At 38.9% G+C, this 72,089-nt stretch overlaps 1 long non-coding RNA gene across 1 annotated transcript; it reads right to left on the reverse strand.

Annotated features, from left to right (window-relative positions):
- Positions 1-6,284: 6,284 nt before the first annotated feature.
- On the reverse strand, positions 6,285-52,719 carry LOC117655080 (uncharacterized). Its single transcript, XR_015734115.1, has 7 exons — positions 52,610-52,719; positions 30,276-30,363; positions 22,981-23,045; positions 22,071-22,157; positions 21,175-21,307; positions 18,930-18,978; positions 6,285-6,365 (listed from the first exon to the last, which is right to left on the reverse strand). It is a non-coding gene; the product is annotated as an uncharacterized LOC117655080 (long non-coding RNA).
- Between the last annotated feature and the right edge of the window lie 19,370 nt (positions 52,720-72,089).

Raw genomic sequence — 72,089 nt, forward strand, 5'->3', positions numbered from 1 at the left:
TGGCATGAAAATTTCTTTTGTAGCAACTGCCTTGGAGTAGAACTCCAAACCTACATTTCTGTGAAATTACCTACTCAATTTCTCTGTCTGCCATTTTGGTTTTGAGTTTTGAAAGGTCCTTTGTCTCTAGGTCTGTTTCGAAAGAAAGCTCCCCTCCACTTTCTTGTACCTATACTTTGGTACATGTATGCAAATTTTGGCATACATTATAATCCTTGCTGCTCAGAGAAGAAATACAGAAGTATAAATTAGCATGGTATGTATCCTGTATTATGTGGCTTATAATTCAGGGCATTCTAAATCACAGTTATTGTTATGAAGGAGAAATCTACCCAGCATTTTCCAAAATATGTCACTGCTTCAACAAGTAAACATTGAGTTGTTCAAGTTCCAACTCTCAACTTCTGTGTGGTTAGATTTAAATTCTTTTGTGTTCACTACCAATTTTTGTTTTTGTTGAACATGGAATTGAAAAATACAAGGGAAACGACTATCTAAACAGAACAAACTATAAACTCATTGTTGAGGCTGAGAGTAATGGAACTAAAACGTCACTCTTAGCAAAGGGTAATTATTAGAGATTTCAGAAGAGACTGCTGTGCTGCTATTAGATTCTTGTAGGGATTAGTTTAATTAAAAATGCTATTATTTGCATGATTAGTGCTTCATGTTCAACTTAAGTTTGCAACATGCTTCTCTTAGCTATCATGATGTAAAGATTTGGCCCTAACCTCAACAATAAATGAGAAATGCTAAAAAAATAATAATCCAGATTCATTTGCACTTCCATTTATTTTCAAACAGGCTTTCTTGTAACTCCGTACCATGTTGAATCGTGACTCTTTATAACTAACTTCCTGCCCTTCCAATAATTTCTACTTTTGCTGCAACAAATTAATGCGGACTTCTCATCTGGAAAGGAATTGTGTTAAGAGCTTTCTAACTCATTCCCTTCTCCTTCGGCTAAGTGAATTGAGAATGCATGGATTTTTATTTGATGTTCCTCATGGAAAGGCATCGGTGGAGACCATTTTTACCGACTTTGGATGATAGATGGTCACCATCCTTCCAATCTAAAGAGATGCTGCTGCAGTGAATAGGAGAAGTCAACAAACTGACCTCAAGCATGACCACTTCAGGGCCGAGTTCAGAATGATTGCAACAATGTGATAAAGATAAATTCTTGGGTAGGTCTGCATATGCCACTCTACTGGGATAGCTTGGAAAGAAACTACCTAAGATTTAGCCTGCAACATTTTAGCTAGAATCATAGTATAGAATCCTTTTGGCAGTAGAGGATTAATACACAAGTGGTGTGTAATAATGTTAGGCCAAAATCTGCTTTGAAAAGTTTTCTATCCCTAAGAAAAAAGACTCCTTTGGTTTATCTACCTTATGGAGTGTTTGAAAATTGCTTTTGAATTTCTCTTATTACTGGTTTGTTATAGATGTTATTTTGACACATTCTTACACACCTTTATGTTGTTCAGGGATTTGCCTGGCTGCCCGGTTTGAAAACCCCCCAGAGGAAAAATTTATTCTTCTTTTTCATTAGTATTTACTCAAATATTAAAGAGTATGTTGAGTAGTAAAAGATAAGACTTTTATATACCCGGAACTTAGACACCTCATATTTAAATAAGTGCAAGGAATCACTATTCTCCCAGGAGAATTCTAGTGATTTCCTCTCTCTTTGAAATAAATTCCAAAAAATAAATTCAGAATAACAGAGTTGGAAGAATTTTGGAGGTCTTCTAGTCCAATCCTCCTACTCAAGCAGGAAACCCTATACCAGTGATGGCTAACCTTTTCCAGATCAAGTGCCCAAAGTGTGCGTGTGTATGCATACATGCCCGAACCACCAAAATGCAATGCGTGTGTGGCCCCCACATCTGCCCCACCCTTATGCATGTGTATGTGCCCCGTGCATGCACTCCACCCCCTCCCCTGTGCATGCAAGGTTTCAAAAAAATTTGCTACCAGTTCGATGGGCGTGGCTAGGACAGGGGGGGCATGTTACTGAGTGGGTGTGGCCAACTTGACATCACTCACACCCATGCCCACATAATCACATGACCCCCTCACCCAGCCAAGCCTACAGGAAAAGGTAGGAAAATTTTTGGAATTTCCACCTATCTACCCCCCCTCCCTTTGCCAGTCGCCCCTGTTCCCCTCCTTTAGTGGCCCTGGTCATAGCCCCATTTCCTCTCCCACCACTGCCTCTTTATTTGGGCTGCTTACCTTCCACGGCAGCTGCTCCAGAGTCCAGAAGGCAAGTTGACTGGAGTTTTCGGCAGCCCCCAGCCAGCCGCCCCTGCTGGAAAGTGCTGGCCACCGAAAAGTACTGGAGGTCATGTAAAAAGCTGCTGCGATTGCCACCATGTTCTTCGCACATGTGCATCCCATGGACTTGCAAGGCAATGGGATGCACATGCATGAAGAACATGGCGGCGACGAATATGATGAATGGGGCGAGCGAGCGGCGACCAGGGGACCGGTTTGGTGGCATGTCCAGCCAGCCATCGCTACCGGTTTGGCAATCTTGGTCAAATTTCTGCCAACGGTTCACGTGAACCGGTGCAAATTGGCTGAATACCACCTCTGGCATGCACACGCCCCACACATGCATCCTGCCCCGCACATGTGCCCATCCCCACGCATGCACCCTGCTGTCACGCAGTGCTTGCAGCCTCCCCACATGCTCTTTACCCCCTGTGCATGTGTGTGTGCCCCCCACATATGCCCCACCCCATGCTCATATGTGGCAGAAACCTGAACACCAGCTGGCCAGTGGGAGGCACATGTGCAGCAGAGCTGAGCTGAGCTGGGGTGATGGCTCCAGTGCCCACAGAGAGAGCCCTGCATGCCACCTCTGCCACACGTGCCATAGGTTTGCCATCACCATCATACTATCCCAGACAAATGGTTGCCCAATCTTTTCTTTAAAACTTCCAGGTTTGGAGCACTCACAACTTCTGGAGGCACGTGACTCCACTGATTAATTGTTATAACTGTCAGGAAATTTATCTTTAGTTCTAGGTTTGTTTTTCCCGTAATTAGTTTTCATCCATTGCTTCTTATCCTGCCTTCAAATTCTTATTCGTTAAATTGAATGAGAACTGGCAAGAAAAAAAAATGTCACTGTGACACATCTAAATTCACCCAAACAGTCCAGTCTAAAAGTCCTTAATTCAAAGAGAGATGTGCAATTCTCACTATCATATTTATAATCAGCCAGTCCAAAGATTTTTCTGGCTGTTGAAGATGCTGAATATTTTAACCTCTAGTCATTTGACTGATTTTGATCAATAAGAAGATGAACACAACTGACAAATCAGAGCTTGCAATGTGAAGTCAGAGCAATGCAAATACAGCCATGCACTTCTATCCATTCAATTCACTTTATACAGTCTGAACCCATATTTATTATGCACCTTTCTAACAATCATCTTTCACTAGAGGTCCAAAATCTGATAGTGCCTTTTCAGCATAACATATTTTATTGAAAGGTGTAAGATTTCATAAACAACAACAGCTCACTGCATCAGATTTCTTCCAAAAGAGGAACACCAAAGTTGACTTAAATGCTGACAGAACCATTTATTAATGGAGTAAATCATACATTCTGAAATATCGCAAAGAGCAAAAATAGTTATTAACAGAGACACTGGCCAATCTATATACTAGAGTTGTGAAAGAGATTATTGCAAGATAAAGGTGATAGGCATAGGGCAGAATATCTTTATGCTCTATTTAGAGAGAGATGAATGGATGTGGGGTTGATGGGGTTGTCTAAATTTCAACCTATAATAGAACAACTTCAAATTTAACTCCATCGTTTCCAGTTACTATAACTATGACCAAACTATAAATCTTATTTCCACAGTTTATGTCAAACCTTTAGCCAAAGGACCAGCCACAAACATTTATTTTATAGCTTCTACAGCTCATTCTGTCATGATACACCAAAATTGGAAGCATAGTTCCTTCTACGTGGACGGGGGGCAACACATAAAACTTGAAATTGGCTTAGAAGAATTTTTAAAAAGGATAAATATAGGTCTATTCTATCTAGGCTTCTAAAAACTGGATGAGCAAGAGTTGCCAGCAGAGAATTAGATTTTCTTCCCCTGTATTATTTTGGTGTTATATAGCACCCACCAGGAATTTTGGAGGCCAGATTGAAACAAAAATCCTGGCTTCGCCTGTACATTTGGTCTTACATATTTTGCAACACCATTTCATCCTCAGCAATTTTTGTTGTTGTCCTTTGGTCTCGAATGGTTGACACAATCTTTTAAATAATTAATTCTTGAAGTGTTTTTCCATATTTGGATCTGTTTTCGGCTGGATCTAATATACTAATTCCTATGTACTTCTACATAGGTAACATTCTCTGTGGCTCCTTGTGAAATATTTGTCATTATTGTTACCTCTTTGTGTATGTTTATGTGTGTGTGTTTATGTGAATGATCATGTAGCTTTTTGAGTTCCCTTTCAGAGCTTCTAACCACATCTTTCCTAAATAACTAAGACAGCCAGCAGCCACTATATTACTTTTTCCCACAAAGTTTTAAGATGGAATTTCACCAGTTTAGGTTTCTGGTGAATGACTCACCCAAATGCTGCGACTCAGCTTTGCAAGCAGAAAGCAAAGGCAGCTTTTGAAAGGTATTCAGCTTCTTTCTACCACTCTAAGTCTCATAGCTCCATAACAAAGCAAAGCAGCAAACCGCAAAGTCTGTTTTTATATAGAGGATTAAGTCCACACTTAGAAATGTTTCGTTTTGTTTAATTTTATTTTAATTTTATTTATTTTGGCTACTAAACCTGGTTTGTAAAATGCTGAATACATTTGTCTCTGTGCTACTTCATGGTTATGAAGAGTTTTGCATTCCAGATCTGCTTATAACTGAATAGGAACACAATTAAAATAAATGACTCCTGCAAGATGCAATTAACTTTCCAACCTTAGTTGGAATTAAGGGTATTTTTGAGCTGTGATTAAAAATAACCAAGAAAAGTCCTTTTAGGATGTCCTCTAAGCTTTTCGGTTGGCAGACTTTCCTATTTTACCGACAAGAATTAAACTTGTTTAAAATATGGCACCAGAGTGACAATAAGTGATACAAAATTAAGGCAGGACAGTATCAGATGAGGATGTTTTTAACAGGGCTGAAATTAGTCCAAATATTTTATTACCATTATAATTACCATATATAATATAATATTATTATTATAAGTAATATTATTATAATATTATATATAACATCATAATAGTCATAACCTGACTAGGTGGCTCAGACACTGAGCTTGTCGATCAGAAAGGTCGGCAGTTCAGCAGTTTGAATCCCTAGTACAAGTCTCTTGTGTGAGCTGGGGGTTGGACTAGATGACCTCCAAGGTCCCTTCCAACTCTGTTACTGTTACCTGTTACCATAATTATAATGGTAATTGGTCAGATTTAGACTAGAGTGGCAACATTTATCCACAGAACAACTAGCAAACAACTAGCAAAATGAGACCTGGTTAGAACTTGGCTGAGAGAACAACAGAATACCAAGGGTAAAAATTAGATGGAGAAGTTGAAAAAATCCTGAAATAAGTGATGCTAAATGTCTATGGAGATTCTCAGTCATCTAGGTCATGGTTGTCCCAAAAGTACTTTTAGACTTTTTTTCCCCCTTAAAGATGTTTTGTTTCTCATCCAAGAAGCTTCTTCAGTTCTGACTGAATGGTGGAGAATGGAAGGATTTATATTCCTTGTAGTCACCTGGTCATTAGCACTTTTTCTGAAAGTAGTTGAGGACACTTGGAGGTTTATCTGTGCCCTCAGGGTCACCTGAATACTGTAAATGGGTGTGGAACCTTCTTGGAATTGCTGACTAACAACACAGTCTTTTCTTTCAGCAGTTCAAAGAAGGATCCACACCCATTTCCGCTATTCAGGTGACTCTGAGAGCACAGATAGACTCAGATAGACTCCATGTGGACTCAGAGAGTCTCAGAAAGAGTGCTAATGACCCAGATGACTGCAAGGAATAATAATCCTACCATCTTCTACCATTTAGTCAGAACTGAAGAAGCTTCTTGGATGAGAGGCAAAACATCTTTAAGGGGAAAAAAAGTCCAGTTGCCTTTGAAAAGCACCTTTGGGACAAATAATGCTAAAACACTTCTGTATTATTGCCAAGAAAAATCTGTAGAAATGACCATGTAGCATTAAGCATCTTAACTCACCTTGAAGGAGATTTTTCCTTTAACTGATTTATCCTAAAAACGGTTTTTTTTCTTCACACATGCCATATAAGTGGACCAAGAATGAGCCAGATGTTTACATGTGGACCAGCAAACCATATTCAACCCTCAATCAAGTATGCAGAAGCAATAGGAAGAAAGTTTAAGGTTATACCTCTGGTTAGCCAGGATAGATATTCCATGCAAATGAAAACATATATCTCTTAACATAGAGAATATTTTTGCAGCTGAATATTTTACAGCTGATGTGAAGTTGCTGGAGGTTTGCATGACAGTTTGATAATCAGGAACAGGGCTATTGGTCTTGACCATTCTTATCTCAAATCTTCATGCTAAACAAAACATAAGATAATGGTGTTGGGAAAAGTTATTTGAATCACCAACTCCCAGTTTGAGCAGAAATGCAAACTAAAGCATCTGTGACAAATCCCTCCTACGCAGATGCCAGAGTCAAACTACATTTTCCATTGCGCTGCTAAGTCACTTCATTTACATATGAGATTTTGTCATCTTCCTGTTAAGGACTGAGCGTGGAGTCTCTTCAAATCTTTTAACCACGCCCTCTCTGCTCCTCTCAGTTATTTCGCTCAGTCTACTTGTAAGGACTTGTTTTTTTCCTCTGCTCGAGTTCAGTATCTTGATTAGAGAGTTTTAGGTTTTTTTATTTTTGTAGTGCTTTCTGGGCGATCTATTAGTGGAGCCGAAGACTTACATTGGGACAGCTTGCGGCTGCGGCTGTCCCTCGGTTATGGCGGTGGGTAACTGGATCTGGGGCTCCAGACCAGCACCCCCACCTCTCAAAGTGCAGGAGATAGGAGTCTGACCCGGCTGGGCAGCTCCAGAACGGCCCGCGCCGTTTTCCTTGGCCGCCGGTGTGCGCGTCGGTTCCAGGTGAGCCTGGTTAACCACGGCCGCCATTTTTTCAAGGCTCCAGTTAGTGTAGGGCGGCTCCGGAGTGCCTGGTAGCCTAGCTATTCAAACTCCGTTGATTTCTTTACCTCACTTTCGAAGCCGGGAAGCAGAATTTCAGGCGCTCTGGCGTTTCGCTGTTGCTGATCGTCCTGGAGCAGCGCGGGGCGCTGGGAGCCGGTAACCATTTTCGCACCCTTTTCGCTTTGTATTTGATTGACAGTTGAGGTGTTGGCGGTGTGAGGGGAGTATCAATCTCGACCGCTCTTGTTGCCTGCCAGCTGAGGAGGGGGGACAGAGAGTAAGGACCGTTTGGAGGATTCCTACCTAGGTCTGAGGTACTTCCCTTTGTGACAGTTGACTTGGACGGCCATTTTGAGACTCAGATTTTGCCACCAAAACTGTTTCTATTTTTCTGCAGCCTGCTGCCATTTGGAATAACTTTAACATGGCAGATCTGGAATTCTCTTCTGACAGTGAACAACCTCAATCCCCTCCCAAGGCAAAAAAGACTAAGAAATCAAAATCTAAAGCCTCTGCTGTTCCAGCCAGACAGGATCCAGAGGCCTCCTCATCCAGACCTCCCCCTTCTGCCTCAATGGACAGAGACGCCATTAGAAGGCATAATGCATTGGAGAAACATGCAAGAGGGCTCAAAAGAAAATTCAGGCTTCCTTGGCTCCATCTTTTCCTCAGTCTGAGTTGGAGGATGACTTGACTCATATAGATCCGATAAGGCCTCCCTCTACCTCGCAGGGTTCTCAGCAAGATGGTCTGGCTCCACCCCAGAATTTGGTCCTGGGGATGCAGGCTATGGATATGAACCAACCTGTTAATTTTCAAACCATGCTCTAGCCAAGCATTTGCTTCGGGTTTTGGTCAACAGATACTTGCTGCCCCTGCTACTTGCCACCGACATGCCAGCCAGATGCCCACTACCTCGGCTGGCTGTCATTTTCATGTCAGCCACTCCTTGCCTAGACCTAGTCAGGCCAGTCAGGCTATTTCGCAGGAACCACTCGATAGTGAGGAAGCAGGGCAGCTTGAGGGAGAGGCTGAGGAACCAGAGTTCTCAGATGACGATGCGGTTGAACCAGATAGACCTGCATTCACTACCTTATTTAGGCCTGCTGTGTTTAAAACATTGCTTCATAAAGCTAAATTGGCAACTAATATGAGCTCCCTTTCCAGGGCTCCTGATCAGGACACTGACCCTCAAAAATCTCACAATGAGTTATTTCCTGTCCCCTGTCCAGATCAGAACTACATTCCCTGTCCGGAGTTATTTTCTGGGGTCATTAAAAAACAATGGGAACACCCAGGGGCCCTTTCTGCTCCCTCTGGGCATGATAAGAAAATTTACTGTGTAGACCCTTCCTTGGAGAGTCTTTTGGCTCTTCCGACAGTGGATCCTCCAGTAGTTAATTTATCTTCTTCTACCATTTTCTCCTCAGATGTCATAGAAGTGCTCCGCTCAGAGGATAGGAAAGCAGAGGTCGCCTTTAGAAAGAGCCACCAGGCGGCAGCCTGGGCGGTAAAGGCCACCACTTTGGCTTCATTTTTTAATCGGGCCAATCTTGTTTGGCTCAAACAGCTTAGGGACCGCCTGCCTCCGGAAGACCTGCGTCTTCAACAAGACATCAATAAGATGGTGGCGGCAGCCGAATATTTGGCTGACGCATCTCTTGACGCAGCTAAGTTTGCGGCCAGGACAATGGCGTCTTCTGTGACGTCTCGACGGCTCCTCTGGCTTCGCCCTTGGCGTGCCAACTTGAAGGCTAAGTGGAAGTTGGCGTCCACCCCCTATCAGGGTACTAATTTGTTTGGACCTGCATTAGAGCCCATTCTGGTTGAGGGTAATGATAAAAAGAAGACCCTTCCGGTGTCCTATAGAAGGAAGGAGCGCTGTTTTACATCATATTCCCAGAGGCAGCCCTTTCGTCAGGACCCAGGACCCAGTGGGTCCTATGCTGCTAGACCATACTCTCAGGGATATGATAAACCAGCTGACAGACAGTCTTTCAGGGACAGAGGCAGGTTCCAGTTTGCCTCCAGAAGACCCTATGGGGTTCTGGATCCAGGCCCGGAAGGTGAGGCAAATGACTTGCTTCCCCTGCCTCCCATAGGCGGACGACTCAGCCACTTTGTCAGTCAGTGGGAGGCTTCCACGTCCGAGGATTGGGTCCTTCGGACTGTGAGACTAGGTCTTACTTTGGAATTCAGAACCAGGCCCCCCAACCGTTTCATTCCCTGCCCCATTCCTCGTCAGCCAGAGAAACACCAGCAGTTGAGGAAGGAGATTCAACATTTAATAGATATAGCGGCAATAGAACCTGTTCCTGCTGGGCAAGAAAGGTTGGGGGTGTATTCAATTCTGTTGCTAGTTCCCAAGGCCTTGGGGGGTTGGAGAGCCATCCTATATCTCAAATTTGTCAACAATTTTCTTATGTTCCGAAAATTCAAAATGCAGTCCCTCAGGACTATTCTAGATTGCGTGCGGAAGGACGATGTGATGACGTCATTAGATCTCCAGGAGGCTTACCTGCACGTGCCTATCCACCCGGCCCATCGCTGCTTCCTGAGGTTTGCATATGCGGGAGTACACTACCAATATCGGGCCATGCCCTTTGGTCTTTCTTCTGCATCATGAACTTTCACCAAGTTGTTGGCGGTGGTAGCAGCGGCTATCCGGCTTGTTCCGATCAGAATACTCTGTTATCTCGACGGCATATTACTGCTTTCTCAGTCTCCTCAACAGGCTCTCCAGGATCTGGAGATGGTGACCAACATCATCACTCGTCACGGATTCTCCATAAATCATCGAAAGAGCCATCTTCAGCCTACAACCAGAATTGCTCACCTGGGGGCGTTGATAGATTTGGAGGAGGGACTGGTTTTCCTGTCACCGGAATGGCAAACCGACATCAGGACTTTAGTTCGACATGTCCTAGCTCATCTACAGGTAACATTTCTAACCTTATCAAAGTTGCTCAGGAAATTTATTTCTTGTATCTCAATAGTGCCGTGGGCACGATGGCATGCGCACCAACTCCAATGGTTCCTCCTGCCAGCGCAGAAGTCGGGCCAGAGCACATCTACATCCAAGGTGAGGCTTCCTCCCAAGGTGAGAGCGTCCCTCAGGTGGTGGGACTCAGAGGCGATCAGCAGGGGTTGCTTCTTCCAGGAACCCAACAGGATTGCGGTGACATCAGACACGAGCCTGTTGGGCTGGGGCGCCCACATGGGGTCTTGGGTTGTCCAGGGTCAGTGGTCTCCCATAGAAGCCAAGAACAGTATAAATTGGCTAGAACTTCGAGCTGTCCGCCTTGCCTTGAGACACTTCCAGGACATGCTTCTACACCAGCATGTCCTGGTTCTAATGGACAACATGGCCACCAAGGCCCATATCAATCACGAGGATGGCACGCGCTCCCCCTTATTAATGACAGAGACAGACAAGTTGATGACCTAGGCAGAGACTCATGTGCTTTCCCTGAGGGCGGAACATATTTTGGGGGGCTCCAATGTCCAAGCCAGCTGGCTCAGCCGGAAACAATTAGACCCCTCCGAGTGGAGGCTCCACCTGGAACTGTTCCAATGCATCATCGACAGATTCGGCCTTCCGACTGTAGGCCTGTTCGCCAGCCTGGAGAATACTCAACTCCCTCGGTTTATTTCAAGATTCCCGAGTCAGGGGGCCCTCAGTTACGACGCCCTTTGTTGTCGGTGGCCTCAGGGTCTGCTGTATGCTTTCCACCTCTGGCCCTCATCCCGAGGGTAATAAGGAAACTGATAGTGGAAAGGGCGGAGGTCATCCTGTTGGCTCCTCATTAGCCAAGGTGACCTTGGTTCGCCGACCTCGTGGCCCTGTCGGTGTCGCCTCCCTGGAAAATACTTCGGGACCGCATCTCTCTCAGCCAGGGGGCAGTTCAACATCCAGACCCCGGTTGGCTGCACTTAACCGTGTGGCATTTGAGAGGGTCCTCCTGAGGAGATGCAATGTTCCAGGAAAGGTGATTGGCACCATTCAGGCCGCTAGACGGCCCTCTACCACGAGGATTTATGAATCGTCTTGGCAGACGTTTTGCAGTTGGTGCCGTCTGCGTCACGTGGACCCTACTTCTGCCAGCATTTCCGACATTCTGGTTTTTCTGCAGGATGGGTTTGACAAGGGGTTGGCTCCCTCTACCTTGAAAAGACAGGTGGCTGCTTTATCTACTGTTTTATCCAGGGAAGCTACTCACCCGCTAACTCTTGACCCGAGAATTAAAGGGTTCTTGAGGGGGGCCTCTAATATTCGGCCTTCCATTATTCATAGGTATCCGACTTGGGACTTGACATTGGTTCTGCAAGCCCTAACTGCTCCACCGTTTGAACCCATTGGTTCAGCCAGTCTCAAATTTTTATCGTTTAAAGTGACTTTTCTCTTGGCCATTACCTCTGCCAGGAGGGTGTCGGAGCTGGCAGCATTATCAATTCGGGAGGATTTATGCATTTTTAAGCCTCATACGGTTGTTCTTAGACTAGACCCAGCTTTCTTGCCAAAAGTTAATTCCATCTTTCATAGATCTCAGGAAATAATTTTGCCAGATTTCTGCCCTTCTCCCAGGCATAGGTTGGAAGATCAGTGGCATACGCTTGACGTTCATCGGGTGCTCAGAAGATGCATCGCACGAACGTCATCCTTTCGTAAATCGGAGGCCCTCCTGGTGTCCTTCCACCTTTCTTCTTTGGGGAAGAAGATTTCGTCTAGGACGGTGGCTTGTTGGATCAAGGCGTGTATTGCCCTCGCCTATGCCTCCAAAGGCAAGTCTGTTCCAGGTAAAGTGTGGGCCCACTCTACGAGAAGCGCTGCAACCTCTGCTGCTTGGTCTACCCAGGCTTCGGTGGTGGACATTTGCAGGGCAGCCACCTGGACATCTCTGACGCCATTTGTTCGCCACTACAAAATAGACACTTTTGCGTTTGCTGAGGCGTCCTTTGGATGCAGGGTGCTGCAACAGGTGGTTTCGGCGTCCAGTGGCGGGACCAGTCAGCCTCCCTCCCTTTGATTTTGATGCTTGGGTATATCCCATATGTAAATGAAGTGACTTAGCAGCGCAATGGAAAACGGACGTTGTTTACCTGAACGTCTCTTTTCGTTGCGCTGCTGTCACTTCATCCCTCCCTGTTGGCTGCCTATTTGGGGCAGTGGGCTTGTTTGTGTTTTCTCATCAGACCTTTTCCATGACACGCGACTTCGCGAAACAACTGAGGAGAGGAGGAGCAGAGAGGGCGTGGTTAAAAGATTTGAAGAGACTCCACGCTCAGTCCTTAACAGGAAGATGACGAAATCCCATATGTAAATGAAGTGACAAGCAGCGCAACGAAAAGGGACGTTCAGGTAAGCAATGTCCATTTTATTCATTGGCTCACTAGATTTCTATTCTAACCTCCAGGAACTCAAGGTGGCATAGGAACCATGGAATGAAGTATTGCAGGCTAATTTAGCTCACTGCCAGAAGTTCGAACCTGACCTGCTCAAGGTTGACTCAGCCTTCCATCCTTCTGAGGTTGGTAAAATGAGGACCCAGATTGTCGGTAGCAACATGCTGACTCTGTAAATTGCGTAGAGAGTCTATAAACTGCTATGAAGTGCTATTGCTATTGATTTATTGTCTTCCATTTTTATACTGACAGAAAAATCCTGGCTGGGATTTTTACTGTCAGAGTATGCTTGGCCCAAGGTAATGAGGTTCTCTTCCATAGCTGAAGGTGGAAAACACCTGGCCCGCCTAGTTCTGGTCTGCCTTAATCATTACACACTATCTTTTATGTCAGGGGTGTCAAACACAATTTCATTGAATGCCGCATCAGGGTTGTGTTTGACCTTAGGGGCTGGGTGGGCGTGGCTGGGGTGGATGTAGCCAGCTCAATGTCACTCGTGTTGGGAGCACCTCTCCTAGGGTCTATTTTCGACTGCGACGGCTTCCTGCAGTGCTTCGCCAATGAAAATGGAACCGGCCCTCCCGAGCTCCATTTTTGCTGGTTGAGGCACCTTGGGCTGGTCCTTTGCTGTTTCCAGGGTGGCCCTGTGGCCCAGATCTAAGCACACCACAGGCCCTATCTGGCCCATGGGCCTTGATTTTGACATCCCTGCTTTATGTGAAGAATATTTTCCTTTATATTTCATCAAAACCTATTCTCAAATAATTTAAGACAATTATTTTCTATTCTACAAGTGGAGGTGACTTTCTATGTGATGTAATTCAAGGTCTGTGAAAGGACCTATCATATTTTCCCTTTGGCCATCTTTTCTGAAGGTTATATATGCCATGTTCTTTCAATTACTTCCTGAAGAACTTAACCGTCAGTCCATCCAATCATCTCCTTTGACGTGGGAAAAGCAGGTTCACCTGGATTGTCTTTCCCTGGAATGGGAACATTCTCAGGACTACCAATAGAAGAGAATATTTGTAACTAAGGGTTGAACTATGAAGTCCTTGGTGCTCTCTGAGCTTCCTTGTTTTCTTGTAGATGTTTCATTACCCCATTATATAACACTTATGCACCTGCCCAACAATTAAGCAATAAACAATAAACTACTCAAGGAACTACCAACTCAGACAAAGAATCAAATAATAAACAACTACCTAATAAAGGAATGTCAAAAAGAAAACAACATTCCCACCAACGCTGATCATATACAAACAGATAGCAAACCCTACTCTCTTCTAGTACTGAAGATGTTACCTAGTTGGGTAATGAAATATTTTCAAGAAAACAACCAAGCTCAGAAAATACCAAGGACTCCATTGTCAGGAGTTTGGGAACTGACAGGCAGTGTAGAATGCATCTGTAAGTCTTTTGGACTACTTAAAATTTGAGCCTTTTGTCCTGAAAACGAACTGTTCTCTTCTGAATTACAATTTCCAAATGGAGAATACTTAGAATGCAGTCCAATTTAGAATGCTGAAAAAACAAAACAGTATTTAAAAAAGAAAGAAAGAAAGAAATCCTGACAACGATGCTTGTAACTTATGGTCCAATTAGGATTGAAGCCGAGGGGGATTTTCCCGTCCCCTAATATTCTTTGGAAGCAAATCAAACAGAGACTGTTTGAATTCCAGCAAATGTTAGCTTGTCATTTTTATCCATTGGTCCTATTAAGACAATGTCCTGGGAAATCATTTGGGAAGAATTCTTTGTCAGGGGAAAAAAATATGTCTTGTGAATGGAGTCAAAAGGGCTATTAGCATTCATATCAGGAGTGAGAAGGGCCAAGTCAATGGTAATAAATTGGTGCTCTGAAGGTAGAAGCACTGGGAAAACTTGAAATGGCTTTATAAGGATGAAGTGAAATCTTTAAAAGTTACACTTCAGCTTTCTAATACTTGACCAGAAAAAAGCTAGGGGTGGGAGGGAGAGATTTTCTGTTCCTCAATGATTTACTATAAGCATTTGCAGTGGGTTCCCTATTACTCAGTAAGATCTTAAATTCCATCTAAATGCAGCATTCATCTCCTTGACAGTTTCTGGTGAATTGCAGCTTCTGTTCTCTGTATGAATTATGCATGTTTGAAAGAAGCTACCAAATTTCAATTAGTGCATCTCAATTTTCTTCTTTAGACCAATTGGGCCCTGTTAACAAAAGGTCTGGTCCTTTATCTCATGGAACATCAAACTGTTTTAATCAATCTGAATTGAAATAAATATTTGAAGCATTAAACCACTCAATGCTTCCTTCCACCCCCTTTTAAGCCCCTTCTGCATTAACAACCTCAAATCTAAATATCAACAGAACACTGTTAAATTTATTACTTTTTTTTATCCAATTTGGAAGTAGAATTGCAGAGCATTAATTGGTAGGCATATAAAAGATTCAACATGTTGCTTAAGCAGCCGAGAGGCAAGGAAGTTTAATTAAGTCATAACAGGCAATTTGTAACTAATTACAATTACTGGGCTTTTGCTTTTTAAAACAGGACTGAGTTACTGGCACAATATGCTGTGGATTCTTTTACATGCGATTTATTTTATCAGATGCTCAAACAGATAAAATATGTCCCCAAAGGGGTGGGGAAAATCTAGAGATTTAACTTGTGTACTGTCTTTTAAATACATGTGGGAGTTGAGTACAGTGAAATGAATTGAAAAACATTCATTGATTTGTGTACAATAATCAGAAGACAAAGAAAAACAGGTATCACTAATTCTCCTGGCTGAATCGGACTTGTAATATTATTCCTCTCTAGAGAAGAGAAAAAATATGATTTCACGAAACAGGATGGAAAAAATACTCCCTTGTGTTCAAATTTTTAACAGTGCAAATATATATGAAATTAAATACTATTGAATATAATTGAATATATGCCAAGGCAGCCGAGAGTCCAAGAAACACTTTGAGAGTGTCAAAGACTTGAATAAAGTTTGCTAGTCAAGAATAGTCATTTTTCATATAGGAGGAGAAAAAAATTACAGTTTGTTGGCATTATCATATTAGTTGACTCTTTATTAATGTAAGTATGTTGCTGTTGTTATTATTATACCTTAAGGTATAATAATAAGGCCAGTCTTCAATCTTGGCTATGACTCAGACAAGTTCATGAAATTTTGTTGGCAATACTTCAGAAGGGATTTGACCTTGACTTCTTCCTAGAAGAAAAATGAATATCTCCAGGTCATCCAGCTGCCTTAAAGTGGGATTACAACTCCCAAATTCTCATTTTATAGTCCCATGTCTAGAAGTACTACACCAAACTGGCTCTCACACTTAAATTAACTTTGAGCCAATTTTGGTTTTGGCCAGTCTTTCCTATAGTTTTGCTTGGGCTCTGCTCATTCTTGGCATATGTCTCAAGTTAAATTATAACCTTCATTTCTCCCCATCACCCAAAATTATGTATCCTACTTTACGTTAACAGCAGTACAGCCTAAAATATTTCTGTAATGTATGAGTATCCATGGAGAATCCTTCTGGGGAGAATTAGAGAATTAGTTATCATTGTTTCTTGAGGTGTCATCTACAAATTCTCCTTCTATGTTACATCCCCAACTCCATTTTTCCAATCTCAACCTCAGCGTTGGCTGTTTGGATTACTTGCCTCTATATTCAATTCTGAAGATTTTTTTTTAAAAAAGAGCCCTAGTGATTTTTTTTTTAAAAAAATCCTACCTACGATCCATTTCAGCACGAAAATCTGCTTAATACGTTTAGACAATTTCTAAATATTTTAGGAAAGTAATTTAAGTCATTTTTCAACACTTCCTGTTTGACAAAGAGTTTTATCACCTATGACACAAACTTGAATCACTATTGCTGAAATACTCCAGTCTTGTCTTTTGGGACACCATAGCCCCAAAGCTTAACTAAATTATAAAGCATGCAAGTCAAAGGAATAATTGTGATATATAGCATGCATTTCTGGCAACATATTTTTGTGTTTTTTTTCCTAGAGTTCATAATGGAAATAGACTGTATTGTACTATTTTTCATATGGTACAGTCATATTAAATAAATCAGTGATAATGATGGTGAACAAAACAAAAAGATTAAATGCCAAAATGTTTGGAAAAGTGAATGAAAAATTAAACTTATTTCATTATTTGAATAGTTATTCGATAAACTGGCAGACATTATATAGATGTTTACACAATTTTGCTTTCTTCTGTTTGTTTGTTTTTTTCCATAAATTACTTCCCAAGGATGTATAAATTATTGTTGCAAGTCATATAACAAAGCTGTAAAATGAAGTATTTTTTTAAACTTGTAAAAATTATTTTAGAAAAGGATTGTGGAAACAAAACAGAGGGAAAAAAGGAGGGAGGGGGGGAAGGAAGGAAGAAAGGAGGGAGGGAGGGAGGGAGGGAGGGAAGGAAGGAAGGAAGGAAGGAAGGAAGGAAGGAAGGAAGGAAGGAAGGAAGGAAGGAAGGAAGGAAGGAAGGAAGGAAATGGGAATTTTTCTATTTCAAAAATAAAACTTTGGAGTAAAATTTAATACAATAATTCTGCTTGGTCCATGAGTACTGAAAGTTTGCACTTTCAATATTTATTTTTGAAGCAACTACCAAAAATGGCAAGAGGAACAGCTTTTATTGCTCCTCTTCTGGTAGCTGTTAAGATAGGAGGAAGAGAGAGAGAGAAGGAAGAAAATTAGTCAGCATATCCACTGACTGGAAAAGGCAATTTGATCAGCCCTGTCCACAAATATAATACGAGCAAATGGGAGAGATGGAGTTGGCATTCTACATGCTATCGCCCCAATCTAAGATGGGTGAGATATCTGAGCAGCATGTGATACACTCTACTACTTCCTTACTCCACTGAAATATCCCGTAGGATATCACTACTGACAGTCCTTGACTTATGACAACAATTGAGCCCAAAATTTCTGGTACTATGTGAGACATTTGTCAAGTGAGTTTTGCCCCTGTTTTGCCCCATTTTATGACCTTTCTTGCCACAATTGTTAAGTGAATCACTGCAGTTGTTATGTTAGTAACATGGTTATTAAATGATCCTGGCTTACCCATTGATTTTGCTTGTCAGAAGGTTACAAAATGAGATCACATGATCTCATGTGACACTGCAATTGTCATAAATATGAATCAGTTGCCAAGGATCCAAATTTTGATCATTATGTGATCATGAGGATGCCGCAATGTGAAAAACGGTCCTAAATCACTTTTTTTCAGTGCTGTTGTAACTTTGAATGGTCACTAAATGAACTGTTGTAAGTGGAGGACTAGCTGTAATACAGCAGCCTGACCTTATTCCCCATCACTCTAACTCTCTGTTACCTTCCATGCTATATCAAAGTTTGGCCAAATGGACCTAGAGATGGATGTTGATATATATTTCTATGTATTGTACAGACAGAATTTTAATAAGCCTTAGAAAGTTCTATTATAACAATAGCATTAGCAATAGCACTTAGACTTATATACTGCTTCTCAGTGCTTTACAGTCCTCTCTAAGTGGTTTACAGAGTCAGCATATTGTCCCCAACAATTTGGGTCCTCATTTTATCCACCTCAGAAGGATGGAAGGCTGAATCAACCTTGAGCCAGGTGAGAGTCGAACTGCCAAATTGCAGTCAGCCAGCAGTCAGCAGAAGTAGCCTGCAGTACTGCATTCTAACCACTGCACCCCACGTCTTATTATCAGGATGCAAACAAATTCCAAAGATCAAATTTTCTAAATTTCCAAATAAAAATTTCTCTATCATAGAGAAACATATCATCAATATGAGGGAGAGGGGAACCCAGTTCACACAGCTGTAGAAAACTAGGACTTTGAAAACTCATTTGTAGGCAAGGCGGAATGTGTGTACAATAAGAGGTTAACAAAATATTTAGCTTGGATTTAGGTGCTTACATGTCTGCCCTGGACACAGCTGAAGTGAGAGCCACAGCGAAAGAACCGACCACCACATGTTGTGAAATATCTCTGAGAAATAGAGGCTAAAAGCCACAAAGGTCTCTTAGGGTAATAAAAACCCCAGAACTCAAAAATCTAGGTCAGATGACTTTTAAAATGGTGTGAAGATGGCCAATTTGTGATTTTCAGTTCTTAAAAGATGGATTTTGTAAGGTTACGACACTGAATGGCTTCATATATATTAACTGGATTATTCCAAAGGGTGCTTTGCAAACCTTTTAGATCTCGGTATCACTTGCATTTTTTCATATTATTATTCATAAATTATTTCATATATTACAGAAAAATGGGGGCAGGGGGGGCTTACTACTGGAAGAGGAGGCAATTTTATATGTTTCCTCACTTGGTTCCTGTGTGCTACTTTCACTTCTTTTCCAGAGAGCACCAGAAATCTGCAAGAGGAATTTCAAGAGTATTTAGGGAACTGCTAAAATAAAGGGAAATTAATTATAGCTATCTCTGATTTCCACTTGATGGGTTATTCAATGAATCCCATAGTCAAAAGTCAAGTAAATAGATAGTTGGGGTACTCTAGACCCAATGTTTCTCAACTTTAGCAATTCTAAAAAGGCTAATCTTCAACTCACATAATTCCCCAGCCATCATATGTGTGTGTGTGTTCATTGAAGAATTTATGAGTTTAAGTGTAAAACAATGGAGACTAATGCACTAAACTAAAACCAAACATAAGAGGAAGTAATCCTATACCCATCATAATTACGTTTTGATCTTCTCTGCTCTTAATAAAAATAAGCAGAACAGCCAACATAATATCTTAATATGATCGCATGAGATATTCCTCTCAATGATCATGCCTCCATAGGACACAGGGAAGATTGACTGTACAGCAGAGATCAATCAATTATTCACTGGCTGTATCTAACTCTTCATGGTTCTATTTTTCAACTCTTGGATGGATTTCAGAGTGTACTGCTGAGATTTCAATTTGTATGATATTAAGAAGAGACAGTCTGGTATGGTGGTTAAAGCAAAAGGCTAATAACCAGGAGACTCTGAATCCAATCCTATTTTAGGCACAAAGCCAATGGGATGACCATGGGCCAGTCACTCTCTTTCAGCCCTAGGAAGGAAGGAAGGAAGGAAGGAAGGAAGGAAGGAAGGAAGGAAGGAAGGAAGGAAGGAAGGGCAAACCACCTCCAAAAATGCTGTCAAGAAAACTGCAGGGTAGTGTTGGAAGAAATGTCCATCTGAGTTCAGTTCCAAGTGGGGAGAAAGACACTGGACACATGGTGACTGCTTGAAAAGATGGTTTAATGGTGGACAGGACCACATGGTTTTGAGGTCCTGGGCAAAAAGGCACATGGATGAGAGAGAGAGAGAGAGATTTATACCCTCTGTTGGGCTTTGAATTTGAGCTTGTATTCTGATTGATTGTCAGACTCCCATGGGGCCATGCAGGGGTAACTTTGTAGGTTGTCTTTTGAGTCCCAGGTTTGGTTAAGCCTTCCTGGGTGATGCAATCTCCCCAGGTGCCATGTGGTGAATTCTGTTGTTAGATGGATAGAGGGCTAATCCTATCTTTGTTGGATCTTGGGTGAGGACATTTGCTTATGAATAGACCTAGCTATATCTTTATCTCTTAAGTGCTGACATCTGCTGTGTGGGCTATTGAGGAGGGTGGGAGCTATTAAGAGTGAGTCTGCTTCCTGCCTAAAAAACATGTTTCTCCATTTCTCATCTAGGGAAATATAATATTCTGCCTTTTTAATATTTCCTAGAATATTTCATTCTTTTAGGAGAGGGGTGGGTGCTAACTTCCTACAGTAGTGGAGGTAATGACCAAGTAGTGATCCAGGAATCAAGATTGATTCAAACATATGCACAACACACACACACACACAAACACAAACACATAGATAGAAATAGGGTAGAAGATCTTAAGAAGGATCCTTCCATGAAATCAGAAAAAAATATTAATGTGTGTCCTCTGTTCACCAAAGATTTCTTACTCTTGCATAAGAATGGGCTAGTGATGAATGTGTATAAAAATATGTAACAGGAGTAGGATTTTGATTATCCAGTTACAGCCATAAACTTGACTTTTTAAAATATATTTCCCACCCTCCAGATGCTCTCACTAATGCAATACAGGTAGTCCTTGACCTACCACAGTTCATTTAGTGACCATTTAAAGTTACAATAGCACTGAAAAAGTGACTAATGACCATTTTTCACAGTTACAATTTTTTTTGCAACATCTGCATGGTCATGTGATCAGAATCCAAATGCTTGGCAACAGATTCATATTTATGACCATTGCAGGGTCCCAGGGTACTGTGATCCCCTTTCTGACAAGCAAAGTAAATAGGAAAGCTAGATTCACTTAACAACTGACTTACTAATTTAACACTGCAGTGATTCACTTAACAACTGTGGCAAGAAAGGTTGTAAAATGGGGAAATCTCACTGAACAAATGTCTAACTAACAACAGAAATTTTGGGCTCAATTGTTGTCGTAAGTCGAGGACTACCTGTACTGAATATTTTATTTTATTTTAATGAATTATTTGAGCCCCCAAACCAGAATACAGCACCATAAGAAAATAACGCAAATGCAGAAGACTTACTGAAGTAAATCTCTTGACAATTTATAATAATAACATGATGCTTTTCAAAACCAATGGATATGTCTCATTTTTCCTTTGTTTTCTTTTTTCTGTGGAGGTTCAGTGGAATTTCCAGATGGAAAGTCAAGTTAGTCTGTTGTAGCAAAAACAGCCTTTCAGTACCTTTATAATATAATAAATGCAGACAATAAATCTGCTAGTCTTAAAATTGCTACAAGTCCCTTTAATGTTTTGATAGGGATGAAACTGATTTAGAAGTTAAGAGTGGTACAATGGTTTTTCTAATACTTTTTGCAAATGTTTGAACTGGTTAATGGAAACTGGGATATAAATCTGAAAAATACATAAATAATGGATCCTAGAAAAACATTACACTTTATTTCAGTTTATAGTCAAGAGCATTTGAAACTAAAACTTTTTCTTCTCCATGTCTCTGTCTCTGTCTCTGTCTCTGTCTCTGTCTCTCTCTGTCTCTCTGTCTCTGTCTCTCTCTCTCTCTCTCTCTCTCTCTCTCTCTCTCTCTCTCACACACACACACACACACACACACACACACACACAGTTTTTTCTTCTTAATTTATCTTAATTGACTCAGAAAATAGAGCCAGGACTTTGGATGGAAACATGTAATTACTTCTTCCAGCAAAACCATTCAAATCAAGTGAATAGAATGAACAAAGGATTATCTGTAGCATCTTTTGTGCTGGCCAAATCCTAAGTCATTCCTATTGTCTAAATAATGACAAGTCATTAGTCAAGGACATTCCTCAACAACCCAACACTGTTCTCCCAGTTCACACAAATACAGGACAAATTGGACGCAGCCAAAGCTAACAGGTAGATTATTGAAGCTTGAGGAGTTAATGAAAAGGGGATAAAGAAATGGCCTACCTTACATTTAAAAGACTTTAGGAGAGGAATAAAGTCACAGCAGAATACTGTGTCTGTCCATCTGCAAGGCCAAGCCTGATTAATATTTAATCCTAGGAAATGTTAAGACTCTGAGTTAAACTTGGAAATAAAAGTTATTTTTGAAATAAGGTATCAGGATATATTTCCATGCTGCTGCCAATAAAATTTCATCAACGTATCCATGTATTTACTAGGAGCCAAGTGTACCTCAAGAATGTCTACATTTTAGTGGTGTAAAAAGAGAGTGTTTATCTTATACATTAATAGTGTTCATTCTGAGTGTTATAAATTGCTTTTGAATAATACTTTGGGACTGAAAAATGTATTTCAAAAGTGGATATTCTGTATCTGATACCATTTCGTTCTGTATTTGCTGGGATTCAGACGAGACAGAAGATAAATATACAATTTAAATATTACAGAAGATAAATATACAATCAAATAAATGATTCACTTCCAAATACAGGTAGTACTCGAGTTACGATCGTAATTGAGCCTAGAATTATAGTTGTCAATCTTGGCCATCATTAGGCCAAGGGACCATGGGACCCTGTCTCATTTTATGACTTTCACAGCTGTTTTTAAGCAAAGGTCACAGTTGTTAAATGAACCCATTTTCCCCAGTGAGCATTTTTTGCTGGACACTGGAAGTAAACTCCAGAAACTCTCTCTCAAAAAACCCCCCCAAAAATGTGGTCACGTGATCACAAGATGCTCAAATGAACATAAATATAATCCAATTGCTAAATGCCCAAAAATGCAATCACATGACCCCGGTGGCTGTGTGTGAGTGTGCAGCTATTGGATCTTCAAAATCTGGTCGTAAGTAGGGCTAGGGATGTTTGTCATAACTCTAAATGGTCATTAAGCAACCAGTCATTAAGTGATAATTACCTGTAGATGATCTTTAGTCAGGCACAATCTATTTTCTTTTTTTCTTCCTTTGTTTTACTGCAATCCTAACAAATATAGTCAAAGACAAAGTAGAATTCAGGGTATCGATTTTCCTCTATCAATTCTATCCTGTGCGAGCTGCACTGGCTCCCGGTGGTCTTCCAGATGCGCTTCAAGGTGTTGGTTCTCACCTTTAAAGCGCTCCATGGCTTAGGGCCAGGGTATTTACGAGACCGCCTTCTGCTACCGATAACCTCCCACCGGCCAATACGGTCTCACAGAGAGGGCCTCCTCAGGGTGCCGTCGGTCAAGCAATGTCGGCTGGCGGCCCCCAGGGGGAGAGCCTTCTCTGTGGGAGCACCCGCCCTCTGGAACGAGCTACCTCACAGAATACGGCTGATTCCAGATCTCCCCACTTTCCGTAAGGCCCTGAAGACGTTTTTATTTCAGCAAGCCGGCCTGGCCTGAATAGGTTTTTATGGGTTAGTTTTTTAATTGTATTGCTAGGGGTTTTAAATTGGGGCGGCCATTTAATTTAATTTATTTTTAATTATTTTAACTTTTATATTGTATGTTATTTTAATTCTCGGCTGTTCACCGCCCTGGTCCCTTCGGGGAGAAGGGCGTGATATAAATTTAATAAATAAATAAATAAATAAATAAATAAATAAATAAATAAATAAATAAATAAATAAATAAATAAATAAATATTAATCCTACATTGGATAATCAGAGACTATATATTTTAAGACAATAATTTAAAACTGGCCATCAGAGTTTGACAAAGACCTAGTCAAAACCAACTAATGAGTACTGTTTGTCTTTTTTTCTTTTTTTTACGGAAAGGGAATTATGAGTCTAAGAGAGAAACAGCTCATTTGAATTCATTATTTTTATTTTTTGAGTTTTCTTTTCATGAGTCAGAAGCACTCCAACCTCTCCAGGTTATGTGAAGATCTACCACGGATGATCAACACTTTGGATTTGAAAATGAAAAGGCCATTGTCTGCCATTGCCTTCTGAAGAAACTGCATCTTTTCCTAGGTTCACATAAAGCATCACACTATGGCCATATCCTTATTTCAAATACATACGTTCCTACATAACCTCTGTGAGAACCCTAGAAAACACATAGGTTCTTTAAGGACATGCCAGTAGTTGCAATATGCCAACACGTCCCTTTTGAATCATATTATCTGAATCTAAAGCACTTCTTCCTTTCCCTTCAATTTACTTTCTACCTGTATGTTCTCTATGTATCGGCCTATCATTTTTAGCCAAGTTGTCAAACAAGGTGCGTTGAATATAGGCATGGTTTATTATAATTTGGGATTTGTAAATTGATGGGTGCAAAACAAAGCTCAAAACAGTTTATTTCATGAGCTTCACAAATTGGATGCCAAATGTTAAAAGATTGTGCATGTTTATTAGAAAAGTGTCCCATCTGAATAGCTATAATATTATATTTCTGCTGTTGTTATACTGTATATATCTCATATACCACACTGGAATAAATTTATTAATATTAATTTTGCAGGTAGGCAAAAACTAACTGGATTCGCTTAACAATTGGATGATTCATTTAACAACTACATTGAGTCATATAATGGCCATGGCAAAAAAAGATTATAAGTGTGCTTACAAGTGTGATTGGGTGTGCTTGATTCACTTAACATCTGCCTTGCTTAATAATGGAAATTCTGGTCCCATTTATGGCCATTAGTTAAGGAGTACCTACATTCACAACTGGATCTATTTTATTACAAATGTGTGTGTGGGGGGAGGGGGAAACATGCCTATTTTGTATATAGTCTGCAGTTGGAGCAAGGATAATAAATACAGGTATTTCTTGCCATGGAATAAAAGTGCAACAGAGTTCAGGAATTTCTCCAATAATAATTTTCCTTGATAGGATGCAAAGTCAGAATTCACTAGGAGAATTCAGAACTCACTAGGAGAAGGATGCTGGGAATCTCATCATCTTTCAGGCCTTTCATTTTCTCTCTTTCTACAATTTTGAAGATCTTTTGATTATTTTATCCATGACAGCCAAGCACCAGAGAGAAGCAAAACTGGAACACCAGAAACTACCAATCTGCCTGTTGCCCAAGGCAGCATAGAATTTCCTTCTTCCATTCATATCTTTCTAACAGTGAATAAAAATGTGTGTGTCTGTGTGTTTTCCCAGCACTCCCTGAATGTCCACTGCTAAAGTGATGTTATTTGCCCTAAAATTTTGTACATGCAGCAGAAAGAAAAACAAGGGAAGAGATTTTTGGGGAAAAAACACATCTGATTTTGAATATTCTATCAAGTGTGACATATACTAATTAGATGGCATGAAGGTTATGCTGAAAGATTTTTTTCCCTATATTTATTTATAAGTACTACAAAACCCGGCTATATTTTGGATGTTTTCTTTCATTGCCTGCCTTCTTCCCATTTCCTTTTTGTTTAATAAATCTGAGATTTGATGATACTATTTCTCAAGGTCTTCCCTTCCTTTCCCTTCTCTTCCGTTCCCTCCCCTCTTCCCTTCCTTCCCCTTCATTTTCTTTTTCCCTTTCCCTTCCCTTCTCTTCCTTTCCCTTCCCTCTCCCTTCCTTCCCCTTCTCTTCCCTCCCCTCCCCCATCTCGTGTCTTCCCTTTCCCATGTGTCTTATAGAATACATGAGTAATCTATTGCTTTCTCTGGCAGAGGATAATTGGGATAGGAAGATGGGGAGTTGGTTAAATTTATAAATAACACAATTTGTTTTACAGGAAATTAATTTTAATTTAATTTAATTAATATCTCTGTTCTGACTCTATATTTTTTTTAAACTTAAAGTACAGGAAGGTTCTGGAAAGACTAACCAATATACAGGCATACACAGCCAATATATTACATTCAGACAATTGTTGGGAGAAAGGGGGGAGCTCTCCGGGACTGGTTTTGCCTGAAGCTGTAAACATCAAGTGTGGAAATAGAATGCTGTATAAAACAATGCTTCAATTCATTTCTGTCTATCCATGCTGCTGGAACTGGGCTGCACAACTCCATGAGATCACTAGATGGCAGTTAAAAGATACAGCAGCTCTAACTCTTTGCTGCCATCTAGTGAGTGTTTGTAGACCACATTTTGTAGCCCTAATACTTATTTTTGTGTTTGGGCATTGGGGGAAAATTATCTTAAATTCAGTTTTTCTTTCATTTGTATAAATATGGAGTATTTCAGAGGGGAGTTTGAGCGCTTGGAGACTGTGTAGATTCCTTGGACTAAATAGTTCAGCTCAAGTATAGTTAGTGAGATGATCTTATATTAGAGTCTCCAACGTTAGAGGGGTAATAAATGCTTTTTAATGTTTCTATCTTGCAAAGATTGCTCCATAGAATACAACATAGACAAAATAATGCTAAACATCTTCTAAATTCTAAAACAAAATACTCCAATCAGAGGTGCATTTGAGATTTTAAAGACCTCATGTTCAGTCAAGATTTGTTGCTGAAAATATCAAGATGGAATTTGTAACCCGAAACATACATTATCTCTTAAAGTTAAGAAAATACTGATGTATCTAGCTGTTATTGCTTTCTGTCTGAGCAGTACTACAAATGGAATGTGATTGACATAAAATATTTTCAGAATATTTTTCATATTTTCAAAGTGAACCTAGCTGGGGCTTCTTGACTTGGCCAAGACATTTTGGTACATTCATTTTTTTAAACATATGGTCGGGAAGTCACAGATTTCCCAGTGAGTATTAATTCTGTAGCTCACATATGCAATCACACCGAAATACAGGTTTCAGAGGTGGGAGAAGCACGTGACAAAAACCCTATGTTGTGATATTGTGCTCATTTCATTGGATACATGAAGTGTCGAAACTGGACGGATTTAGATATGAATTGAAAGTGATGTGAAACTGGCAGGGATAATGGAGGGGAACACAGATTGATTAGAAGCAGAAGATGGTTACATACTGTAGGAAGTTAGCACCCACCCCTTTCCTAGAAGAATGAAATATTTTTTAGGAAATATTAAAAAAAGCAGAATATTATATTTCCCTGGATGAGAAATGGATAAGCATGTTTTGAAGCAGCTCCCATCTTCCTGCCCCCACCCTTTGTCAATGGGCCATTAAGGCCTGGGCCAGTCTATTCTACATAACAAAGATCTACCTCCTTCAGGCACAGCCATAGTAGGAATTGTCAAAGATCCAACAAAGATAGGATTAGCCCTCTACACAATAGCAGCAGAAACTCACCACATGTGGCCTGGGAAGCACATGTGACCATCAGCCAGCAAGGCTAACTAAGACCCTCATCCCCTGGGAGTCTGACAACCAATCAGGATACTCTTTCGGGGCCCCAAGAAATGCAAAACCCGAGGATTTACTGTATCTGCCCCTTTTCTGTTCAGGAACTCAAGCCATGTGATCCTGTCCACCATTAAACCATCTTTCCAAGCAGTCTCCATGTTTCCAGTGTATTTTTCCCCACTTGGACCAGAACCCAGAAGATATTTCTTCCAACAATACCAAACAGACTACAAGTATCTTTATCATTTAACAATTGTAATGTGTTTTCAAATTAGTTTGTTGAGACCTTCGGAAATAACCTAAAGCTACTCAGTGCATGTGCTTCAAATTACTGTCCCCAAATCAACATAAATGTATCCTCAATCTGGGTTGAATTTGACTCAAGAATGTCTTGACCTTTTCAAAGCTCATGAGTGGATCCTGCTAGATTCAGTCTCCAGCATCTTCAAAAGATTAGGCTACATTTTCCCAAAATAAGTGAATTAACACTACTACTCTCTATCTTTCATGTTCATCCATTAAATTCCATGAATGAATTTCTAGATCTGGGGTGTCAAACTAAAGGCCCTGGGGTCTGGATCTGGGGTGCTTAGATCTGGTCCAGGGGCCCACCCTGAAAACACCAAAGGACTGGCCTGCTGTGCCTTTGCCAGCGAAAACGGAGCTCAGGAGGGCCACAACAGGCAGAGGGTTTCAGGAGGCCATCACAGATGAAAATGGGGCTTGCAAGGGCCGCCTGCAGCCCTGTTTTTGTTGGCAGAGGGTTGCAAGAGGGTGTTCAGCCAAAAATGGAGGTCAGGAGCCTGTTTTCTCTGGCAGAGCGCTTGGGCCACCTCAACGCAAATAATGTTGATCTGGCCACGCCCACTCTGGCCACGCCCACTCTGCCCCCCCCCCCAGGTCAACATATCAAGGCCTCAATGAAATTGAGTTTGTAACCCCTGCTGTAGACTATTCCCATTTTCTCATTTTAACCAGATCCAAGCTATTGAGAAGATAACTTCACTGAGGAAAACCTTGTTGATGGGCCTGAATTCCCTAAATAAAGGGCAGAGTAAAAACAAAATAGTATTACCTTGTTTTCAATATACAATTTCTTTTTTTAAAAATCAAGTTTTATTACTATTTTTTCCTCACACACACACACACACACATTTTATGAAACAGAGTATTGACCATATCGTATCATATACAACTTGTCATATCCAAATACATTTTACTTAGTTACAATTTCTGCCAAAATATTCTTTTTCCATATTTTTAATCATCTTAATATTTCTATTCTTATTTATATAAACAACATCTTCTTTCACCCTCAAGTTCTAATTTCTTCATTTTTAATCATATATATTCTCTTTTAATTTTTTGATAATTCATTCTTTATCCTAGTACATTTAAAGATGTTCGGGGGGGGCCTTTCTTCCATTTCATTAACTGAATTAATTGAAATTAAGAAATAAAATTGAAATGTTAGTAAATGATGTAAGATGAAATGAAATATATGTAAGAAGCAAAAAAAAAATTGTTTAATGTTATATTGTTACATTGTTACTTTGTATCGGGTGAAATGCTCCCAGTTCGGACTGGCTGGGGCAAGTAGGTAGTGATGGTGGCGGGCAGTTCGGAGATCCGGTAGCAAAAATCCCTTCCCCCGCCCAACCTCCAGCTTGCTTACCTTCGCACGCCTGCCTTGCTTCGCTTGCTGTAATCCCTGCAATCCATTGCATCAGCAAGCAACTGAATCTCCCTACCTGCAATCAAGCTCATCAGTGAGCAGCTCTATCTGCCTGCCTGTAAGTTTTTTCCCCCTTTGGGAACTTTAAAAAAAATAGTTAATTGGGGTTTTTTTTAGTCGTTCTTTTTTTAGACTTAGCCATTTAAAGTTTAGGAAGTTTTAAATTTAGCTGCTTTTATATAAAAATAAAATAAAATAAAATAATATTTGTGCTGCTTTGTGAGATTTTGTGTATTTCTGTAGTGATTCACATTCAATAAATGGAAGAAAAATCGGGGATGCCTGGATACCATAGAGAAAAACACTGAATTGAAAATTAATCCACCAATAGAGAGAGATGGAAGGAGTAGGGAGATGGAAGGAAGGGAGAAAGAAAGAGAGGAATAGAAGAAAGGGAAGAGGAGATGAAGAAAGGGAGGGGAAATAAGAGTAGGAGAGGTTAGATAGGGAGGAAGAAAGGAGGAGGGGGAGAAAGGAAGGGGAAGTATAGAAGGAGTAGGAGAAGAGGGAAGAAGAAGGTAGAAAGGATAAATGAAGGGGGAAAGGAAAGAGAAGAGAAAGAGAAGAAAGATTGCTGTAAAACAAATCAATATACAATTTCTAATGTGCAGGGCGTACCTTTGCTTTGAGCATCTTAAACAATAGATGTTTTTCTTTCCCTTTGGCATAAGGCACATTAACTGCAGCTTTGGAAACTGTATTACTATATAACCTACTGGAATATTTGATTACTTAGACAATGCAACTTCCATATGAATGATATCTGATGTTAGCACTATGTATAAATAAGACTTGCCCTGCAATTACAATCTGACTTCCTTCACCATGGCTGATATCCTAAGACTGAAAGGACCCCAGTGAGTGAAGAAAAACAACCTATTTCCTGCAAACTTTCCTGCTGAATAATTACTTCCTCTGTTTATCTGATGTGTGTTTCCTGTGACCTATTTCCATGTGTTTCACCCTTGCTAGTGATTCTTAAGGACCCAGTGAAAAGTAAATCTTTGTGTTAGAAACTGGACATTTTCCCTGCATATTTCCTTTCACTCAGAAGACTGAATAGACATAGAATCAAGATCCTATTAGATTTTTTTCCCCCTTGCTAATAATCAATCTGCGGAAAGGCAACCACATCTCCTGCCCTTTCAAATTAAACTTGGCTGCCCTATATATAATAAATTGTAGAACCTTTCCTATTTTGTACTTAAAGTATGTTTATTTTAGAATGGTCACTAATGTAGATAAAATGAAGAAATACCTTAACAAAAATGACAACAATGGAGCATACTTGCACTGCACACAATTTGTGGGTATGTGTAGCGAAACGTATCAGTTGTTTGATATGTCTATAATTGAAATAGAAATACAATATATTTACAATAATATATAACAGAATAAGAGAGTTGGAAGGGATCTTGGAAGGCTTCTACCCAACCCCTTGCACAAGCGGATGTAATTGGTTCTGTTCATATGCTTGTACCAAATCCAATTTTGAATATAAATTTTAGATTAACAGGGTATAATCAGAGATTAAAAGTTCAGAAAAAATGGATTAAATGATTTGAGAATCATCTTTTTGGCTTCTCATTTAACAAAACATAATAATGGAATAACAGAGTTGGAAAGGACCTTGGAGGTCTTCTAATCCAACCCCCTACTCAGGCAGGAAACCCTATACCCATGATGGCGAACCTATGGCACAGGTGCCACAGGTGGCAAGCGGAGCCATATTGGTGGGCACGCAAGTGTGCCCTAGCTCAGCTCCAGTGCGCACCAGATAACTGATTTTCAGGCCTTCCGGTTCCACCGGAAGTTGGGAAACTGGCTGTTTCAGGCCTCCAGAAGGCCTCTGGGGAGATGGGGAAGGCTGTTTTTGGCCTCGCCAGGCTCCTAGAAAGCCTCTGGAACCTGGGGAGGAGGAAAAACGGGCCTACTGGGCCCACCGTGCCATCGCGTGCCAAAAGCAAGGGGAAGTGTGTGTGGGGGTCACTTGCGCATGCGCAGGAGGGCGAGGCGCATTGAATTATGGATGTGGGCACCCACGACCCCCCACACTCCCCCCACCTTTGGCACATGACGGCAAAAAGGTTAGCCATCACTGCCTTCACTGCCCTATACAAATGGATGTCTAATCTCTTCTTAAAAACCTCCAGTGATGAAGCATCCACAACTTCTGAAGGCAAATTGTTCCACTAATTAATTGTTCTACTGTCGGGAAATTTCTCCTTAGTTCTAGATTGGTTCTCTCCTTAGTTAGTTATTTTTTATCCTGCCTTGTTACTATAGTAGATAAGACTGTCAGTTAATTTCACTTCATCCTGAAGTGCAATAACTACACCAGCTGTTCATGAAGATCTTCAAAAGTTCCCTGCATTGTTAGTTTTTATACTTTAATTTCAGATTAGACTCAGGCAACATTTTAAACATTTTCAGATCAAGAATTTTCTTCTGACTGAGAACTGCATTTCAGTTTAGCAGGAGAAACTGAAAGCAAATAACAAATCTTTAACATTTGGAAACAATCTACAAGTCTTGAAGTCTTCAGTAACTTGGGAGGCCTATGCAAACATTTGGATTCTAGGATGTGAAGCAATCCCTTCTTAATGGTTTATGAAAAACAAAAACAAAAAACTGTTCAATCTAGGAATAAAACTTCATGTAGTATACTTCTCCACATTAGTTTCACAAAGCAAATGAAACATCAATGCTGTCTTCCCCATGTGAAATAAAAACACAATAAAATCAATGTTCCATAATGAAACAAAATCTGTGTGATAGCAATAGCACTTTTATTTTATTTATTTATTTATTTCATCAAGCATGTATTTTATGACAGATACAAGTGTAAACATAATTATAAATACATGAAAAGGATACGAATAAAAGAAAACATTAGGACAGGGACAGTAAGCACGCTGGTGCGTTTATGCATGCCCCTTAACACACACACACACACACACACACACACACACACACACACACACACACACACACACTAGATTTATATACTGCTTATATATATTAGATATATAATATATATAATACTGCTTATATATATTAGACTTATATACTGCTTAGAGAGTGGTTTTACAGCCCTCTCTAAGCAGTTTACAGAGTCAGCACATTGCTCCCAACAATTTGGGTCCTCAGTGAAAGAAAGAAAGAAAGAAAGAAAGAAAGAAAGAAAGAAAGAAAGAAAGAAAGAAAGAAAGAAAGAAAGAAAGAAAGAAAGAAAGAAAGAAAGAAAGAAGGAAGGAAGGAAGGAAAGAAAGAGACCATTCTATTCTGCCATTCTCCTCACTGTATCTGCATTCATCTCTTGAGTGTATCTTCAGCACCATTTTAGGTTTTGATAGTCAAGAAACAAAACTGTGTACAATCAAATGTAAAATGTTAAGTTATTGGGAAACTTGTGACTTGTTCATCTTCATGGTTCAGAGACGGTGAAAGATAAGGAGAAGTTACATCCAATTGACCTTGCCTCTTAGATTTTTTTCATCTCATTCCTCACCTCCCAAACTCCCATATTTTCAAGATGTCCAGCTAGCTGAAGCAAGAGTATGCTTTTTTTTTTTTTTGAGTGTATGGTAGCATAAATGTTATGTCACAGCTTCCCAATAGAGAACCAATTTGGTTTAGTGGTTAAGGCACCAGGCTGGAAAGTGGGAGGCTGTGAGTTCTAGTCCTGCTTTACCTATGAAAGCCAGCTGAGTGATCTTGGATCAATCAGGCTCTCTCAGTCCAAGTCACCTCACAGGGTGCTTGTTCTTGGGGAGAAAAGGAGGAAGAAGATGCAAGTAGTTCTTGCATTACAACCATTTGTTTAGTGATTGTTCAAAGTTACAATGGCACTGAAAAAAGTGACCTATGACTGTTTTTCACACTTTTCCCACAACCATTCAGCATCCCCTATGATCAAAATTCAGATGCTTGGCAACTGGTTCGTATTTATGAAGCTTGCAGTATATTGGGGTCATGTGATCACCTTTTGTAACCTTCTGACAAGCAAAGTCAACAGGAAATCCAGATTCACTTAAGAACTATGATACTAACTTAGCAACTGAAGTGATTCACTTAACAATTGTGCCTAGAAAGGTCATAAAATGGAACAAAATTTTCTTAACTGTGTCACTTAGCAAGAGAAATTTTGGGCTCAGTCATAAGTATTTGTAACAATAATAAAGATGGGATATAAATTAAGAAAGAAATGAAATCAGCTCCTGCTTGCTGACATTTTGAAAACTGTTCAAGATGGAATTGTTTCACAGAACTTACTCCTGAACTTTTTTTTTTAATAAATAAAATAAATAATTATTTTTATTGCTTTTATTTTTGTGTTTTGAATTGATTTTGTTTTTATTGTTGTTAAAATTCTCACGTGGTATTAAGTGCTACCATGAATATTTTCAATCATTCTACATAAACTGCTATTAGTCTGTTAAATTGCAATGGGCTAAAATGTGTTCAAAACAATAAAATAAAATCATAAAATCAATACACCTTAGACTTTGATTGTGTTTATACAGACTCAGACAGGTAGGTAGAAGACATGTGGATATTCAATTTTTTCTTTTTTTTTTTCACAGAGCTAGTTATTGATGTGCCTCCTGGAAAAATACTAGAAGCTGTGTTCCTCTTCCTTATTTTCATGAGACATCAGTTATTTTATAGTAGCTTTTAACTCATGTCTCTTCAGCCTTTTAAAATTAAGTTAGACTCTATGCTGGGCATACATGCATCTTCACTGCTTTTTCGATTGCACAAGATGTTGAAAGTGGTGTTTTTACATTGCGGTAGAATAACGACTGTGTATCGTGTGCCAAGGAATGTGGCAGGTAACCACAAGATATCATTCTGGCAATTACAGTGCAGATATTTTTAGACTCTGGATGGATAGAATGGTATTTTTCTATCCTCTGTTAAAATTGCCCTTCCATTTTGTTTGCCCAGAATGTCTCAACTGGCTATTAAAACCATTCTTGAAAATAGTGTCTGTAAAAGCATTTTAGACAGACAGCTTCAGGCAATTCAAATAATATATTTATTTGAATTGAATAAGGCTTCATTAGGAGTAGGAGTTACAACACAGCAGTGTTCCAATATTTGAGGGGCTCCCACAAAGAAGAGGAGGTCAACCCAGTGGTGAGTTTCTACCGGTTTGCTCCAGTTTGGACAAACCGGTAGTGGTGGAGGTGGGAGGCTCCGCCCCCCCACCCGGACATCATCATGGACACTCTGAGCATGTGCAGAAAGTTCTTCACAGAAGCACTACCCACGAGCAAAGCGAGCGCACGCATGTGCACGCTCCCAGTTCCAAACTATAGCAAAGGTAAGTGGAACTCACTACTAGATCAACCTATTTTCTAAAAAACCAGAATGCAAAGCAAGAAACAATGGATAGAAACTAATCACGGAAAGAAGGAACCTGGAATAAAGGAGAAATTTCCAAACAGTGAGGACAATTAACCAGTGGAACAGCTTGCCTTCAGAAATTGTGGGCAACTTCATTACTGGAGGTTTTTAAGAAGAGATTGAACAGCCACCTGTCTGAAATAGTATAGGCCAGGTCTCCTGCTTGAGCAGGGAGTTGGACTAGAAGACCTCCAAGGTTCTTTCCAACTCCGTTATTCTGTTCTGTTCTGTTCTTTCTTTCTTTCTTTCTTTCTTTCTTTCTTTCTTTCTTTCTTTCTTTCTTTCTTTCTTTCTTTCTTTCTTTCTTTCTTTCTTGGTTTGATTTATATGCCTTCATACTTTTGTATATACCTGCTTAGTAGGGCTTTCATCCCCCCAAGCGGTGTTCTTTTTTATACAAAGTCAGCTTATTGCCGCCACAATCCTGGTCCTCATTTTACCTACCTCAACAGGATGGAAGGTTGAGTCAACCTTGAGCCTGGTGAGATTTGAACTTGCAGTAATTGCAGGCAACTGGTGTTACTTTAAGCACTTAACAGTGCTTTAGTCTGCTGCGCCACCAAGGCTATTTGATTAGTGAATTGATCCATATAATGAAATAAACTTACTTTGTTTTCCAAAACACTGTTGAGGGAGGAAGAAATGCTCCTCTATACATTGCTAAAAAGTTTTCAATTTTTTTTTTTTAAATCAAAAGGATCATTTATTATACTAAATTAATTAGCAACAGAACAGTAAGACTTGTATTACTTTTGAATAAAAAAAAAATATGCAAAGTTGAAAAAAAACCAACTACCTAAATTATATATTATACCAGCTTAAACAAGAAAAATTATATCAGACTATTAAAATTGTACAACTTTTCTTCAGTGTCAATTTTATGACCCAATTTTTAAATAATGAATGAAATATGTAGCCAGTTTTTCTGGTCTTGTATTTTCATTGTGTAAACCAGATTTTAAACAGAGAAATGAGAAACTCTGTTAAGTCAACTTTTGTCATCTAGAACACAAGTATTCTTTCATGAAAACACAGCTATCTTTTTCATAACAGTTTAAGCTTGATACATACAATATTCTTCATCAATTTGAAAGATCCAAAATTTAGAGATATAGTATAACCAGACACTAATATTATTAACCCTTAGGTATTTTCCAAGAAGCAAGAACTGTGGTAGCGCAGTTGTTAGAATGCAGTATTGCACTCTGCCAGCAGTTTGATCCTGATTGGCTGAAGCTTGACTGAGCCTTCCATCCTTCTGATGCCGATAAAATGGTTTTGTTGAGGGCAATATGATAACTTTGTAAACCACTTAGAGAGGGCTGTAAAGTACTGTGGAGTGTTATATAAATCTGTGCTATTACTAAGCTGGTTCACTATAGTAATAACCATTGCTAAAAAGTTAACCATAGTTTTAAAGTTTAAATTAGTTTAATATCCCTCTCCTGTAGGGTATTGCAACAGCAATTTCATGTCAGTGAATTTCCCATAAATTTTTCAACACTGGAACTTTCTGAATCTTGCGTTTAAATTCACTTTGGGTACTCTGTTAAAAACACTGTGCATGCAGTTAGTCCCTGAATTAGTACCACTAAGAAGCCCAAAATTTATTTTGCTAAGTGGGACAGTTAGGTGAGTTTTCTTCCATTTTATGACCTTTATTGCCACAGTTGTTAAGTGAATCTCACTTTCTCATTGAATATGTATAGATTGCCAAGCATTCAAATTTTGATCACATGACCATGGGGAGGCTGCAATGGTAATAAGTGTGAAAAACCATCATGTCATTTTTTTGCAGCATTGTAATTTTGAATGGTCAATATATGAATGGTTGTTAGTCGAGAACTGCCTAATAGCATGATAGCCTTGCAAAGTAGAACTAAATGCTATGCTTTCCTTTTGTGCACATTCTATTTTAATTTAGGATCTCACTATGCAAATAAAAAAAATCTGAAGATAATTTTATTATGTTAATTTAAACACAAATACATGTTCAAATTATTTGAGGTATGCAGATGATATAACACTATTGGCTGAAAATAAGGAACATCTGGGAATAATGACCCCGAAAATCAAGTATGAAAGAGAAAAAGTAGGACTGAGTATTAACATCAGGAAAATAAAAATAAAAATAATGACAACAGCTGAAGGTAGACATGAAACATTTAAAATCAACAAGAAGGAAATTGAATTAGTTTGATACTGTTTATCTTCCTTGGATCAAAAATTGTTCATAAGGTTAGTTCTAATCTTGAAATCAAACTCAGGCTAACCTTAGGCCACACTGCAATGGTTAACATGAATATATCTGGAATGGAATGGAATGGAATGGAATAGAATAGAATAGAATAGAATAGAATAGAATAGAATAGAATAGAATAGAATAGAATAGAATAGAATAACAGAGTTGGAAGGAACCTTGGAGGTCTTCTAGTCCAATCCCCTGCTCAGGCAGGAAACCATACACCACTTCAGACACTTCTTAAAAACTTCCAGTGTTGGAGCATTCACAACTTCTGGAGGCAAGTTGTTCCACGGATTAATTGTTCTAACTGTCAGGAAATTTCTTCTTAGTTCTAGGCTGCTTTTCTCCTTGATTAGTTTCCATCCGTTGCTTCTTATCCTGCCCTCAGGGGCTTTGGAAAATAGCTTGACTCCCTTTTTTTTGTAGCAACCCCTGAGATATCGGAACACTGCTATCATGTCATCCCTGGACCTTCTTTTCATCACACTAGACATACCCAGTTCCAGCAATCGTTCCTTATATGTTTTAGCCTCCAGTCCCCTAATCATCTTTGTTGCTCTTCTCTGCACTCTTTCTACAGTCTCAGCATCTTTTTTAAATTGTGGTGACCAAAACTGGTCGTTGATATAAATGAAAAAAGCAGCCTAGTTAGAGCAATAGTCTTTCCTATAATGATGTATGGGTTTGAAAGTTGGACACTAAAAGTGGCTAATCAAAAAATTGATGTCTTTGAACTGATGTCTTGGCATAGATTATTGCATATACTATGGATAACCAGAACAACCAACAAGAAGGTGCTGAATTGGATAAAACCAGAAACATTACTAGAAGCCAAAATCACAAGGATACACCTGATTTACTTTGATAATGTCATATGTGCAAATTCACTGGAGAAGTCAACAATTCTAAAAATGGTTTGTAGATCAAGAAGAAGGGCAAGCAAAGAACTCGCTGGCTTGATGCCATCAAAGCTGATACAAAGATGAACATCTTTGTAGATGTTCATGAGCAAATGAAAGAAGCTGTGTTTGACAAATTAGCATAGACAGCACTTTTCTATAAAGTCGCTAAGATACAGACGCAACAGAATGGTGAATTATAATGTTCTTTGTAACTATAAATCTAAGTTTATCAGTATTTACATTAATAGAGGAATGTTGTATTCATATCTTATTATGTGATCATCATCATCACCATCATATTTTGATGCCAGTTTTTAGACCATTTATTTCCTGGTTTAAACTTATTTGGGGGGAGGATTTGTTTGTTTTTTGCAATCTTCCTACAATAACAAATGCATTTTTGACTCAGAGACAAACAATAGTAGAAGTCCTTCAAAGGGCCATCTCAATAGCAGCTGTGTCTATTTTTGCAGATGTCAACATCTTATTTTCACTGAAATTCATGGAAGATTTCTTCTCTAGCCCCCAATATACATAATTGTAACCATATTACTATGGTTCCATCTTTTTTTTAAACAACAACAACACATACAGTAGTGGCCAAAATTGTGGAAGCCTTTTGGGGAAAGTGCATTTTCTAAAACTAGCTAATAACACCACTTTTTTTTTTTTGGAGTAGTACCATAAAATTATATATCAATGGAAAGATAATTTAACCAAGAATGTAATGCAATAACTTTTATGAAGGATTTGCTATTAGAATAGCAGTTACAATATAAAGAAGAAAAGTGAAACATCTAGAAAAAATAAGATATACAAAAATTATCAACATAGAAAAACAAGATATACAAAAATTATCACCATGTCAGTTAATACTTAGTTGGGTAACCTTTAGCATGAATTGTGGCCTTATAACGTCTTCCCATGGAGTGAATCAAGTCTTTTAGTTCTGCAGCTGTTATAATGTGAAACCAAGATTGGATGATTGCTTCTATTAACTGGGTTTTATTGCTGGATTGCTTCTGACTAAGAAGTTTCTTTAGTCAGCTCCATAGATTTTCAATTGGGTTAAGGTCTGGGCTATTCGCAGGACATTCCAGCAGTGGAATATGATTATCTTGAAACTCCAAAAAAAAAAAAAATGGTGTTATTAGCCATCAAACTTTTCCCAAAAGATTTCCACAATTTTGGCCACTACTGTAACAACAGTAATATGTATTTTTTCCTCTTCATTTCCTCTGTCGATCTACTTTATCCTCAAATATTTGAAGTTATACCAATGATGATAATGGAAATGGTAAATTTCAAGAAAAAAATATCTTGATCAGTGTTCCCTTATCTGAGCTTTTCTGATGTATGGTACACAACTCCCAAAAATCCAGATCTGGACTTTGAAAAATCATCAATCACCATAGAGTTTAGATTATAACAGTTCTTCTTCAAATTACAAGACTCTAGATCAGTGTTTCTTAACCAGGATGCAGGGGAACTTTGAGAGTTTAGTCACTTTAGTCCTTAATTCAAAGTTTGTATGTGCCCTTCTGATTATAATGCAGTATTTTTTTAATTTGGCAATTTTAAGACAAGATTTAAGATTTCAACTTCCAGAATTCCTCAGCTGTTTGGAGAATTCTGGGAGTTGAAGTCCACACATCTTAAACTGCACAATTGAAAAGCAATGTGACGGTGAATAAATTATTCTAAGTGAGAAAAAACTTGGAGTTCTGGTAATCAGAGGCACATAACTATAAATCTTTAAACTATTACACCCTTTTCTGTTATTCTCCATGATTTTATGAGAAACGTTGAATGATTATGCTTAAAACTGCTTAAAACTGGTTAAAATTGCTTTAACCAATAGTTAAGATAGGTAGTACAAGGCAGGATCCTAGATTCAGGCTAGACATATTAATTTTGCATCAGAGCCAATTATAATAAAGACACAACCCATATCAACTCTGTTGAAGTTGATACCATTTAAAATACGTAATACAAGCTTTATTTCAACAACTTCTCAGCACAACTCATAGCCTATACCAAGGTTTCTCAATCCACTTGAAAATATATGGACTTCAATTCCTGAAATTCCTGAGACATAAACTTCCCTAATCCATAGGCAATTGAAGCCTACGCACCTTCAAGTTGCTGAGACTGAGACACAGAAGTTGGCTCATTGGATTAGCCATCTCATGGAAGTTATAAATAAGAACATTTTATATAGCCCGACTACATTTTTTTGGAGACTAAGGATTTCAGAGATCTTTTCAGCTTTCCAGGCACGGTGTTTGGTAAAACACTCTACCTTATGTCATATCAATTTACTACTTGAAAATAGAATCATGAATACAGCCCAGATAGTACAATGCTACTCTAACTTATTGGTTTATTTCAGAATAAAAGGATTTCTATGATAGAAGACTAGTGACGTTTTCTTTTCAGAGTGGAGAAAAAGGAAAAGGTGTTATACGTTCAGGACATCTGGTTTCTGTTCGCAGAGTTTCTATATTTTTAGATGTCATTATATTGCAGAAATAATTTCCTAGAGAACAAATGACATGATTGTGTAACCAAAATGGTGTGACCATAAGGATAATTGATTATAGGTTCCTGACCAAATGCTTCTAAATTTAGTTGTTTCTAGACTTACTGTAAATTTTAATTGCTTTGAAAATAGGCCAGTTAAAAGTAAAACATTACAGATTCCCCAGTGGTTTCTCCATGGAAATTAAGCTCCATGTATATTATTGAAATGGTAAACACATCACCTAGGAGAATATTTCACTGACCCTGGGGAAATATCCTCTGAAGTAATTACGCATATGATTCCTCTATCCAAATGAAATTTGTTCAGTTCATTCTGAATAATCTGCAAAAAAGTTAAGCCATGTTGGGTGTGGTTAATACAAGGATGAGGTGCCACCAAAAGCCAATTTAGCCTAATGGTTAAAGTATCAGAATAAAAGCCAGGAGACAGTAAGTCCGACCTTTAGGCATGAAAGCCAGTTGGATGACTTTGGACCAATCACCAGGAAACATTGAGTTCTAGTCCTGCCTTAGCCAGGAAAGCCAGCTGGGTGACTTTGGGCCACTCACTTACTCACTCTCATCCAACCCACCTCACAGGATTGTTGAGGGGAAAATAGGACATGAAAGGAGCATTGTGTGTGTTTGAATTACTTATAGAAGCAAAAAATAGAGGATGGATGGAGGATGGATGGATGGATGGATAGATGATAGATAGATAGATACCATAGATAGATGATAGATAATTAATGGATAGATCTCAGAGTTGTAGATTTGACTGGGAAGTTGGAGGAAACAAAAATATCAGAAGGCCACAGGAACCCATTTCTCTATTGTTGTCAAGAAAAGTACAATGAAGTATGTACCTGTATGTTCAGCAGGAGTTAAATTTGATTTCAGAAAAAAGCATTTACGTTTTATAGTTAACCAGCTGAAAACAATCTGACTTCAAATTAAAAAGATTGAACGGCTTCCATCTTTTCTTTCTTCCTCACCCCTTCAAAAACTCAATTTTATGCTTCTTGTAATAATAATAATAATAATAATAATTTTATTTCTATACCGCCCTTCTCCCGAAGGACTCAGGGCGGTGTACAGCCTATTTAAAAACACAAAAAACACGACAACAATTTAAAATTTAAAATCATTAAATAATTAGGCTCCAATTAAAATCCCAGAAATTTAAAATACCCCAATTTAAAACGTTATGTTAGTAACCCTGCCTGGCGGAACAACAGGGTCTTCAGAGCGCAGCGAAACACCCGGAGGTCGGAAATCTTTCGTATTTCGGGGGGCAGTTCATTCCACAGGGCTGGAGCTCCCACAGAGAAGGCCCTCCCCCTGGGTGTCGCCAGCCGACATAACTTGGCTGATGGCACCCGGAGGAGACCCTCTCTGTGGGAGCGGACTGGTCGGTGGGAGGCTATTGGTGGCAGAAGACGGTCTCGAAGGTACCCGGGTCCTATGCCATGGAGCGCTTTAAAGGTGGTAACCAACACCTTGAATCGCACCCGGAAGACCACTGGGAGCCAGTGCAGCTCGCGCAGGAGGGGTGTCACGTGGGCGCAACGGGTTGCACCCATAACCACCCGCGCGGCCGCATTCTGGACCAGTTGGAGCCTCCGAGTGCTCTTCAAGGGGAGCCCCATGTAGAGAGCATTACAATAGTCCAACCGGGAGGTGACAAGGGCGTGAGTGACCGTGCGCAAGGCGTCCCGATCCAGAAAGGGCTGCAACTGGCGAATCAGGCGAACCTGATAAAAGGCCCCCCTGGCCACGGCCGTCATGTGCTCTTCTAAAGACAGCCGTGCGTCCAGGAGGACACCCAGATTGCGAGCCCTCTCTGTGGGGGGCAAAGATTCACCCCCAATAGTCAGCGATGGCACCTGCTGACTATATCGGGGCGCCGGAAGCCACAGCCACTCGGTCTTGGAGGGGTTGAGTCTGAGCCTGTTCCTCCCCATCCAGGCCCGCACGGCCTCCAGGCAGCGGGACATCACATCAAGGGCATCGTTGGGGTGGTCTGGGGTGGAGATGTACAGCTGAGTATCATCAGCGTACAGATGACACTTCACCCCAAAACCACGGATGATCTCACCCAGCGGCTTCACATAAATGTTGAACAGGAGAGGCGAGAGGACCGACCCTTGCGGCACTCCCCATGCGAGATGCCTCGAGGTCGACCTCTGTCCCCCTGCCAACACAAACTGCGAGCGGTCGGAGTGGAAGGAGGAGAACCACCGCAAAACGGTGCCCCCTATTCCTAACCCCCTCAACCGCTGCAGCATGATACCATGGTTGATGGTATCAAAAGCCGCCGAGAGGTCTAATAGGACTAGGACAGAGGAGCAACCCCTGTCCCGAGCCCTCCAGAGATCATCCACCAACGCGACCAATGCCGTTTCAGTGCTGTACCCCTGCCTGAAGCCCGACTGGTACGGGTCTAGATAGATAGCTTCATCCAGGTGCCAGGGAAGTTGTCGTGCCACCACGCTCTCAACAACCTTCGCCACAAAACGAAGGTTGGAGACTGGACGATAGTTGGCTAATTCAGCCGGGTCCAGGGAAGGCTTCTTGAGGAGGGGCCTCACTACCGCCTCTTTCAAGGCGGCAGGAAAGGCACCCTCACTCAGAGAAGCACTTATAATCCCCTGGAGCCAGCCTCGTGTAACCTCCCGGGAGGCCAGCACCAACCAGGAGGGACACGGGTCCAATAAACACGTGGCGGCACTAATCTTACCCAGAACCCTGTCCACATCCTCGGGAGTCACAGGATCAAACTCCTCCCAGGTAACATTCTCAAGACCTGCCCTCGTCTCCTCCCGTGGACTCATCCAGTCGGAGTCCAAGCCATCCCGAATCCGAGCGACTTTATCGTGCAGGAATTGCACAAAATCCTCAGCGCGACCCTAGCAGTATTCATGAGAATATTCACTTCGTTATAGCGAAGAATCTTGCACATATCAAACTATCCATTCAGAAGTGTCCATTCTCAGAAATTCATGAACGACAGGACAGCCTTAGGAAAAGGATCGGGTTAAAGGTCATCCACTGGAAAAGGTATTTTGGTATTTTGCACCTGGATATTTCCAAGCAAGTCAACATCACCTGAGAATGGAAGATGAACCTCCCCTTCAGGTTATTTCCAGAATCACTGGAAATAATCAGCAGAAAGCAATAGAACAGAATGGCTCATAGTGTGGTTGTGCTTACAGATGACTGCAGCAATGCTTGGGATTAATACAGGCCATCCATCCTTGTACTCCTTAATCCATTTGTCACAGTTTTGATACTGTGGAACACCATATTCCACTGGATTGACTCAGGGGTTGGGAAGGAAGGGCATTTTTAAAAATATATATATATTTATTGTTTACATATAAATATATTGTATATTGAATACAGAATATTGATTGTCCTGGCATTTCACTTGCCATAAAAACCAAAATGAAAACACATAACATATATACTATTTAAACAGTGCTAGTGTTTTACAGTTATTTTTGACCATCATATTCATTCTAATACAACGATGCATATATAGTATCCCTTTCCAAGTCCACCTAACCTGATTTTTTTGTATTCCAACTTCCACTCTGTGGTTCTAACCATTGATAGAATCTGTTCCATGTATCATAATATTCTGTCTCTTCTTTGTCTTTTATTTTTAACATTAGTCTATCCATTTTTGCACAGACTAGTATCTTCCTTATTATCTCCTCCTCTGAAAGGGTGTTTTCATTCTTCCACTGCTGTGCATACACCAGTGTCAGGATATGTAATATTAGGTATATTGTCCCTTTGTCATAGCCATCTGATATAATGCCTAATAGAAATAATTCTGGCTTGAACGCTATATGTTGTCGAACCATTTATTCTAATCACATATGAATTTGTATCCAAAATTTCCTTGGTTTTTTTACAGGTCTACCACATGTAAGTAGTATGTGCCTGGTACTCATTTACATTTCCAACAGTTTGGGGACATATTGCTAAAGGACACTTTTTATGATGATTGCTTTCCTTCCTTGTGGGCCCATTTTAGTTGGTGTTGTTTAAGGGGTAGAGAATTTTCCTTAGACCCTTCCTATGTGGGTCGCCATAGGAATCCACTCTTTATCCCTTTCTATTCAATATTAACATAAAATTTCTGGATGAGTTCACCCATTGATGCCCAATTATCATAGTATTCAGCATCCTATTCTGAATCTAGTGCAGCAACTGCAAAAAAGAACTACGTCAGCCAAACTGCACAAAACCGGACTGCACACAACCGGACTGTATAAAAATTTTCTGGCTATCAAAAGACATGACCCACTATCCCTCATGTCATTCCATGAAGATTCAGAAGGTCACAGATTTCATCTAACCAGGGCCACAGTTGTAACCCAGGCGAAATCAAGGAGAGAAAGGGAATTCCTTGAAGCCTGGTTTTCCACCAATAAGTCAATGAACAGACACATTGACATCAACCCAGTCTACCAATAGCTGAGAACGAAAGAACTGCCATCAATCATGATCCTGAAGGTAGCATTTAAAATAAACAAACCGGCAGCCCACTTCGCAGCAACAAAATTATAACCCATCGGTTTACAAGGAATCGGACCATGTCTCAGTAACAACAGCCAGCCACTCAAACTATGAAACAAGCTGAAACCAGACTATGACTCAGAAGCACCCAGATAAACAACTCTAATCCTAATCTGCATTACACAGACAGTACTTAATTATAGCCCAGCAACAACAGCCAGCCAATCAAACAATTCAAAATTAGACCTTGATTTAGAACTATCCGAACAAACAACATTCAGATTAATTTGCATCCCATAATAACGTATTTAAAGATCTGTGGTCTGACAGTCGAGCACAACTCAAAATGCACTGACGATGTCTCCTCAAATGATGACAAAATATTTGCAACCAAATTGCCAAGTTTGGAGCTCAAACCAATAGCCATACCCAATTATATTTTTGGGCTGCTATAAGATTGTTGAGTTCCTATCTCAGTCCCTAGAAGCTGTTCATGCCTGTTTGGGAATGAACCATATCCAACTCAATCCTTCAAAAATCAAATGGGTATGGGTCTTGGGGCCACTTGGGGCAGAGATATTGCATTTCTTTTACTTTGGATGGGGTTGCAGTTCCCCATTCAAGAGAAATGCACAATCTTCATATCTGCTTGGACTCACACCTCCTACTGAAAGACCACAAGAAACTTCAACTGGTCCAGAATGGCCAGCACAGACAGTTACAGGCATGGCATGGTGTGATATTTCAGTTTTGCTGAAATGGTACAAAGTGGTACTGATAGCCACTTTGCTCCCAGGTGTTATTAAAGGTGGTGATTATGAGCTACAAAGTATACATGGTATAGGGTAGTGGTGGAATTCAATTTTTTTTACTACCAGTTCTGTGGGCGTGGCTTTGTGGGCATGGCATGGCTTTGTGGGCATGGTGTGGCTTGGTGGGCATGGCAGGGGAAGGATATTGCAAAAATCTCCATTCCCATCCCACTCTGGGCCCAGCCAGAGGTGGTATTTGCCAGTTCTCTGAATTACTCAAAATTTCCACTACCGGTTCTCCAGAACCTGTCAGAACCTGCTGGATTTCACCCCTGGTATAGTGCTTAGTTATCTAAGGATCGACCTATCTCCTGTGGTATCTATCTGGGTGATTCAGACTGTTAGAGTTGTTTTTTTTTTAATTAAACAGTGTTCCTTTATTGAAGCATATCCAAAATCTTTACCTATCTCCAGTCTGTCTGCTTTACACTTATACCGTTCATTCACCTTCTGAGGAGCTGGTTCCCGTGATCCTGTTCCCAAAAGATTTGGAGCAAGATCATTGATTTTAGCCTGATCTCAAGGGTGACACCGAATTGTGAGTAGTCTTGTCAGCAGAAGAATTCATTCTTTTTCTCTTCTCCAGAGCATGCAAGGAAGTGTGATTTTTCAAAAAGGTTTCGGCATGGTTTCAACAGGGTCTAACTCCCAGAGGAGAGTTTAATGACAAATCTGAATTATGTTGAGACTTAGAGCCTTCCTTGCATAAATCAGAAACAATCTTCAATTTCCCCAAGTGATGCCAGTTTTGCTTTTTGTTTTTTGCTTTGCTGAGATGGTCTCATATGCACACACCTACACACCGAATGCTCTATCAGTTTCCATGTTTATACCTATATTCAAAGTTAGCACTGATATGTAATCCAGGAACATATAACATTTGAACAGTGGCATGACTCCTTCACTTATATCATTATTTTGTGTCTTGATGCATGGACTCTCACATTTTGCAACACCATGCAAAATGAGTGAATTTGTGTTGATTTTGTGTTCAATTAATTACAGAGATTCTTAACCTTTGCATACTATGAGTACTCGCTGAATTTTGTGCAGAGTCACTAAACACTGAGATGAGTGCCATGTAAATTTAATAAATAAATAAGTTTTTAAAAATATGCAGAGCATAGCTGGGAATGAGTTTCAAGAGTAATTCCCATCTGGTGCTGTAGGGCTGATCAGATTTTTATAAAGTGTGACCTCCCACTTTAGTTTAGTTTGTGTTTCCTGACAGATCCAAGGCTTATGGTTTGAAAAAAAGAACAGTTTAACAGATATTAGCACCATGCTTTATGTTTCATAGACATTTTTATAAAAATATATTTCAGATTTGTATAAACACATTTTTAGTCCTTGTTGCAAGTTCTGTTTTGGACACATCCCACATGATTATCATGCCACATCTCATGAAGATCTAATTTATAACTTTTAGCAAGTCCATACAGCTTCCCATTTGCAGTTTATATTAATGAATTAATAAGATTGGTCTGTTGATTTTGTAATATATACTCCTCCCCGTGGATTCAGAAGGCTGCATTTAAAGCACTCCTGAGAGATTGGCTTATTGAAATGGCTTGTAAATGCTGTACTGTGTATGTAGATGTCTATTGCATTTATATATATAAAAAAATTTCCCTTAAAAAAATCTCCAGAAATATTTTATTGAAGTCAGCTGGAAATCTATCAAGCTAGAAATATTTATTCTGAGACATTGTAAATGGGGAGTAGGTGACGAAGAGACAGGGTGGTCAAAAATGTTTTACAGCAGCATTGCTTCATGAATTTTGTATACCAAATATTTATTTTGTGTGTCATTGTCCCAAGAAAATTTTCTAGGGTAGAAAACTCTTCAATGTAATCATGGCACATGAGAATCTCCACAAAAGAAGCATCTTGAAATACACTGAGAAAAAAAAAAACTTGTGGAAAATAAGTGTTCTCAAATAACTACATTAAGAATGATTTCCTCATTTTATGCCGAACCCAACACACAATGATCTGGAGATATTCTCTAATTTGGAGATTATGATCTTTGGCCAGATTTCTGCATTAAGAGATTCCCTCCAACACTGTGTGGGAGATGCCCTCCAACATGTTGTTCATCACTGGAAGCTTTCAAGAAGAGACAGGACTGCTATCTGTCAGAAATAGTGTACGGTCTCCTGCTTGGTGGCAGGGGGTGAGGATTGGACTAGAAGACCTAAAAGGTCCCTTCTAACTCTGTTAATCTGTTAATATAGTTGGTTGGTTCATGTTGATTTAAATAAATACATTATTATGATGTGTATATACTAATCAATCAGAATAGAATTGGAAGGAATCTTAGAGGTCTTCAAATCCAACTCCCTGTCAAGCAGGATATTCTATACCATTTCAGACAAGTGACTGTCCAGTCTCTTCTTAAAAACCTCCAATGATGAAGTACCCAAAATCTCTGAATGCAAGCTGTTCCACTGGTTAATTGTTCTCACTGTTAGAAACTTTCTCCTTTATTCCAGGTTGCTTCTCTCTTTGATTAGTTTTCACCCATTGTTTCTTGTTTTTCTTTCTGGTGCTTTGGAAAATAAGTTGTTCAAATACTGGAATACTGTTATCATGTCACCCCCTAGTCCTTCTTTTCTCTAGATTTGCCATATCCAGTTCCTGCAATCGTTCTTCATTATGTTTTAGTCTCCAGGCCCTTAATCATCTTACTTGTTCTTCTCTGCACTTTTTCCAAAGTCTCAACATCTTTTTTGTAATGTGATGACTAAAACTGAATGCAGTTTTCCAGCTGTGGCCTTACTAAGGTTTTATAAAGCAGTGTTACATTTCTTCCATCATATAAATCACATCACATACTCCCTCAGGAGATAAATCAAACTCAGAGCCGTTACTTGAAGTTAGTATCACCTTTCCATGTTTGTAGATCATTTGGTTTGTTATTATTTCATTAACTGGTAGCTGATCAGTCATCTGAATAGTGGCCAATTTGTAGCATACATGTACATGTGACTGTTTATATGGGGGAGAGAGGGGGAAAGAAAGAGAGTGAATTCTATAAACCACCCTATAAAGTCTTAATAAGACCACACCTAGAATACTGCATCAAGTTTTGGTCACTACACTATAAAAAGATGTTGAGACTCTAGAAAGAGTGCAGAGAAGATCAACCAAAATGGCTAGGGGACTGGAAGTTAAAACATATGATGAATGGTTGCAGGAACTGGGCATGACTAGTCTAGCGAAGAGAAGGACCAGTAGAGACATGATAACAGTGTTCCAATATTTGAGGTGCTGCCACAGAGAGGAGGGGGTCAAGCTATTTTCCACAAAGCACTTGAGGGCCAGCAAGGAATGATGGATGGAAACTGATCAAGGAGAGATTCAACCTGGAAATAAGGAGAAATTTTCTGACTGTGAGAGCAATCAACCAATGGAACTGCTTGCCTTCAGAAGTTGTGGGAGCTTCATCATTAGAAGAACAGACTGGACTGCCATCTGACAGAAATGGTGTAGGGTCTCCTGCTTGGGTGGAGGGTTGGACTAGATGACCTACAAGGTCCCTTCCAACTCTGTGATTCTGTTAAAAAAGAAGCAAGCATAGACGGGCTGGTCAGTGAAAAAAAAATACAAATTATGAATCAAAATGCTAAAAAGAATGTGCACTGCTGAGGTCAGTGGAAATCTTCAGCCATTGGTCTTGACCAATTAGGTGTTCTGAAGCACTCAAAGATTCTCCATTTTTTAAAATCACATCCTGATGCCATATTTATGCCAGGGGTAAAATCCAGCAGGTTCTGACAGGTTCTGGAGAACCGGTAGCAGAAATTTTGAGTAGTTCAGAGAACCGGCAAATACCACCTCTGGCTGGCCCCAAAGTGGGGTGGGAATGGAGATTTTGCAATAGGCTTCCCCCATGAGTGGGGAGGGAATGGAGATTTTGCAGTATCCTTCCCCTGCCACACCCACCAAGCCACACCCACAGAACCGGTAGTAAAAAAAATTTGGATTTCAGCTCTGATTTATGCTGATGATTTTGGAATGTATGTCTGATAGTTAAGTAGGCCTACCAGGACTATGGATTCCAACAATAAAATCTCCAGCAAAATCAGTACTCTGATGGCACTATATCAAATATTGTTAGCCAATAGACATTTCAGCTGCACCGTATTTTGGTTAGCAACAATCCATCTGTTTATTTTTTTGGAATATCAGCCCTGGATACCCATGGAAAGAAGAGTGTTTGGGGAAATGTCTTTTCCGGAAATGTTAACATCATGCATAGTAAGCAGCTGAGTAATTGACACACATACACAGGTGTTCGTGCACCAACAGACACACAGAGGTATTTGGGGCAAGGTGGCTGATTCCCCTCTCCTACATAATGAATGAACACTATTCATTTTTTAAAAAACTTTTTTTCTACCCATGTCGGGAGTCTGCAGAGGCGTAAAGGGAGAAGCAAACATATGTTTGTATAAAGTTGTCATGGCAAGGAATAGAAAGGCCCATTCAGAGATGGAGAGTAGATGATAATATAATAAGATATGAATGCATTTTCATGCTTTTGGGAGCATGACGGGAGTAAACAGATTTAAATGTGGATGCTACAAAAGACAACTCTCCCAATTAGAGCATTACTCCCTACTTCCTGGTCTTTGAATGCAACAGCTGAATCTTTTAATATGTATAAAAGTAGAAAGTGAAATCTCTTAAATGTATTGTTTTTAAAATGTCCATGGTTAATACTGTACCTGAAGCCGCTGTATCTCAATCTTGGCAATTTTAAGACATGTGGACTTCAATTCTCAGAATTCCCCAACAGTTTAGGGAATTCTGGGAATTAGCCCATAGATCTTAAAATTATCAAGTTTGACAAACACTCCACTAAGCTATTCTGAACAATAAAGGCAATAAAAGCACAAGAAAACTCTCAATATATATATTTTTTTCTCTGTGAAATCACTTTTTTCACAATTATCACTTTTTTTTTTCCACAGTGGTCACTGGCATATTTAATGGATTGATGAGTTTAGCTTCCATAAAGCTAGAAGCAGAAGAATCTAATTTCATTTTGCTTTTCAGACATTAAGGTGATTGAAAGGAAATGAAAATACTATCCTGCTTCATAGTAGGAGGGAAAGCCAAGAAACATTGTTTTCCACATTGGATGGAAATCCAACAAGGATTGTTTTCTACCCTTAGCCTACATACAGTAGGTTTTTTTTTATAAAGAGGACTAGAGCCACAAGCCCGGCACATACATCTAACCAACACAAAACTGCTCCTATATAGAAGCTTGGAGTATAGAAGTAAGCAATCAGGGTTATGAAATGAAATTGATCATCTACAGCAGTGGGTCTCAACCTTCCTAATGCCGCGACCCTTTAATACAGTTCCTCATGTTGTGGTGACCCCGAACCATAAAATTATTCTTAAAACTATTGAAAATATGTGTTTTCGGATGGTCTTAAGTGACCCCTGTGAAAGGGTCATTCGACCCCCAAAGGGGTCCTGACCCACAGGTTGAGAACCACTGATCTACAGCAAGAAGCAACATCTTGCCAACCTTGATCAATTCCAAAGACTTATTGCAGGGACAAAGCTGGTTAGTTATTGAATGGGAGATCACCAGAAAATGCCAGCACTATAAGGCTAGACTTGAAAAAAAAAACCAATGAGAAAAACATTTGTGCTGCTACCAAGATACCTACAAGGTTGAGCTTATGTAGATCACTAGAAGATGAAGAGTTTTCCTGTACTTGAGGAGCTGTCCCAGAGAAGACTGGGTTGACTTATTCTCCCTGAGGAAAGGACAAGAAGTAATGGGTGGAAGTAATGGATCATTAAAGACTGAGAGATCCAATTTAGAACTGGCGGTGAGAAAAAATTAATGAGTGCAACAAATTGTTTCTTTATACTGTGGGTGCTCCATCGCTGAAGTTTTCAAGAAGAGACTGGACAATTATTTATCTGTAATGGTAAAGGATCTGCTGCTTGAGCTGAGGTATGGACTAGAATATCTCCAAGGTCCCTTTCAATCCTATTATTCTATGTTCCACCAAGGAATATTCTTTGAAATCCTAATAACACTGATTTGAACTAGCTCCAAGAGTTACAGAAGAAATTCTGCACAATACATTCCCCCCACCACCACAACCTCATTTACAGAATTTGCTGCAAATGGCAGAAATGAGGTCCAAGGAGGCTAATGGACTTACATGTCTTTAAAGAGCAATTAAGTACATTTGTTAAGGTCAGATCTGCCAATGCGTATTAGTCATGGGTGGCCCTGACTATGACAACTACATGTCACAAAGTAGCAGCTATTGTTATAAACACTTTGAGAAACATTTACCTTCAAATCTTGTGGACTACAAAACAGCCTGGTGGCGCAGCAGACTAATAGCCTGTTATTAACATTCAGTGCCTGCAATTACTGCAAGTTCGAATCTCCCCAGGCTCAAGGTTGACTCAGCCTTCCATCCTTTCTAAGGTAGGTAAATTGAGGACCCAGTTTGTGGGGGCAATAAGCTGACTTTGTATAAATATACAAAAGTATGAAGGCTATTGCTTAACGCATTGTAAGCTGCCCTGAGTCTCCGGAGAAGGGCGGCATATAAATCAAAAAAATTTTTTTTAAAAATGCCTAGCTAGCCTTTTTGAGTCTGGAAACTGGATTTGGATATGGATATGCCATACTTAACCAAAAACAAGACTACTCCACTTTATTCCTGCTTTACTATATCTTTAAGCAAAATTTAGATCATACTCCCATTTAAGTCATATTCTTTACAATATTTCCTATGGTTAAAAACATTTCAGACATCAATACATTAGAGAGGGTCCAGAGATATTTTACTAGAAGAGTACTCAAATCTTCTGCTCGAAATAAAATTCCCTATCCCACCAGGCTTGAAATTTTAGGTCTGGATAGCCTCAAACTACTCTGTCTATGTTCCGACCTATTATTTACCAAAATAATAAGATTATTTACCAAAACGTCCTACCTGTAAATGAGTACTTTAATTTCAACCGTAATAACACAAGGGCTATCAATAGATTCAAACTCAATGTAATTCACTCTAATCTTGATTGTAGGAAATATGACTTTTACAATAGAGTAGTAAATGTCTGGAACACTCTACCTGATCCTATTCTTAGTCTCTCTAACCCCCATACCTTTTACCTTAAACTGTCTATCGTGGACAGTTCACGTTTCTTAAGAGGTCCCTAAGGCGGCGTGCATAAGCGCACCAGCATGCCTACTGTCCAGTGGTGGGTTGCTCCGGTTCGCACTTTCCTATAGAACCGGTAGTAAAACTGGCGGGAGGCTCCGCCCACCAACTCTGACATCATCAGAATACTTCTACGCATTCTGATGACATCAGGCAACGGCCCCATTGTGAACCGGTAGTAAAGGTAAGTAGAACCCACCCCTGCTACCATTCCTACTGTCCTACTGTCCCCATTTATATGTAATCATTGTATGTGTTTATGGCTATGTTTTGGTTATTTATATCCTATTATTTGTGCCAATTTTATTCACGCGTCCATGTCTATGTCTATACTGTTACTTGTTTCCTTGTACTTGTTGACAAATAAATAAATAATAATAATTTCTATTTTTAATACATAAGAATTGCATTGATAGTCTTAATCTGGAATCCCTTTTGTTCAGCTGAATACAACCAATAGTTTTCCCACTTCATTCTCCTAGCAAAAACAATCTGAAACAGGTCTTTTTATAATAAATGACATGTTGTGTTATTTATGTCTCTCTTGTTACTGGATCAGTCTTTAACATCACAGCCTTTGGCTTTGTGGCTAATACATTGCCTGACTTTTACTTAGACAGAGCTAAACTGGACATTCTCATATTCCTTTTCTGTGCAAATGGACTTTCTCAATTCACAGCCAAGAGAACATTTGTTTTGAAAGTTTATTTTGTACATCTGTCCCTGCAACCATACATAATACAGCAATTATATTCTGGAGGTGCATGGCTCATCAAGGAGCCAAATTTTTTACTGGGAGAAAATTCATCAATGGCTAAAAATGATAACTGAGCAACATATTGAGTCCAAACCAGAAACATGCCTCTTAGGTATATTGTCGGAAAGTTATGACAAAGCAACCATCTACTCAGTGTTACATATATTGACAGCAGCTAGAATTACATATGGAAAAATACATAGAATTACATACATACATAGAATTAAATATTGGAAAAATGTTGAACACCCCACCGGATGATGACAAAATTAGGAGAATTTGGGATTGTGCAGAATTGGACAGATTAACTTTAAAAATTAAAGATAAAGAAGACTCGAAATATTTCAGGATATAGAATAAATTTTATGAATGGATAGAGACAGGAGGCAGAAATGAGAGGGAAGTTTATGAATGTCAGTACAACAAAGATGTATAAAACTATGGATATAATATGGAGAAATTTGTAAATAAGCTAATGTAAATAGAAACTTAGTTGAAGTTTTCTTTTATTTTCTTCTGTTTTTTTTTTTTTTTGGTTGTATTGTTGCAATTACTGTTAACATAGTACAGTTATAGTTATTAGCATGTATGTTATTTATCATTAATCTCTCTCTGGTTGTACTTTATTTGCATTGTTATCCTGACATGGCACTGTCTTTTCAATAAAATATTTTTTTTTTTAAAAAAAGGAGCCAATTCCCCCCACCTCTTTAGAACATTTGGCTGTTTTTCCTCTGTCTCTGCAGTGCACTTGGTGTGTTTGATACACAATAATTGCTATGCAAAAATTGACCTTGTATTTTCTTAGAACTCTTCGTCCTTTGAGAATAAGGCCTCTTTTTCCCCCCATCTGATTCAGAAGTAGTTACAGAGTGTGGCCAAAAAAAAGCCAAGATGGCAGCCTCAGTAGCACAATTCAAATTCTGCATATTTTTAAAGTGTGAATAGGCTTATTCCAGTGGTGAAATCTGAAACCGGTTTACTACCGGTTTGCGGGTCATGCATGCGCCAAATGCGCGCTGTGAACACGCATGCACAGTGCACACCAAAAGGAAGCTTGGGAAGGTAAGTAGAACAGCGTGCGGGGGGGGGAAGTGTGTGATCAGCTTTGACGAGCGTGGGAACCTTTTTAAAAAAAAATTTAAAAGCATTTTTTACTACCGGCTCGGGTGAATAGATAGTAAAAAATGCTTTAAAAAAGTAAAAAAATAAAATTTCTGATGATCGCACGGCACAGCTGTGATCGTCAGAACCTCTTTTTTTTTTTTTTTTACTTTTTTAAAGCATTTTTTTACTATCTATTCATCGGAACCAGTAGTAAAAAAGATGCTTTAAAAAAGTAAAAAAAAAAGGCTCTGACGATCAGCTGAATGACATGCGATCGTCGGAACTTTTTTTTTATTTTTTACTTTTTAAACCATTTTTAACTACTGGTTCCAGATAACCGATAGTAAAAAAATGCTAAAATAGTAAAGAATGTGATAATCGTACGTCGCTCATTTATGCTCTCTGGGAAGATAACCACACAAGTACAATTTTTATTTCTTTGGCATTAAAAAATATAATTATATATCAAACTCAACTGATAAGTTAAATGATTAATCATTTCCATAGTTTCAAGAGCAGCTACCTCAGAAGGCTGCTGTGCAAACAGTCTTCGCTTAATGACTGTGCCGTTTGCTTAATGATCACCTCAAAAAAAAAAAAAAATTAAAATTGGGTCAAGTCACATGAGTGCTTCGACTTATGACCATCATGACTTATAGTCATAAATTGAGGACTAACTATATGTGTCTTATTGGGATACTAGAATGTTGGAAATATTAAAAAAAATTATTCTGCCAATATGACATTTTTATTTTTATTTCTATTTCGGCATAGTTGTTACGATATTAGTTCTATGTAGGTTTAAAACTAAAATAAAATTAATCAATTTGTTAAATTAATCAGAAGATCATTTGCAATGTACACAATGTAAATCCTTATCACATAATTGTTTTATTTATTTATTTTCTTTTTTTTTTTTAAAGCAAATTAAATATTGAATTGTTGTGAGAGAAGGCTTGGAAATTCGTCTGCAGGAAAGAACATTATGCCGCAGTTCTTCTATTCTAGCATTGTGAGGTATTTCTCATTTTATTAATTGGAATGACCTCAAGGATCATCACCAATGACTCCCACATTTCCCAGATAATGGATCATTTCAGTTGGTCCGATGCTAAATTACTGCCTCGAAAAATTGAGGTTGTGTCTATTATGAAATTACAAAATCTACTGCTGAATTTATTAAACCTAAACAACTTTTATTACATCTGCATGGGTTATATAACCCCATGCAGGTTAACAACCAGTGAAAAAATTAATTTTCTCATCAAGATTTCAGTGTGTTTAATAGAGAGATCCATTGTGTCTGAACAATTAAAATAATTTACATTGGGACAAACACCAATTATGGATGTTTCTGTTATCCTGCAATGGAAAGCCAAACCCAATCCAAATGTTTTTTTAAAAGCTAGGATTGTACTTTGTGTTGTAATGACACGAAGGTGATGCACAGCTGATAGGAATTTTCTCTTACGAAATGTTATTGCGTGATTGGCACATATGATTAGCGTATAAAGATGCTCTGTCCCTAAAGGTCCAATTAAACTTGGTACAATCTGAAGCAAGAACGAGAAAGCTCCCTACATATAATTACCCATCATGTCCTCGGCTTATCTGTCTTAAATATTGCTTTTGTTGGATTTAATTATGTGTGAGAAATGATGAATGTCACTTTATCTGTGTGATCTTGCTCAAGCAATCATTTTGCTGCCAAAAGAGTACTGATATTGTAATTTCAGATAGAAGAAATGAAACTTCGAGGAGGAAGGGAGGTTGGATTATGTTTGGTAGAAAGGGCCAATTTTTTTGTTTTTGTTTTTGTTTTGGCTACCAAGTTTTCTTGCTGTCTACATCCAACCAATACTTTTTTTCCTTAATAAGTTACAGCAAAGCAAGTTTGCAAAATAGAAACTGGCAGTGATTTCCTTTCCACGTTTGATTGTGTAGGATTGTTTAATCAGGGTCCAAGGTGTGAATTTTTACTGTGTACATTGGATTAAGAGAAAGAGTTCTTAAAACTTGGGTGGGGGATTAAATGATAGAGCTGCAGAATTACACCACTATAAAGTATTTGCTATCAGTTTAATGTGTTACTTAATCCAAATTACTCTTTAATTGGAACCCTCACTGCATTTCAGACATCAATACATTAGAGTGGGTCCAGAGATATTTTACTAGAAGAGTACTTAAATCTTCTGCTCGAAATAAAATTCCTTATACCACCAGGCTTGAAATTTTAGGTCTGGATAGCCTTGAACTACTCCATCTACGTTCTGACCTATGCTTAGTTCATAAGATTATATCCCAAAAAGTCCTACCTGTAAATGAGTACTTTAATTTCAACTGTAATAACACAAGGGCTATCAATAGATTCAAACTCAATGTAATTTGCTCTAATCTTGATTGTAGGAAATATGACTTCTGTCAGAGAGTAGCAAATGTCTGGAACACTCTACCTGATCCTGTTGTTAGTCTCTCTCTAACCCCCCATACCACTGTCTACCGTGGACCTTTCACGTTTCTTAAGAGGTCTCTAAGGGGGCGTGCATAAGCACACTAGAGTACCTACCATCCTTGTTCTACTGTTCCCATTTACATGTAATCATTCTATGTGTTTATGGCTATGTTTTGCCTATTTATATCCTTTTATTTGTGCCAAAAAAAATTTATGTATCCATATCTATGTCTATACTGTTACTTGTTTCCTTGTACTTGTTGGCAAATAATAAATAAATAAATACTCTAATTTGATTTGTAAACTTTGATTTTTGAAAGGATGTAAACTATCAAGCTAGTTGTTGCTTATTTAATATACTGTGTTTAAATGAACCATCTGTAAACCCAACCATAATTTCTATCTCTTTCTCAAATGATACGATTGAATCTTTGTGTTTGTTTTTTTAAAAATCTGGTATGCCACTTTGAGAGCATTGCTAAAGTAGGAAAGTAGGGATAAAACCTAAAATCACACTTCCATTTAGTTATGTGGACAACTTATTCAAACATAAATTTTACTGAACAATCCATTCCACTTCCTTCTAAGTTCCTAATTAGAACTTATCAGTCTTTCAAATAGACCAAACAAGAAACATGAGCAGATAAGCTAATTTTACTTTACTGTAAGTCTACAATCAAAGAATCTTGCAAGTCTGAAGTTACAGATCTCCCTCTGTCTCTATTTACTACTTGATTAGTTAAAGGAGAGAAAGTTTCTTTCTCTGCCCATTACTTATTTGTGGGCTCTTCCTTCTTTTATCTGATTGTTCCTTAGGCAGTATTGCCTCCCCTCATCTTCCAAAATCTTTCTCAGCTTTCCTAGTTGAAATTAAAAATTCTACCCCAAATGTAAATGGTCAGGTTTCAAAAGCCAAGAAAGACCAGCAGTGTCTTCTAAGCAGTGTCCTTTATCGTTCCTCACCTATAGACAGAAATCTTGCAAAACTGAAGCAAACTACTTGCATTATTAAAGATACACAGTACTCTGAAAACTCCTCTTTTCCGGCCAGCAAAATTATCTAAACTTCACTGTCTCTTGATCCTCTGGAATGCAGCCTCTTCCTTGTGGGAATACTGACTACATTCCACGGGTGAAATCCAGCAGGTTCTGACAGATTCTGGAGAACTGGTAGCGGAAATTTTGAGTAGTTTGGAGAACCGGCAAATACAACCTCTGGCTGGCCCCCGAGTGGGGTGGGAATGGAGATTTTGCAATATCCTTCCCCTGCCATGCCCACCAAGCCACGCCCATCAAGCCACACCATGCCCACCAAGCCACGCCCATAGAACCAGTAGTAAAAAAAATTGGATTTCACCACTGCTACATTCCATCATAACTATTCTGTAAGAGTAACGTATCAAGGGAAAGGATGATTTTGGACTTGCAGAAGGAGATGTGAATCAGATTACACATTTGACAGGGTTATCAGCAGTGTTTGAATAAAATGGGATAATATAGTTTATACTGAGATAATGCTATAAATCGGGTTATACTGAGATTATCAGTAGCATAGTGGGATTAATACCTTGTTGTATTATGCTAACTGGATTCTACAGACCAATGATAGCATTCTTACAATTGAAGATCATTCTTTATATTCTAAACCTCAGGTTTGGAAATAATTGTATTGTTGTTTTTTTCTAAGATGCACTGGGCAGGATCTGTTTCCTTAAATTGATATAACTCTTTGCTTTCTTTTAATACAGGATTTGGAAGTACCAATCCTTATTGTAGCCCTGAAGTGCCTAATATGAAACAAGAAAATTCCATGTCACAGAACATTTTTGTGGAGGGCCACCATCCCTTCTCAAAGTCCCAGTGAATTATAAGGTCTAATGTTGCTGAAGTATAAATTGCAACTTCATAGTTGTATTTTCCCAAAAATACGACCTACCCCAAAAGTGAGTTCTAGCTTGATTTTTACATGTACACTCAATATAAGCCCTACTCTCCCCAAAATAAACCCTAATTAAGACCCTGCCCACTCCAGGATGCACGGGTAAAAATTAAGCTAGGGTGGGGATGGGGAGTGGAGCTGGCCTACTACTTACCTTCAGACAGTTGCATCCAGGCCTTGCACACTCCGACACCTGCCTTGCTGGGTCATTTCTTCTGCAGCCACCAAGGCTTTCTTGGAGGCTTCTGCAACCGATAAGAAAGCTCCGGATTGATCCAGAGCTCTGTTATCAGCTGCAGAGGCCTTTAGGAAAGACTTGCTGGCCTTGCAGGCTGCAGAAGTTCCTGAAGGCTTCTGACAGTGAAAAGGAGGCCGGGGGTGACACGTGCAAGTGAAGTGAGTCAGTGGATGACATTCCCCCCCCCCAAAAAAAATAAGACCTGGTGCCTTTTTTGGTGGCAAAAAAAATATAAAATAGGGTCTTATTTTTGGGGAAACATGAAAACACGGAAACACAATGGAGTCACAATTCATAGTTCAATAACTTTAGACATTATAATTCAATGGGACTTTTGGACATGGGGGACAAATAATTCTCATCTGTATCTGAGTCATTTTATTTTAATTAGATGTAAATCAAATGAAAAAAGTGGATGCTCCATCTACTTTTTCTTGAAGACCTTGGTCATTGGGATTCAATGGGATTTAAACTGGGAGTCAAAGAATTGAAGATAGTGCCCTGCAACTTTACAACAAAAATCACAAATCTTTTACAGTGGATGGAAAATATGGGAGGTTTCCTATCTTGGCAGAGGACATTTTGACATTTGTTTCTTTGTGGATGGCCCTCAATATGGGCACTCTTGATCTGCAAATTAATAGATAGTTGGGTTTTCTTAAAATAAAAAAGAACAATTCACTAATAGAAAAACCATTGGGATCAAATTAAATTCACTTGGCATCCCTTGGACTTTTAAGTCAACAAGAAAACTTGTATGGATGCAAACACTGGTGAGTTGCCCCTGGTTCGGACTGGTTCAATAGAACCAGTAGTAAAATCGTCGGGAGGCTCTGCCCACCGACCCCGATATCATCAGAACGCTTCTGTGCATGTGCGGTCCTGTTGCGAATCGGTAGTAAAGGTAGGTAGAACCCACCCCTGGATGCACACCTATAAAATATTAAGCCCTGCATAATGTTGTTGAGAAATACACACATGCAAAGTCACCTGGAAAATCTCAATCTCAAAATTTCAAAATATCATTTACACCCTAGTTAAGAAAATAAAATAGAACAAGGACATCAATGGAGCACTCACACAATGAATTTTCTAGCAAGGATGGCAAAGGAAGATTTGTTAAGAAAATGCTTGAACCAGACAGTGTAATTTAAAAAAAAACACACACAAAAATACAAATCTAGACAAAAATAGGTCAGGCAGGTAACGGAAGCTGATGTTAGAAAAATAAATATGACAAAGAGAGAAAAAAAAAAAGGATTTGATGCCATCTAACTACAACAGCACACACACAAACTGTCCTTTGCATAGATATACTAAGATGACATATCCTTGTTCTGCTTAAATTATTCTATCTGTCAGGAAGTAGAATTAAAATATTTCCTATTTTTTTGTCCTGTTGAGCCCAGTTGGGCCCTCAACAGATCTCAGTGCTCAATTTCTTTGATATTTTTCAAGCACTGTATGGATGTAAAAATCACTGTGATTGTTCATATAGATCTGACAGCGGATCATTATTTTACAGTGCATTGAATGCACGTTTATTTGTCAGCTACAAAGAGGAGTTAAGCACAGTGGCTGCTAAACCTATTGCTAGCATATAATTCAGTACGTGTTAGTATTTATTTATTTATTTATTTATTTATTTATTTATTTATTTATTTATTTATTTATTTATTTATTTATTTATTTATTTATTTATTTATTTATTTATTTATTCAATTTATATCCCGCCCTTCTCCTAGTGGGCTCAGGGCGGTGCACAGCCAGAACTAAAACACATATCAATACAAAATTTAAAATTATTAAAAGAATTATATAACTGTGGCCCAAAAATTTAAAACATTGAAAACTAAACCCATTTGAGAAATTTAAAAAGCTAAAGAAGACTAAAAAAAAAAAAAATAGTAGTAGAATAAGTAGTGGAATCAGGAGATAGTTTTCTTCCCCTTTACATACCAGAACCAATACAGGTAGTTTTCAATTTATGACCATAATTGAGTCTGGAATTACAGTTGTAAGATGTTCTAGTTGTTAAGTGGGTTACCATGTCACCATGTCACCATACCCTGATTTTATGATCTTTTTGCAACAGTTATTAAGTGAACATTTTCTTCTACTGCCTCTGTTTCCAGTCATGTAACCTCTTCAAAGCCAAAGAAATCTATATATCTTGAGATTATTTCTAGATGATGTTGAAAAGCTGCCTGGGCAGAAAAACTATTGTAACAATTGAAAGTAAAGGATCACTTTAACCTTGATTCATTTACCAACCAAGGCTCTTAGCAGTGGTGAAATCCATTTTTTTTTTACTACCAGTTCTATGGGCATGGCTTGGTGGGCGTGATGTGGCTTGGCGGGCTTGGCAGGGGAAGGATACTGCAAAGTCCCCATTCCCACCCCACTCCAGGGGAAAGATATTGCAAATTCCCCATTCCCATCCCACTCTGGGGCCAGCCAGAGGTGGTATTTGCTGGTTCTCCAAACTACTCAAAATATCCGCTACCGGTTCTCCAGATCTTGTCAGAACCTGATGGATTTCACTCCTGGCTCTTACCCTTGGGCATGTTTGGGTACTGAAGTTGGAATGTATTGTGTGAGTTGCGTGACTTGTACTCAACAACTTAACATTAAATAAATTCTAATTTAAGGAGGCTGGAAGAAAGGATGTATTCTTTTCCATTCTGCTCTGTCAAGTTTAGATCCTAGATGAAATTATCTTTACTGATCCCTTAGCCTTTAATTGGCCATTTGTAAAATTGTAAGCTAAGAACTGAGATGATCACTTCTGTCCTTTCTCAATCCAAAAATCCACATTAAATTATCCATAATAGGTGGTTATGTAGCTGTGGATGAAAGGGCTTTTGAGCATGGGCTGGAAATTTAGCCCCTACTTGTTTTCCAGTTTTATCAATATCCTTCTCCATTCCTTCTAAATTCTTTGGTTATTGCTGGCCAGAAGAAAACCTTGAATTCCAAATAGGAAAGTTCATCTCAGCCAAATTTAGCAGCAAATTATACAGTGTGTAAACGATAGATTCTGAAGCTAACTTTCTGTTTCTAGTTTCGCTTGCGTAAGCACATGTTTATTTTAATGCAGAAATTGAAATGGTGGTGACATTTTTATAAATAAGGGACTGGAAATAAAATTGAAACATGCCCTCTCTTTGTATAGAGGTTCTCACGTGCAGTATTCTGAGATGAAGGCAATATATGCTGGTATTCAAGATGTAAAAATTGACTGGGGAATTCTGCGAGTTGAAATCCAGTTATCTTAAAAGTTTCTAAGTTTGGAAAACACTAGTACAGCTCCACACTGACATTCTAATATTCTTAATCTGATTTCCTACCAGTTTGGAAATTATGATGACTTGTTCCTGGAAAATCTACAATAAATCCCTTTCACTTTCCACCATAATCTGACTCATGTTTCCCCAAACTTGTCCAGTAACATTTATTCCCATTCTTGAGCCAACCTTTTGTTGTATTATTGATTTTGGCCAATAATCATATCTTGAAGATTATAGACTCTGGGAAATGTAATTTCAAAGATTTCAGCCAGTCTCTAGATCTGAGTTAGACTATCATAATATCAGGGCATTCACCTCCAGACTTTTTAATACTATAACTAAAGAACCAAATCTATTGCTGCTTTTCCAAATTTTCAGCAAAGGCGCCTTTTAAGTGAAGCTGGCTGCTAATCTTTAAATGAAAAGGAAAAAAAAGTGAAACACCTTGCCAAGGTATGTTAAATACTCAGGGATTTAAATGTTCAGGATTATGCAGTCTTCAATCCATACAAACTGAAAGCCAGAGAAGAGAAGGAGAAAATTACCTAGTATAACATTGGCAATAATCCAGCGACTTCTTAGGACTATTTTTAATTTAGAATAACTTCTAAATTATTATGCTGGAGTTAAAATAATATATTGTTACAGGACATCAATTTAATTAAAGTATGTGGCAGAAAAAAAGTTGTTCTGCACACTACTGTATCAAATTCAGGGGCACACTTCTGTGTCTTTAGTGTGCAAATGTGTTTTAGTGCCTTGGGGGGAGGTGAAAATTCCAATTGCTGAATAGTTTTCTTCCTTCATCTACCATAAAAGTAAGCCACATAGATACTGTAGTATAAATGGATCATATAAGCAGAAATGTAGGAAGAGAGATGACTGTATATCATTTATTGACCATGTCAGGGTCTATTTTTTCTTTGGACTTTTTAATGTAGAGATCTGATAAATTTTAGACTAGCATACAGATCTTATCCCAAAGGTGCTTTTTTTCAAGAGGCAACTGGACTTTCTGGTTTTTCTTTGAAGATGTTTTGCTTCTCATCCAAAAAGCTTCTTCAACTCTTCTTGGATGAGAAGTGAAATGTCTTCAAAGAAAAACCAGAAAGTCCAGTTGCCTCTTGAAGAAAGCAGCTTTGGGATAACCATGACCTGGATGACTGAGAATCTCTTTAGACATATACCCTGTTTCCCTGAAAATAAGACATCCCCTGATAATAAGCCCAATCGGCCAGCGCATGCATTAAAATACCCCACCCCAAAAAATAAGCCCTTCCTGAAAATATTTAAATGCATGAGCAGCCGGTCCCAGCCATTTCCTCTGGTTAGGGTTAGGGGCTCAGAGCTGGAAATCAGGTAAGATGGCAAGAGGAACCCCGTCTTGTTCCACGCGCCCCAAAATAATAAGACTTCCCTGAAAATAAGACCTAGCACTTATTTCAGGGTTAAAAAAAATATAAGAGAGGGTCTTATTTTTGGGGAAACACGGTAGATCTTAGTATCTTACAAAAGAATCCAAAATAATTTTGCAACCTATTCAAAGACAGCATACTTTCATATCTGCTTTGGGGGCTTCAAGTTAGTCTTGATTCCTAGAAGCTTTCTGGACAAGTCAATATATTTTTCTGGGCAACATTGCCATTGCCTTCATCTTTGGGACAGGGAGAGAGTGACTGGCACAAAGTCACTTCCTTTGTGCCTAAGGGAGGACAAGAATTCGCAGTCTGTCACCTGGGGAGCCAATAGCTTTATTCATACATCACTATGGCTTTTTTACATTTACTAGGCCCAAACCAGTCAACTTTTATGGCTCCCTTTAAAAGCTGTGTGATTCCCTTTAAGGTTTGTAAAAAGAGAGGCTTAACAAGCATCTTACAGCTGGCAAACTCAAGAACCATGTGGATTTTAAGAAGGCATCCTTGTTGCTAGTCAGAGTTAGCACATGATCTTAAAACTGTAAAAGTAAGTTCCCAGGTAGAGTTATAATAAACCAATTCAAGCCTTGTTTGTCTCTTTGAAATCTTTCCTCCCTGGAGTTCCCACCTCTGAACTGTGTTATCTCATGTTGCATCTGTTGAATTCTTCTTCCACCATCCTGGTTGCCACCAGTCTATCTTGTGGCTTGAGGAGCTGACAGCTGCCATTTGAAATTTTTCGCTATGTTCAAATTGAGATATGCATATCATCTCTCATAATAAATTATGTACACAAATACAGGAGCCCATTTGACATACAGTAGTGGCCAAAATTGTGGAAACCTTTTGGGAAAAGTGTATTTTTTGAGGTTTGATGGCTCAAAAACACCACTTTTTTTTTTTTTTTTTTTGGAGTTTCAAGATAATCATATTCCACTGCTGGAATGGCCTGGGAATAGCCCAGACCAGAGGTCTGCAACCTTAAATATTCAAAGAGCCAATTGGACCCATTTCCCACAGAAGAGAAAACACTGGGAGCCACAAAACCTGGGTGGGCGTGGCCAACTCGATGTCACTCACTTCCACCAGTCAAATGACCTCCCCTAGCCACGCCTACCCAGCCGGTCATTAGGGCAGAGAACCAGTTGTTAAAAAACACCGGGAACTACAAAATCCTTTTGACATCTCTCTCCCCTCCCTCCCTCTCTCCCCCCTCCCTCTCTCTCTGTATCTCTCTATGTCTCTGCCCTGGCCGCTTCTCCCATCCCCTGCCATTGTCCTTACCTTCTCAGGCCAGGCGAGGAGTGACTGGGAGGGGCAAAGCCAACCAGTGGTGGGATCACCTGACAGGAACCACAGCAGAGGGCCCAAAGAGCCGTATGCAGCTCCAGAGCCACAGGTTGCTGACCCCTGGCCCAGACTTTAACCCAATTGAAAATCTATGGAGCTGACGAAAGAAACTTGTTAGTCAGAAGCGACCCAGCAATAAAACCCAGTTAATAGAAGCAATCATTCAATCTTGGTTTCACATTATAACAGCTGCACTAACTAAAAGACTTGGTTCACTCCATGGGAAGATGTTGTAAAGCCATAATTCATGCCAAAGGTTACCCAACTAAGTATTAACTGACATGATGATAATTTTTGTATCTCTCATTTTTCTTATGGCGATAATTTTTGTATATCTCATTTTTTCTATGTGTTTCACTTTTCTTCTTTATTGTTGCAATATTTTTAGGATCAGACTCAATAATAATAGTAAGAGTTAAAGGTTTAAATATACTTCCTTTTATTTACAATAGGCATTCTATATTCACTGAATATTCACAGATAGAAGCGAGGAAAAGGGTGAAGGTGGCTCCTTATATATACAGTGGGTGGAGCTATAAGAGGGAGTGGTGAAATATGAATACATTAAGAATAGAAGGATAAGTTAACCCCTGATATCCCATTCATATACTATTTACACATTATAGAATAAGGCATTTACATCTGACAAATCCCCCTCTAAATGCCGATTCGTTATGCAACACCAATTACATTCAGATTCGGGACAATACAAGACATACAATTTAGAAGTTAAATATTTGTGCTGTTTAGAAGGTAAAGGCTTTGTCAATATGTCAGCTAATTGTTCTGAAGTATCACAATGCACTGCTTTAATAAATCCATCCTGAGATAATTGTCTCACATGTTTAAATTTTATATCTATATGCCTGGACCTTTGTCCAATGGCATCGGATCTAGATATTTCAATGGCTGCTTTATTGTCTTCATGCATAACAAAAGGCAAAGCAGGTTTTTTCCAAACATCTGAAATTAAATCATTAAACCATACAAGGTTATTTGCAGCTTTGGATAAACAAACATATTCCGCTTCTGTCGTTGAAGTGGCTACTAGTTCTTGTTTACCAGTGTACCAGTAAACTGGACAGTCATTTAAGAAAAAAATATAACCAGATGTACTTTTTCTGCATGATGTGTCACCAGCCCAGTCCGCATCTGCGTAACATGCAAGCTTTGGTTCTTTATTATCACTAGGTTCTAATACTAAGCAAAAATCTAGTGTACATTTCAGATATCTTAAAATCCTTTTAACAGCTTCCCAGTGATACATTGTTGGTTTGCTGACGTGTCTGGATAATAAATTGAGTGGTAAGGCGATATCTGGTCTAGTCCAATTAGATATATAAAGAAGTGAACCTATGATTGATCTATAAAATGTGTTATCTTTGAATTCAGGAGAAGATTCATCAGTATTTCTAAGAAAATCAGTTTGCATAGGAGTATCACAAGGTTTGGCATTGTTTAAATTGCATTTATTTAAAAGTTCTATAATCTTATCTCTCTGAGTAAGTTTGAATCCCCTTCTAGTCTTATTAATTTGGACACCAAGATATTTGTTCACTTTACCTAGAGATTTCAACGAGAAATGTTCATTTAACTTATTTACAAAAGTTTCTCTTCTCTCTTTGTGTTTTCCTATATACAAAATGTCATCTACATAAATCAACACAAATTCAGTGTAATCATCACCCTTTTTGACAAAGAAACAGTTATCAGCAGTGGTAGCATTGAAATCCATGGTCTTAAGTACTTTTACTAAACAATCATACCATCTTTTACCTGATTGTTTTAATCCGTATAAACTTTTGTTTAACAGCCAAATTTCATTTTTGTTGGTGTACTGACTGTGAGGTGGTCTTACATATATTTCCTTATCTAGTTTCGCGTGTAGATACGCAGTCTGTATGTCATATTGAAATACATCAAGGTTGAGTGCTGATGCTACCACTAGAGCTGTTTTGACACTCTCAGTTCTTACTGTGGGGGAATACGTTTCAGTATAGTCCTCCGGATATTTCTGTGCATAACCTTGTGCAACTAATCTAGCTTTGTATAGAGTATTGCCTCCTTCTAAGTTCTTAATTTTATATATCCACCTGGTACCAATAATTGTTTTATCTTTAGGTGCAATTGCAGGTGTAAATACATTTAATCCTTGTAAACTTTCCATCTCTTTCTTCATAGCAAGTTCCCATTTTTCTTTTTCTTCATGAGGAAGTTTTAACACTTCCTCATATGTATTAGGTGTTATCGGTTCACCATCCATATGCATTATGTAATCTCTGTATTTATTTGGTGTTTGATTTCTGTTGTTCCTAATGGCTCTTTCAGGTTTGCTATTGTTATCATGCAAATATCTTGCTTCCTTTTTTGTTAGTGTGTCTGTCTTTATTTTGTGTTGGCTATTTGTCCAAGTTTTGGTTTTGCTTTTATATTTGTTGATATTTTGTTTTTCTATGGTCCCTTCCTCATGAGATTTTGTATCTTTGCATTTATTTGGAAATATTTCATTAAGATGTAATTTAGACCAGTTGGCCTGTTCATGGAACACAGCTGTTCTGGAAACTATAAATTTGTTATTATTATCAATGAATCTGTACCCTTTGGTGCCAGTTTCATATCCCATAAATCTGAGTCTTCTGGATACGTTTTCTCCCTTCCTTCTCAACTGTTTAGGTATGTGTACGTCTGCAGTGACTCCAAATATGTGCATGTGTGCTAATTTTGGTTTCCTATTATACATTACTTCATATGGTGTCTTATTTATAATACTGGACCAGGTTCTATTCTGTGTGTAATTTGAATAATGTAAGGCTTCTGACCAAAATTGTTTGCTTAAGCCAGCATCCTCCAATGTGCACCTAATCATGGTTTGTAAAGTGGAATTTTTCCTCTCTACAATCCCGTTCTGAAACGCAGAAAATGGACTGGACGTGTAATGTAGCATTCCTCTATCCTTTAACCATTGGGAGAATTCTTTGGACATGAATTCACATCCCCTATCTGTCATAATTTGTTTTATTCTGATATTGTGTTGTGTTTCTATGCGTTTGTAAAATTCCTTAAATTTTTGAAAGGTTTCATCTTTGTGTTTTAATGTGTAAACAAACCCATAGCGGCTATAATCGTCTACTATTGTCAGGAAGTAACGTTTTCTATAAGTGATTGATGGAGTTAATGGGCCAACTAGGTCCATGTGTACTAAGTCAAAAATTTTGTTAGTTGTTCTAGTAGATTTTCTTGGCCTGGGACTAGTTTTTAGTTTTGTAGATTTACATACTGAGCATTCCAAATAGTTTTCACAATTTTTTATTCTGACACCTTCTGCGTGTTCAATCATTTTTTGCACTACAGGAAAACTGGCATGTCCTAACTTCCTATGTAAGATGTGAGCACACTCATCATGAATTGGCTTACCTATTTTTGGTTTTTTTTCTTTGTGTGCATCTGCATGATCATGAGATATTTTGCATTCATCATTGTCACTGTTGCTAATATTTTCATCATCTGCTTCAATACAATCTTCTATATTTGAATCAATGTTATGCAACCATTCTTCCTTTGTTATCAGATAAGGTAGGCCTCCTTTAATCATCACAGTGCCTACATTTATTTTATTCTTCTCCAAAGTCGCTTTTCCCTTTGAGAAAACTATATTAATGTCAGAGTCTCTACTTAGTTTTATGGCACTTAGTATGTTATGAGGTATTTCAGGTATTAATAATACCCCCTCTATTTTTCCTAGACCAGGCAAGGTTACATTCCCTCTGCCTAATACTTGAACCTTTTCTTGGTTAGCTACCTTTATTACAAATTTATCTTCTGTAAATGAAGACAATATATTTTTGTTATTAGTGGTGTGATTAGTTGCTCCAGAATCAATAAGCCAATTGTTGTTCTCATTTTGTTGTATTTTAGCGTTGTCTTGTTTATTTAGTCCATTCAGTGAACCAGATTTTCTATCCTTTGAATTTTCTCTGCCCCCTCTATTTTCTCTGTAATTTGGTGGGCTTCTATATCTATGTCTATCTATGGAAGACTGTCTATAATTGTATTTGTTCCTATATTCTGACCTATGTCTTTCCTTTGAAGTTTTGGGACAATCTTTTCTATTGTGTTCCCTGGATCCACAATTGTGACATTTAAGTGTTTCATTATATTTGTCTTGGAAAGCTACTTTCCTAAAAGGTTTGTGCTCTGTGTGATTGCTAGTACGATTTTTTCTTGAATTGTCTTCTGCTATCAATTTGTTGGATAGACTTTCTATGGATAAATATCCTAGATTGATAGTGTCTAAATGTGACATAAAACTATCCCATGATGAATCAAGTGAATTGATAATAACACTTTTCATTGTTTGGTCTGAAATCACCTCCCCCCTCAAATGCAGTTCAGCTCTTATTTTGTTTAAAGATATCAAATGCTCACTTATAGAAACCCCTGGTTTCACCCTAGATGAAAAGAAATCCTTATCCATTCTTGTGGTGGTAGCTACACTGTCGCTGTGAAACAAATTAAACATGCATTGAATAATTTCTGAAACAGTTAGATTTGGTTTGATGCTATGATACATTGCAGGAGACACACTAGATATTATTAAGAAAAATGCCCTATGGTGTAAACAATCTATTTTTAAAGTCCAAGGTCTTTTTGGGGGACTAGTGATAAAAAATAATAAATTTTCTTTCATAAATATAACCTGGAGCTGTTGATACCATTCTTGCAAATTAATGCCATCAACCCTTAGTTTTGGGAAGTCGCTGGGTAAGTTTCCCACATTATTTTGTCCATTACTTACAACCTGAGGTAGTCCGTGGTCTCGCAAGTGTAGAAAATTGCAAAACGGCATGGGGATGCTCGCAACGAGTCTGCGCGGTTCTCTCGCCAGTTCATGTCTTCCCGGACCGTCTGCATAGTTTCGCGCATGCGCGTTGTTCATTTCTTCTTCGGCGTCGTCGTGGAAGGTTCTCTCCATTGCGGCTCGTTCGCTCCGCTCCTCTTCAGACAAGTCGGTCTCTGGTTCGGCCTTGGGAGTTCTGACGACGGCGGCTGCTCTTCTTTTTCTTTTGGGGGCGTTGGCACTTGCTTCGGTCTGTGGTGTAGGACGGAATCGACAAGGCTCTCTGGGTTCGGGCGTCGTCGCTCTCGAAGTCAGGATGGGAGCGGGCAGGTCTTGAGGTGTCGGCTTGCTTGCTCGCTTCTTCGGTGGCTCTTTGGTAATTTTTAGTTTTGGCCCAAATGCAGCAAAAAGCGTTTTCATTGCTGACTTTACTTGGGATCTTGTTGGGTCATCTTCACTTTCTGTTTCTGACTCTTCCGATGAGTTTGAATCCTCTTTTTCATTTTCGTTGTCTGATAACGTTTTTCGCGCCAGAAATTTTGAACTGAACATTTTGATTGGCTCTGCTTCGCTCATCTCGGAGGTCTGTTGAAACCAAGATGGCTGCCATTCAAAATTTTGCGCCGGAGCACATTTTTTCTTCTTCATAATGACTTTCCCTGCAGTCGTATTACTCACTATTTTTGTGTCTTTAGATTTCTCATTAGTGATGTTTTTCTCTCTCGCTGCTCCGCTGTTCTTTAGCATTTCTTGGAGGTTCGCGATGAGGCTTTCATCATTCTTCTGGCTTTTTAATAGTTTTAATATCTCTGACCTGAGTTCGTTATTCTCTATTTCGATTTCTTCCTGGTCATCATTTTCATCTCTTATTTCTTCGTCTTCAGTGATGTATTCTTCGGATTCTCTCGAAATTGCGTTTGTGGATTCGTTGATTATTTCTTGTTCTGTTTCTATTTCTTTGCTGTAGGCCCTGGTGTTGGGCCTATCTTTCTTAGACATTTTTAAGTTTTTATTGAGTCAATTAACCATCCTCTGCTACCAGCTTGTTGCAATATTTTTAGGATCAGACTCAATAATAATAGTAAGAGTTAAAGGTTTAAATATACTTCCTTTTATTTACAATAGGCATTCTATATTCACTGAATATTCACAGATAGAAGCGAGGAAAAGGGTGAAGGTGGCTCCTTATATATACAGTGGGTGGAGCTATAAGAGGGAGTGGTGAAATATGAATACATTAAGAATAGAAGGATAAGTTAACCCCTGATATCCCATTCATATACTATTTACACATTATAGAATAAGGCATTTACATCTGACATTTATACTGTAACTGCTATTCTAATAGCAAATCCTTCATAAAAGTTATTGCACTGCATTCTTGATTAAATTATCTTTCCATTGATATATAACTTTATGGTACTACTCCCCCCCAAAAAAAGTGATGTTACTTTTAGAAAAATAATTTTCTAGTTTTAGAAAATACAATTTTCCCAAAAGGTTTCCACAATTTTGGCCACTACTGTACATGGCATACAACCATAATGAACATGGCCCATTGCAATTGTATGTCAAAGAGTATTTGTATTGAGCAATTTGACTTTTAAAATTCATTATGAAATGCAGTGAAAGTTTCTTCTAAAACCTTTATTATGTACCATTGGAATTTCAGTGAAGAATTCTTTCTCTCCAGTACTGATTACTTCAACTAAAAACTCGATCTATTTTTACTTCAAGGAGCAATAGTGAGAACCAGTGGTGGGTTGCCCCCGGTTCGCACCGCTTCTATAGAACCGGTAGTAAAACCAGCAGGAGGCTCCGCCCACCAACCTGACGTTATCAGAACACTTCTGCGCATGTGCAGAAGCGCGCATGAGAGAGTGAAGCAAGAGCGTGTGTGCGGCCCCGTTGCAAACCAGTAGTAAAGGTAAGTAGAATCCACTCCCATTTGAACTATAGTGAGAACAATCAACTAATGGAACAGCTTGCCTTCGGAAATTGTGGGAGCTTCATCACTTGAGACTTTCAAGAAAAGATTGGATT

This window comes from Pantherophis guttatus, chromosome 4 (genome assembly GCF_059756535.1).
Source record: "Pantherophis guttatus breed Tessera chromosome 4, ASM5975653v1, whole genome shotgun sequence".
NCBI lineage: Eukaryota > Metazoa > Chordata > Lepidosauria > Squamata > Colubridae > Pantherophis > Pantherophis guttatus.